The sequence below is a fragment of the Heterodontus francisci genome, chromosome 42 (genome assembly GCF_036365525.1).
Source record: "Heterodontus francisci isolate sHetFra1 chromosome 42, sHetFra1.hap1, whole genome shotgun sequence".
NCBI lineage: Eukaryota > Metazoa > Chordata > Chondrichthyes > Heterodontiformes > Heterodontidae > Heterodontus > Heterodontus francisci.
Window position 1 is genome coordinate 17,204,562 of NC_090412.1, and position 72,089 is coordinate 17,276,650.

General features: G+C 42.1%; 2 protein-coding genes across 3 annotated transcripts in view; both read right to left on the bottom strand.

The window, feature by feature from the left end:
- Positions 1–380, bottom strand: part of rassf4a (Ras association domain family member 4a) — a 219,044-nt gene extending 218,664 nt beyond the window's left edge. The window contains exon 1 of the mRNA XM_068020647.1: positions 120–380. The gene's annotated coding sequence lies outside the window, so the exon portion shown is untranslated. The remainder of the gene's footprint in view (positions 1–119) is intronic.
- A 16,785-nt stretch (positions 381–17,165) lies between these two features.
- Positions 17,166–41,765, bottom strand: tmem72 (transmembrane protein 72). Of its 2 annotated transcripts, XM_068020666.1 has the most exons (6): positions 41,545–41,764; positions 41,346–41,448; positions 27,517–27,583; positions 27,348–27,419; positions 26,173–26,321; positions 17,166–25,080 (listed from the first exon to the last, which is right to left on the bottom strand). In XM_068020666.1, exons 2-6 carry the CDS (start codon positions 41,413–41,415, stop codon positions 24,647–24,649), a joined length of 792 nt encoding a protein of 263 aa, XP_067876767.1. In that variant the 5' UTR covers positions 41,416–41,448; positions 41,545–41,764; the 3' UTR covers positions 17,166–24,646. The 2 variants fall into 2 exon arrangements, with proteins under 2 accessions (XP_067876767.1, XP_067876768.1); XM_068020667.1 differs by lacking the exon at positions 27,348–27,419 and having other exon boundaries at positions 41,346–41,765.
- Positions 41,766–72,089: the final 30,324 nt, after the last annotated feature.

The window sequence follows — 72,089 nt, forward strand, 5'->3', positions numbered from 1 at the left end:
TCGCAGTGAGCGGTAACTTTTTTGTATCGAATTCCTCACGCCTGTTATTTAGTAGCAATTTTACAAGGGGGAAATCGCTGTTTACAGGCAGGAGTTTTTTCACATGAGGCAAAACTCACTTTAAAAGGACGCTTCTGCCGGCAGGGGCTGCTGAGATTGTTCTTGCCTTCTCTCTGCCAGTTGCTGTGTGGATGTGAATCCGGGCAATGCACTCCTTCTCTGAAGCCCTGAGCAGCTAGTCCCCGCCATCCCCCCTTCTCCTGGGAATTGATCCCTGTGTCAGCACGGGATGTATTACCATGTTACCAAAATAACCATTGCTGCAAACAAAGTTTTGGGGCCATTGTTAAAATAATCTGCAAGGGTGGTGGAGGTTACACAGCATAGACCAATCTGAATCACTTTTTTGTTTGCATCAATTGCACAGGAGTACTTTCCACAGATGCTGCCAGACCTGCTGAGTGAATCCAGCATTTCTTGTTTTGGCACAGGAGTACTTCCCGTTTTATATTCTGCTGTTTACTGTCGTCATGGCAATATTATGGCCGAGTCTGAGAAGACTTGTGTGCATTCGGGCTGGTGTTTTTTTTTCCCCAAAATATACTTTATTCATAAAAATCTGTAAAAATTACATTGCCAAACAGTTTCCAAACAGCACGAAAAAATACAACCATTGCAAAAGAGATCAGTTTCAATAATGTCATGAGTTTCTTCCCAACCCTTCCGTTTCACAATTGTCATGTCAATTACAGTTTTACATTTACAGCAATTGAGAATATTAACGATACAGTTCGAGGGGCTTTCCATGGTTCCAGCCCCTCAGTCCAGCTTGGTGGGGGGACCTTACACTGTGGTCTTTCCCCATTGAGCCTTTGCTGCGGCTGCCCCAAGCTTTAGTGCGTCCCTCAGCACATAGTCCTGGACCTTGGAATGTGCCAGTCTGCAACATTCGGTGGTGGACAACTCTTTGCGCTGGAAGACCAGCAAGTTTCGGGCAGACCAAAGGGCGTCTTTCACTGAATTGATAGTCCTCCAGCAGCAGTTGATGTTTGTCTCGGTGTGCGTCCCTGGGAACAGCCCGTAGAGCACAGACTCCTGTGTTACAGAGCTGCTTGGGATGAACCTTGACAAAAACCACTGCATCTCTTTCCACACCGGGCTGGTGTTATGTCAATTAGCCCACGGGCTGTTATTTCCTGCTCACGCTGTCGCATCAATTATCATTGCAGATGCATATGCATCAAGTACATGAAATGGTCATTGTTCCCTATTGTCGAAAAAGCAGAAAGAAGGACACATGCTGCACTGTTTTAGATGCGTTGCAGTTTCTCCAGACCGAGATTGGAGGAATTGATCCTCGAGTTGATAAAGCAGTAGAGAGGGAGGGGTGGAGATGGGTGATGATATGAAGGTGAATAAAAGCAAGCTTCAGCCTGGATTGGGTGAGAGGAGGAAGCTGAACTTGGGGACAAGCCTGGCACTAAAGTTTCGGAGCTTGGGGTGTGGCAATGAGGTGGCAGCTGAGCAAAAGAAAATGGCTTCAATTTGTTGATATTTATTTAGAGGAACTTTTGGGTTCACAGGGTCTTCAGTATCAGGCAGGCAGTCAACAGAGTGGTGATAACCTTGGGGCCGATGGAAGAGTAAGCTGAGCGTTATTGCACGTTGACTTTATTCTTGGGTTATGGCACCAAGTTGTAAGAAAGAAAGAACTTGCATTTATATAGCACCTTTCACGACCATAAACCTTAGGATGCCCCAAAGCACTTCACAACCAGAGAAGTGCTTTTGAAGAGTAGGCACTGTTGTAGAAAACGTAGCAGCCAGTTTATGCACAGCAAGATCCAACACACAGCAATAACATACGTGACCAGAAAATTTGTTTTTTTTTTAGTAAGTATTGGCTAGAACATTAGGAAGAACTATTCATCTTTGAAATAGTGCCATGAGATCTTTTACCTCCCCTGGAGAGGTCTCAATTTAACATCTTGTGTGAAAGACAGTGCAGCACTAACAGTGCAATAACACTGCAATAACAGTGCAGCACTCACTCAGTACTGCACTGAAGCATCAGCCTCAACTATGTGCTCAAGTTTCTGGTATGGGTTTCTGGCAAGGCTAGAGACACTACTAAGCCAGATCAGCTGGTTTGATATAAATCCATTGGTCAATGAAATATTTACTCTCCAAAACAATTGCTTCTGAAATTATCAATCTAAACTTGATTTATACGTAATTATTTTGAAATTAAAGTTTACAATTTCTAAGTATGCTCTGGCAGCAGAAAATGCCATCTTGCAACAGCACATATCAGGAAACCAAGTGTGTGCTAGTGGCAGATTTCCAATGTACACTGCCTGCAGAAAAGGTTCCTTGCTGCCAGCAGGTGTTTGGCAAATTACCCCCACATGTATTTTTGCATGTACATGTTTCAAAACCATTTTTTTTTCAAAAATGAAATGATATACGTAAAATATAGGTGCACTCGTCAATCTATCAATTGGGTTGCGTAGAGGGAACCAAATATAGAATGAGGGCGAAGTGGGGTTAGATGATGGAGCAGGTTTGACCAGGGCACGTAGATGTAATTCAGTCCCCATTTTGAGCCGTTACGTTTTGTCTTCATTTTTCTATTTTCATTCTAGTTTCCTATATCCACATTCAGTGAAAATGTCAGGCTGCAATTACAACCTCCTGACAGTGGTCACGCTGCAGCACTTCCATTGGCAGGAGTGTGTAATTACAGTGTGACAGTTTACAGACAATTTCCATGAGAAATGTGGAAATCAGAATTTAGAATTGATAAAATTGACTGTGCAATGTAGGATTATTAATATTTTATGTTATATTAAGAAATTAATTTAGAATATATTACATGTGAATCTTCTTTAGGATTAAAATGTTGAAGATTTTAATGGCAAACGTCTAAATATACACATCTAGAAAAATCTACAAGGCAAAGTTCACTAAAATTGCCATTTGAAGTGTATGAATTAATTAATACTTCTTAATTTTAAAAGTGTGCCTTTTGTACAATTTCTTTGCTCTTTAAACGACTTGTTTACCAAACTCTTGGGGTCGGTTAGCTCAGTTGGCTAGAGTATGATGCAGAAAGATGTCAGTAGCATGGGTTCAATTTTGATTTGATTTGATTTAGAGATACAGCACTGAAACAGGCCCTTCGGCCCACCGTGTCTGTGCCGACCATTAACCACCCATTTATACTAATCCTACACTAATCCCATATTCCTACCACATCCTCACCTGTCCCTATACTCCCCTACCACCTACCCATACTAGGGGCAATTTATAATGGCCAATTTACCTATCAACCTGCAAGTCTTTTGGCTGTGGGAGGAAAGCGGAGCACCTGGAGGAAACCCACACAGACACAGGGAGAACTTGCAAACTCCACACAGGCAATACCCAGAATTGAACCCGGGTCGCTGGAGCTGTGAGGCTGCAGTGCTAACCACTGCGCCACTGTGCCGCTCATATTAGCTGTAGTAGTCCATGGAGGCCTGCCTCCTCGCCTTGCCCCACACTTGAGGAGTGGTGACCCTCAAGCTGTACATCAACTGTGTGTGTGTGTCTCTCTCTCTCTCTAATGGGGATGATGCCTATGGTCCTTTGAGACTATGGCTAGAGTAATAATCTCTATGAATATGCTGTGGAACCTCTTTAGGGCTGCGCAGTGATTAGCACCACAGCCTCACAGCTCCAGCAACCCGGGTTCGGTTCTGGGTATTGCCTGTGTGGAGTTTGCAAGTTCTTCCTGTGACCGTGTGGGTTTCTGCCGGGTATTCCAGTTTCTTCCCACAGCCAAAGACTTGCAGGTTGGTAGGTAAATTGGCCTTTGTAAATTGCCCCTAGTTCAGGTAGGTGAATTGAGGGAAGGTGGGGAGTATGGGATTAATGTAGGATTAGTACAAATGGGTGGTTGTTGGTCGGCACAGACCCAGTGGGCTGAAGGGCCTGTTTCAGTGCTGTATCTCTCTATGACTAACATCTAAAGGCTGGAAAACTGAAATAAAACAGATAAATGCTGGAAATGCACAGAATCAGTTATCTTTTGAAAGGTTGGTTATCATTTTGAGTGGTGCCTTCATCATATATTTTAATTTTGTGCTGAAGATTAAAGGGCATTAGTACAGTAATACTGCAAACAAATATTCCAATATTAATGCAAAAATCAGCTGGCATTTCAATTTTAAGTGTTTCGCATATTTGCATGCATTTGCCATTTACAATACAGTATGGAATATTTTAATGTTTAAATTTATTTTACACAAATTATTAACAAAAAAGGTTGTGACTTTTTAGAAAATGTAAAACATGAGTCAAAGATATGTGAGTCTACTGATTGAAATAGCACTTTGTAACGAATTAATTTTATAACATGAAAACGACCCTTCTTGACCCAGTGTTTAAGTAGTGGTTCAGAGGGTTGCTTGGAACCTAGCAACATACTATGGCAACTGTGTCCGTCTGACTGCGAACATTGTCTTTTTGTCAGGTACTGCTGTTCCTCTGTGAAAGGAACATCAACATGGAAAAAGATGAAGTAAACAAATCAAAAAGATTTTTTTTTACTAGTACAATTGGACTCCATTATCACATTTTTTTACACTTGTGGTTAGAAAGTGGAACTCTCAGCTAGAATGTATTGTTGATGCAGAGTCCATAAATTATTTAAAAATGGAATTAAACAGTTGCCTGATAAGGAGGAATACTATAAGGTGTAGAAACTGACGTTAAACTGGCACTAGGAACTAGATTAAGACTATTTCACATAGGAGGCAAGACTTTCATCCTATAGATTTGAACTGCATTTTAACCCAAGTCCTAATAGTGAAAGATAACTGCCTATCTACTACACCACATAGTTTGTTCTTTAAATTGGATATCTTACCCCTAACCACTAAAAGCAACAATCAAAAAGCAGCAGCAAGCAACTATCTAACTTCATGAAGAAACTGATTGTACAATTGAATCAATAATTCTCTGGATCCATCGTTCATTTTTTTTACAGCAACAGACTAAAATGCAATATACACCTTTTCTGAGAACTGTGTTTCAACATAACTATTCAGCAAATAACTGATCTAGCACATTGTCATGAATGTGCCTGCCTTATAAAAATCTTATGCTTATTTTTAAACAGAAACCAGATTCATTTACTGAGATGATCGCAAAAGGTGACAAGTACCACAATATATGGGTGTGTGTGCCCCTCAAAGTTCAAAGTTTCAGAATGCACAGGCAATGCATCTCTACAAAGACTTGTGAGTTGATATGGACCAGGAAAGGTATAAAACACCATTATTCTCCAGTAATGCATTGAAGGTAAAATTGTGGTGATCACACAGTGCATCATGTAACCTTTCAATGAGGATATCAAGCAAGAAATTAATGGAGGATCTGGTCCTTTATTGTCAGTCATGCCACCTACCACTGAAAAAAGAAAACCCTCCACAGACAGTAACAAGAATCCAGATTTACATTTTGTTTGTAAATTAGAGTAGTTTCATTGTCTTTATGTATATCTACCTAGCCATAGCACTGACACGGAACACAAAAGTCCGAGTGTATCAGGCCTGTGTCCTCAGTACCTTGCTCTACGGCAGCGAGGCCTGGACAACGTATGCCAGCCAAGAGCGACGTCTCAATTCATTCCATCTTCGCTGCCTTCGGAGAATACTTGGCATCAGGTGGCAGGACTATATCTCCAACACAGAAGTCCTTGAAGCGGCCAACACCCCCAGCTTATACACACTACTGAGTCAGCGGCGCTTGAGATGGCTTGGCCATGTGAGCCGCATGGAAGATGGCAGGATCCCCAAAGACACATTGTACAGCGAGCTCGCCACTGGTATCAGACCCACCGGCCGTCCATGTCTCCGTTATAAAGACGTCTGCAAACGCGACATGAAATCGTGTGACATTGATCACAAGTCGTGGGAGTCAGTTGCCAGCATTCGCCAGAGCTGGCGGGCAGCCATAAAGACAGGGCTAAATTGTGGCGAGTCGAAGAGACTTAGTAGTTGGCAGGAAAAAAGACAGAGGCGCAAGGGGAGAGCCAACTGTGCAACAGCCCCAACAAACAAATTTCTCTGCAGCACCTGTGGAAGAGCCTGTCACTCCAGAATTGGCCTTTATAGCCACTCCAGGCGCTGCTTCACAAACCACTGACCACCTCCTGGCGCGTATCCATTGTCTCTCGAGATAAGGAGGCCCAAAAGAAAGAACCTAGCCATGGGTAAAAAGAAAGATCTGCATTTACTTAATATGTTTACAACCTCACTTTACAGACATTGATGTACTGTTGAAGTGCAATCCCTGTTGTAATGTAGGAAAGGCGACAGCCAGTTTGCACACTACAAGCTCTCACAAACAGCAATGTGATCACAACCCGATCATTTATTTTTATTGATGTTGATTAAGGGATAATTATGGTCCAGGACACTGGGGAGAATTACGCTGATCTTTTTCAAAATATTGCATGGGCTCTTTTACATCCACCTGAGAATGCAGATGGGGCGTCGATTAAACATCTCATCCAAAATATGGCACCTCTGGAGTGTACCCAGAGTGTCAGCCTGGATTTTGTCTTTAAGTCCCTGGAGTGGAACTTGAACCTATAACCTTCTGTCTCAGAGAAAACAGGGCTTCCCATCGAGCTACGTCTGACACTCTAATTCAATTAATGCTTAATCTTCATTCTTACTGTTTAAAGTGTCATCTGGATAAAATCTTTTATCCTGGGTAATATTATTTCCTTGTTATCACACTAACCACCATTATCTCCTGGTCATTAACTGTGACTACGTTTTCACAGTCATTAGTATTTTCATATGAGCATCTTCACACATCAATAACATGAAGTCGATGTGTGCAATGACAGCTGCTGCCAGAATAAGGACTAGCCCGTTAGTTGTTGTGCTCTGTATACTGTGTGTCGCCCTTCAGAATCAAATGTACGACCAAAAACACAAAAGTTTTTAAAAATATTTGAAATGAAAAACGATACAAGTCCATCCCAAAAATTAATAATTTTCCCTAAGCTGAAAAAAAACTGAATTAAAACCAGAACACTGACAAGTTAACAGCCTCAGTTTTTAATAAGCACATGCAGGACTCGAGAGAATTACCAAACTGATGTTTGTATTGTTACAGAGACTTAAAAGATGTCATATTGTAATAACTGAAACATTAAATAAAAATCGTGGACTGAGCTTTGTATGTAAATAGGCCATTTAACATTTATAATCAATCTGCCAATTTTCCAGCATCAAATGTAGTCACAAATTCGGTACAATTGGAGTATTTGTATGTTTCTACTTCAAAAACGCTCGGGTGGTAATGTGACACAGGTTATAAAGCAGTCAAAAAAATATCTGGGGATGAAATAAACTGTAGAACACAAAAACACACAACGTTTTCTGCAGATACATAATACATTTATATTATATGCACAACCAGGGAATTCTTAAACAGACACAGTTTCTGCTCTTAAATATAAATAAATTAAAACCAATGGCTGTATTTCCCTCTATTTGTTATTGTTAGCTAAAGACAGCTTGAATGTAAGAATGATTAATTTACATAAAAAGCATTTTCTCTCCAAAAATAGCACACATTAAATGAAGCAGCATATTTGAACATACCAGAGAAGTGAATGAATAAAATGTTTGCTTTAAATCAAGAATACCAATGTTAATTGTGTTATGAAATTGCACTGTGAATCCTCTTCCTAAGAGTTTATTTTATAAGAACTGTAGCCGAATATTAATTATTTTTTCACTTTTTTTCCCAAGTGTCCCTCTTTCTATAATTCTCATTATTGTCCAAAGTTGGAAAGGAAGTATTGTGCTGGCCACATAAATCTTCATGGGTGGTGGTGATGAAAATCTGCTTGTGTAATGTGAGGAGAAATCCCTTGTACAGTTTATCCTCCCTCCCCCAGCCTCACCAGACTAGTCTCCCTCCCTGAGGGAAACCTGAGAGAAATGCCAGACATGAGGATTCGAACCAGAGTCCCATAGGTATGATTGTAGTGCTCTACTGCAACACTCAAAAGGAATCATGAAATAGGGACTATGTATTAAATTAAGGTGCAATGGGGAATATGATTCCTTGGCCATTTATGTGAGCAGGAGCATTCCCTTTCTTGTAAGGGCTTCCTGTATTTCACAAAATTTAATTCTGAGATGATTATTGGGGAAATGTTTCCATGTGGATCTCACTGATTATATGATTTGTATGGAAGAGATTAAATGGGTCCCTTTGCAAGGTCAAGCCTAGTTAATGAAACACTCAAATAAAATTACGATTTAAAGTATTTCTGTTACCTGGTTCAGTTTTGTAGTAAAATGTGGATGAAATTATTAGTTAAATAACAGACCCCTAAATATATACCTTCCAATGATGCAGCTCATTGGAGCACCAACACTTAGACCAGACACTGGGGTAAGGCAAATTAACATCTTTTAATCTCCTCCACCACAGCAACAAGACAATGATAGGGGTAATTGTGTGAAGCTGGCTGCTGCAGAGCCTGGTAAAAATTACCCATCACCTGATATTACATTAGACTTGCTTTTATATAGCGCCTTTCACAATTTCAGGATGCCGCAATGCGCTTTACAGCCAATTAAGTACTTTTTGAAATGATGTGACTGTTGTAATGTAGAAAACGTGGCAGCCAATTTGCGCACAGCAAGCTCCCACAAACAGCAATGTGATAACCAGCAAATCAGTCTTAGTGGTTTTGAATGAGGGATAAATATTGGCTAGGGCATGGGGGGAGCAGTCCCCTGCTCTTTTTCAAAATTGTGCCATGGGATCATTTACATCCACCTGAGAAACTAGCTGGGGGTCTTTGTTTTAATGTCTTGTTGGAAAGCTGGCATCCCTGGCAGTGCAGCACTCCCTCAGTACTGATTCTGAGCTCAAGTCACAACCTTCTGATTCAGAGGTGAGAGTGCTACCACTGAGCCATCAATTTTTGAATCTCTTCTTCCAAGTCCTGTGATTTGAGAAAGGTATGTTAGCTAGGATGATTCTACTATGAAGCTATGCCAATTTACCGATACTGCATTCTCCACTGGAAATGACTGTGAGCACGAGAAGTGCCCACCTATATGGACATAGTCAAATGACATGGGCATGAAGGAATAAAGTAGGAGTAAAGTCAAAGGTCACTTTTTCTGTCATGACCATCATTGCAACTCTGGATGCTATTAACCTGTATACAAGGGGAGGACGGAATTGCTGGAGCTGATGGAGGTTATTTAACAATTAAATTGGTTTTTTTTATTTCCAAAATATACTTTATTCATAAAAATCTGTAAAAATTACATTGCCAAACAATTTAACAATTAAATGACTCACTAAGTGGAATGCAGTCGAACATTGGCCATCAACTCATTCTTCCCTGCTGCCAAATAGCATTTGCATTCAGAGAGGCAAGGTGCATTTTTTTGTCCTGTTGGCAGCTAGCCCCTTTAAGGTGATGCAGATGCCACTGTCCTGCCACAGCAGCAATTTCCAACCCTCCACCTTGTGTGGGGTCGCCAGCACAGGTGGAACCCACACTGGGGAAACTGGCCGGATGAGTGTCGAGTTTGGAGTTCAGCTGGAAATTGCATCTCACTGCGTTTCTGCTGGAGAGGAAATTCCTAGTTATGTCCAGTGCAATATTTTCCAGTGTGTTAAATAATAAAGAAAGACTATGAACAGGAAGCTGGTTATTCTTAGCTATATCCAGCTGTGTTCACATCCAGACATTGTGTGGACTATGGCTAATTTTGCACCACTGTAAGGATGTGATCATAGTCTGCAATAGCCTAGAATTTAAAGTGTTTGACCGTGCTGGCAGCAGAGGTTCACCGGTGGTAGGCGCGCATCCTGATATTGAGCATGTAGACTCTGCCCAATTTTCAGTACACCGCATTTTTCAGCAAGGAGAAATGGCAGGCAATGAGAGTATGTGCTGGTGGTCAGCATCAGCGTCACAGTAAAGTGGCAGTAATATTAATTAAATCTCACACCAAATTCCCCATTCTTCACTCAGCTCTGTCTCAGCCTGTATAAAATAGAAGCATGAACAGTCCGGTGATTTGACCTGCGAAGGTTAGATTCTTAAAGCTAGGCTTCTGTCAAACAAGCTTAGATTAAGATTGTGCTAATTTTCTAAGAAGCATTGGTGCTTAGTTTCATTTTCCTCCCTGTAGTAGTTTTAGTTGTGGAGAGCGGGGTTTCTGCTTAAGAACATCTTTTTCCGAAAGCACTTTCGCTGGTATTGTTGCTTCCTGCTCAATTAGAGTTGCAACAAATTGCTGAGAATGGCAATTCCTTTCTGCTTTTTATTCGTTTGTGGGATGTGGGCATCGCAGGCAAGGCCAGCATTTATTGCCCGTCCCTAATTGCCCTTGGCTGCCATAACACTCCATCATTTAGATGAAGATGACAAGTCCACGAAAGGATATGAATGCAGGTGTGTCAACACCTGAGATGTTACGGGCTGGTTGCCTTATGAGGAAAGGTTGGAATGGCTAGACTTGTATCTGCTGGAGTTTAGAAGAGTAACAGGCGACTTGATTGAAATATATAAGATCCTGAGGGGTCTTGACAGGGAAAGGATGTTTCCTCTTGTGGGAGAATCTAGAATGGGGGTCGCCCATTTAAGACAGAGATGAGAAGAAATTTTTTCTCTCAGAGGGTTGTGAGGCTTTGGGAATTCTCTTCCTCAAAAGGTGGTGGAAGCAGAGTCTTTGAATATTTTTAAGGCAGAGGTAGATAGATTCTTGATAAGCAAGGGTGTGAAGGGTTATCAGGGATAGGCGGGAATGTGGAGTTGAGGTTACAATCAGATCAGTCATGATCTTGTTGATTGGTGGAGCAGGCTCAAGGGGCCGAGTGGCCTACTCATGCTCCTAATTCATATGTTCGTACACACATCAGTATCCAAGGATCCATATTTATAGAAGTGTCAAAGCAGAATGGCTTCACCAACTTCACTTCATTAGAGATGTTGCTATTGCCCTCTGTCATCCAGGCTGACCTGCAGATAAGTTCTCTCCTGAGAGGGATTTCCCCTAGGGAGCAGCTTTGGCTGCTCACTACAACTTGCTCCTCTTCACTTGTGATGGGTGTTTCACCTAGTGCCCCCTTTAATTTGAACACGCTGGGGTGTTTGGATCTGCGGTGCTGTCTGTGCCCAAGAAATGCGTGACACAGCTTGCTATGAAGTGCTCCCGTCCTGCCTGCCACAAGATGTCATCACTTCATCTTGGGAAGCCCCTCCAGAAAGAGTGAAGGAAGGATTGAGGATTGAGTGCTTTCTAAGAGAGGTAGCACACCAATATACTGTGTGACAGTCTAGTGTTGTGCAATATATGCCTCCTGTGTTACTGAGAGGGAGAGTAAGTAAAGGTGTGACAATATACCTCCAAATTCTCCTTCTGAACTTCTTTTACAGATCTGACATAAGAAATTAATTTGATGACTTGGCTCCCTGTTGAGCAGGGAATGCTCCAGAGGAGTTTGCAGGAGCAGGTAAAGAACCTGCTGCTGCATTAGTTGGAATGTGGGGGTAGAGTAGTGGAGGAGGGTCTTGTGGACATTGCTGGAGAGAGTCCAATCCCTGATCCCGGTGGGATCCCCAATCCAGGGGAGGGAGGTGTGATGGTGGAGAAGAAGGTACCTTGGTGTGCTTGGAGGAACCACTCTGGCCCCTCCTGTCTTTAAGTACACTTGCCTTTACCCTGAAGCTGTCGTTGCCTCCCCTTGGGCTGCCAACTTTTCCAAGGCCTGGGAAACACAGCCAGCCAGGGTTAAACATGCACGACAGTTTAAATGTGAGGCTCCAGCCTCATTATCATATTTAAATGACAAACCCATCTTCTGGGAGAGGGTTAGCTGCCTGCACATGCACTCCCCCCCTCCACCCCACCATATCTGCCTTCATTAAACCCGGAGGTCAGAGGTGGTTTGAGGTTGGGTTTGAGATTTTAAACATTTTTACATCTGGTAGTCTTCTGGTCCAAAGTAAGCTTTTCTTCCTTTGCTGCACGTCCAGCAACATGATTTCTGGCACATCCTCAGTTAGAGACAAACTGTTCCCTACATTCTCGCTTCCAGGTCTTTTTGATGGGGACAGTTCTGACCATCTTTCCTGGAGCTGCTCACTGCTCTCCTGAAAGTTGATCAGCAAGAATGTCCTCTCATCCATTCCCCTTTAATAGCCAGCCTGTTCAGCAACATGAGTAGTTGTGGGATATAAATTGAAACCTATCTTGATAGTAGAAAATGGGAAGTAATTATTAATAGACAGTGATTGAGCTGTCCTTGCACTGTTACTTTGGATAAACTACATAACAATATAACTTAGTGGACTGAAATTAGAATGTCTCAATTTAATGCTGAAATAAAATTGCACATGATGCAAAAAGTTTGGTAATTATTCATTATTCTGTGGATTCTCCACAGGCCTTGTGTTTAACTTGATGGTGAACACACGAGTTTAATGTGTTTGAATACAAAATAAGACATACAGTAGCAACAAATTACTACTTTGATTAGAAGATCAATGGTAGTATGGGAATGAAAATGGAGAAGGAAAAGAATTTATGAGTGGTTATAGGCCACTCTTTAAAAATGGATCTGTATTTGCTGGATGATGATTAATATGGCAAACAAAGTTTGGGATTGATTTGCCAGCCGTGTGTAACACAAGAGTAAGGATATTGTATTAACTCTGTGCAGTACATTAGTGAGACTCTACTTAAGTATTGCTTTTAATTTTGGTCACCACAGCTCCATTAGTTTCATTAATCAATACAGTAATTTGACTGGAACAGGGAACATCAAGAATTATTTCAGGACTTTAATCACAATGTGAAACCAAGATGAGCAATGTTATATATTGCAAAGTGAAGAGCACATGGGTATATAAGGTACAAAAGCAAAATATCGCAGATGCTGGAAATTAAAACAGAAAATGCTGGAAATACTCAGCAGGTCTTGCAGCACTTGTTGAGTGAGAAACACAGTTTAACGTTTCAGGTCGATGACCTTTCATCAGAACTGATGAAGGGTCATCGAGTTGAAAAGTTAACTCTGTTGCTCTGAGTAGATTAGGTGGCTGTTCAAATACTGAGTGAAGGTAATAAATTGGAAGTAGGAACCTATTCGTGTTAGCATGGTTTGGTGGTAGCACTATTGTCTCTGTGTCTCTGAGTTAGAAGGTTGTCGGGTCAAGTTGCACTCCAGGGACCTGAGCACACGATCTAGACTGGTACTTCAGTTAGTCATTTGTCTCATTTATATGGACCATTTAAAATAGCTGCTGTGTTCACTTGCATAGCGACAGTGACTACACTTCAAAGTCATTCATTGGATGTGGAGGGGTTTGAAACTTCACAATAGTCTTGATCAGGGACTGTATAAAGACAACTTCTTTCTTTTGCTTTAGATACTTTGGAGAAAGAGCCATGAAAAGACTACAGCCCAAGTGAAAGGAGGTCATAATACGTGAATGGTGCCAAACATTAAGCATCTTTGTCCATGAAGAATTATTTATTAGACCTTTCTTGACCACAGGACACACAATGATGCTTACATCCCATGAAAGAATAAAAAAAAATGATTCTTTAAAAGTTGAATGGAATAAACATTACCACCTGGGATGCAAATATATTATTCCTTAGAAGAGTCCTTGACACGTTTCTGCATGTGTTCAATCTGCTCAGTACAACATTTGCGTTGGGTACATCCACATAGATTGATGGACGTCTTTGTAATTTGCTGTAAGTAGTGGATATATTTGTGTGGACAAGCCTCCAATGTAAACAGCCTACTAACCTAATTAAATGAGAAATAGAGGCCTGGATTCTTCTCTTTGGGGTACAGTTTCAGCAAGGCAAAACTTCCACATCCCTCTGCATCCACCCCAGCCCTGACCCAGTTTCTCGGGTCAGAGTTCATTAGGACCTAACAGTTCCTATGTTGCTGGGGTGGTACGTTGTAGTTTAGGGAGGATAGTTGGCCAGGGTTTTATCATAAAGAATGGGTGGAGTTTCACTTTATTACCTTTGGTAATCAGTGAACATTTGTGAAAAATGTTCCTAAAACAGACTGGAAGATTAAATTGCTTTCTATAAAATATTGTTCAATTTGCAACTATCATTTAGTGGCACACAGACGATTGCAATCTTGGGGGAGAAAATGTGGCTGATGCAGAATCAAAGTTGATGCCAATTGTGACCAGAAATTTGATCATATCACTGAAAATTGGCATCACTCCTTTTACCAGTTAGAATTTGCTAGTGCCCAGTGGATTCATTGCTTGGTATCTCTGCACAGTGGTTAGCACCGCAGCCGCACAGCTCCAGGGACCCAGGTTTGATTCTGGGTACTGCCTGTGCGGAGTTTGCAAGTTCTCCCTGTGCCCGCGTGGGTTTTCGCCGGGTGCTCCGGTTTCCTCCCACAGCCAAAGACTTGCAGGTTGATAGGTAAATTGGCCATTGTAAATTGCCCCCAGTGTAGGTAGGTGGTAGGGAATATGGGAGTACTGTAGGGTTAGTATAAATGGGTGGTTGTTGGTTGGCACAGACTTGGTGGGCCGAAGGGCCTGTTTCAGTGCTGTATCTCTAAAATAAAAAAATTGAAAATGTGACCCAATTGCAGAACTGTAGATGATGCCAAAAATATAAATTAATAAATATTATAGCCTGTATATAATTTTTAATTGCACTGTACAATATAAAGTATTGGAAATGCATAGATCCAACCCCAGCATGTCCTGCGTTTGCTCATTTTAACCAGGGTATGCTACAATTGGTTTCTGTGCCCAAGTTGGAGAGGAGAAAATCCTCCAGGTTTATCCTGTCCTGTGATGCCTGTTTGGAGTATGGAAGTGAGGACAGGATGCTGACCCCTTCCTTCCTCACCCATGTGAAAGTTCACACTTGAATAACCACCAAGGTACTAGAAGAAAACTGGCATTTGAGGAAAACGCGGCCAGGAAAGAGTCAATAGTCTGAGGGGTGAGGAGGAGAAAATTACGAGAGAAAAAAAGAAATGGATGGATGCCAGTCTTTGCAAATATTTAAGAAAAATATGTGCAGTTTGAAAGCGAGAAAGTCTGACAACAGCACTGAGTTGGGTGAATGAGTGAGGCAGCCTGCTGTTAACAAAAGAAGAGCAAAGCAATAATTACTACTCAGCAACCCAGTTATAATTTAGTGATCTCTACCTGGCCTGGGGATTTTTGTTCCAATAGTCATATTCACACTGAATGGATAACAGTGGCACTGCCTGAGATTTTCTACCAGAATGTTATGTAAGATGTTAAGAGTGTTGGACGGATGCCAGTTGTAGGTAACAAAGGAAGTCATTTGCAGGTTCCTCGGATCCTCTGCAGCTTGTGTGCCTTCTGATGTTAAAGATGATGTTAATTACGCAAGCCATGAATTCTAAAACCCCCGAGTGTTATTCTCTATGACATACAATTAAAATGATTTAATTGGGAAAACTCCATTTTAAAGCCAGCAGACCTTGTTCTGCAAATGGCTTGGGATGGGGGCGGGAGTCGAGGTGTGATGGAGAAAGAACTGGTGTTGGAGAATGTGCTTTTGTTTGGGAACGGTTCAGTTCCCACACCCTTGAACAAGTGCAACCCCCACCAGGAAACCGAAGCTTGTTTAAAGTTGTGCATTGTGGTAAAACACAACTAAAGTCAATCTTTTCATGTTTGGTCTCAATTATATTTCTTGTGTGCTAACCCCATGAGCTGTGAAATGGATATTTGGGTTTGAACATGGTTTCATTTTGTTAACGAGACAATGGTGCTTTTGATCTTTTTGTGGTGGGTTTGATTTAAATTCAATGAAAGGCTATTTCCAATTCCTTTTCCTTATTTATTAAAAGGACATTTGAAACAAATCTGCTTTTATTATTTGTTTTTAATTCAGTAGATTATTTTCCTTCAGCCCGACCCCCACTCATTTTCCTCTTTTAATCTCTCCACAAACACACCTTCCCTCGCCCAGGGATTTCCAGTTCACTGTCATAGTAGTTGTTGGCATATCAGCCAAGACAGAGACATGGACTGAATGCCTCTCTGATTTTCTCTTTCTCCCAGTGTGGAAGTACCTGGTCTCCCCCTGCGTGCTCTCTGCTGGTGGCAAATCTACAACAAGATCTTGCATTTATATAGCAATTTTAACATAGCCAAAAAAGGCAACTTAAAGGTGGAGAGAGAGATAGAAAGGTTTTGGGATGGAATTCCAGTCTTTAGAGCCTTGGCAGCTGAAGGCAAATAGGGGATACGCAAAAGGCCAGAATTAGAGGAGCACAGAGATCTTGGAGGGTTGTGGGACTGGAGGAGGTTACAGAGATAGGGAGGGGTGAGGCCATTGGAGGGACTTGAATTCAAGGACGACAATTTTAAAAGTGAGGTGTTTCTGGAATGGGAATCAATGTAAGTCAGTGAGCAACGGAGGTTCTGGGTGAATGGGACTTGGTGCCAGTTAGGATACAGGCAGCAGAGTAACACTGTAACTCACTGTGCAGGCCATTCTGAAAGTCGAGCCACTGTCCCACAATTATCCAAGGTTTTTTGGTTCAGATACAACTGAATTTTGGAATGTCACTAAGATGGACAAGGTGCTGGATTCTATGTTGGCGCAGCCGTACTCGGCGGCGGCACATGTGGGTTTTACTCCACGGGGCAGCTGCGATCTTATATGCGGTAGCTGATTAACATGACCAGGCGGACCGCCCCCCCTCCTACCCCCGATGATGCAGAGGGGGCGGGCGTGCCAAACCTGGCAATGGCTCCAGTGCCACTGCGCAGGTGCCGGTGCCATTTTTAAAGGGCTTCTCGCCCTTACATTTAATTTAAATGTTTAAAGTTATATGCACGACAAAATTAAAGTAAAAACTTAATAAATGATTTAAGTCCCTCTCCCCCTCCCCCCCCATTAACAATACACTCAATCCTTGCACTCTACCCCCCCAAAAATACTTACCTTGTGTACCTGACCTTCTCCCGCCAAAGTTCATAAACTTTTAACTTTACCCCTTCCCACCACCCCCTCCACCAATCAGAATAGTTTGACCCCACTCTACCCCTCCCCGCACTGAGAAACCTACCTCCTCCCCCCTCCCCACAGGTGTTGCACCTCATTTCCCCGGATGGGGATCTGAAGGCGCGTCAGTGCCAGCCACCAGGATGAGGATTGTGGCAGCACTTCAGGAAGCGATGGGAACGTCATTAACTCAGGTAAGTAAATTTATTTGAATATTTAAATTACGGTCCCATCGCCAAGCGGCGGGGCGGCCATACGAGGCCTCACCGCCGCCGGCAAGGTCGGCACGAGCCCTTCCGGCATCGAGGTCCGTGGCTGGCCTCATCTGGGGCAATCTTCATGCCCCCCCCACCCCACCATGGATCCCAACGTCGAGGCCCCTATAAAATACAGCCCAAAGTGAGGATAGGTGTAATAAAAACAAAATACTGCGGACGCTGGAAATCTGAAACATGGAATATTAGTTCCTAAAAATCTAAAGTAAACTAAACAGAAACAAAACTAAAAGCCGATTCGTGACCAAAACAAATTGCTTTATTTTATTATTTTTCGCTCCACTATTTCTGAGTGAAGATCATCCAACACTGAATGGAATAATAAAGAGAAGCAATCGCAGAAGCTCAGGAACTGGCTGCCTATTTGCCCTCTCAGGTATATTAATGACTTAGACAAAGAGACCGCGAGTAATGTATTCATGTTTGGTGATGATACGAAGTTAGTTGGAAACGTAAGCTGTGAAGAGGACACAAAGAGGCTACAAAGAGATATAGACAGGTTAAGTGAGTGGGCCACATGTTGGCAGATGGAGTATAATGTGAGGACATGTGAGGTTATTCACTTTGGTAGTAAGAACAGAACAGAATTTTTTTTAAATGGTGTAAAACTTTGAAATATTGATGTTCAGAGAGACTTGGGTGTACTCGTACAAGGAACACAGAAAGTACAGCAAGCAATTAGGAAGGCAAATGGCATGTTGGCTTTTATTGTTACAATTGTACGGGGATTTGAGGAGACCACATCGTGAGTACTGTGTGCGGTTTTGGTCTCCATGTTTAAGCAAGGATGTATTTGCATTGGAGGCAGTACAGTGGAGGTTCATTAGATTAGTTCCAGTGATGAGAAGTTTAACCTATGATGGGAGGCTGAGTAAATTGAGCCTATATTCTCTGCAGTTTTGAAGATTTGGGAGGTGATCTTATTGAAACATACAAGATTCTGAAGGGATTTGACAGGGTAGACAGAGCTTGTTCCCCCTGCCTGGGGAATCTAGAACACAGGGGCACAGTCTCAGGATAAGGGGCCGAAACTGCTTCTCTCAAAAGATTGTGAATCTTTGGAATTCTTTACCCCAGAGGGTTGTAGCTGATCCATCGTGCAGTATATTAGAGGCTGAGATAGACAGACTTTTGGTCCCTCGGGGAATCAAGGGATATGGGGAGCCATTGGGAAAATGAAGTTGAGGCAGAAGATCAGCCATGATCATATTGAATGGCAGAGCAGGCTCAAGGGGCCGAATGGTCCACTCCTGCTCCTATTTCTTATGTTTTAATGTTCTTATTCCTATGTTAATATTATACCCACAATGACAGGCAAAGTAGTGAGTCTGTTATAAAAGTTTTGTATACTTCTTATGGAATTTTAGCACAGAAATAGTGTGAGTATCTTTAATTGGCAAACTGGACCTAATTGGGTGGGTGAACCACATTACATATTTGCTGTAAGAGCATCCTCTACAGGCTTTACAGTCTTTTCCATAATGGTAAATGGAAAACAAACGAGGTATTGAAATAATCTATATCCAAATTAAATACCGCTAAAGGTTACACCTATCCTCAATAAAAACAAGAAATGCTGGAACCACTCAGCAGGTCTGATAGCATCTGTGAAAAGAGAAGCAGAGTTAACGTTTCGGGTCAGTCACCCTTCTTCGGAACTGACAAATATTAGAAAAGTCACAGGTTATAAGCAAGTGAGGTGGGGATGGGGCAAGAGATAACAAAGGAGAAGGTGCAGATTGGACAAGGCCACATAGCTGACCAAAAAGTCATGGAGCAAAGGCAAACAATATGTTAATGGTGTGTTGAAAGACAAAGCATTAGTACAGATTAGGTGTTAATGGACTGAATATTGAACAGCAGCAAGTGCAAACCTGAAAAAAAAACGGTGGGTAAGCAAACTGAACAAACCAAGATGAAATGAAATACAAGCAAAAAAAATTGTAAAAAATGTAAAAAAAAGAAAAAATAACTAAAAATGAAAGTAAAATGGGGGGCTGTCATGCTCTGAAATTATTGAACTCAATGTTCAGTCCGGCAGGCTGTAGTGTGCCTAATCGGTAGATGAGATGTTGTTCCTCGAGCTTGCATTGATGTTCACAGGAACACTGCAGCAATCCCAGGACAGAGATGTGAGCATGAGAGCAGGGGGGAGTGTTGAAATGGCAAGCAACCGGAAGCTCAGGGTCCTGCTTGCGGACTGAGCGGAGATGTTCCACAAAGCGGTCACCCAGTCTGCGCTTGGTCTCCCCAATGTAGAGGAGACCACATTGTGAGCAGCGAATACAGTATACCCAAGGTGAGGGTACGTCTGCTAAACCCGCTGACATGTGGCTATGTATTTTCCATGTTGCAGTAGAGACTGAGTGAGTCTAGTAAATGACACTGGATTTAAACATCGAGAATATCGAGGTGCCGAAACTTTGCTATCAGCCCCGTGTGAGCCCATTCACAGCACTGAAGGCATTTCCCCTATCTTATGGCTGAAGGGGAAACTTTGAGACGTGGGAGGACACCCGCTGGAGGCATTACCTGGAGACTGAAACAGCAAGAGGAATCCCAGTGCTCTGTACTGGGAAACAGCCCCATTACGCTGGGTAAATTCCAGCTACATATTTGGACACATTTGTCAGGGATAGAGATTGGAATCCATATCTGGACCTTGTTTCTTGACATTGATTTACTGGAGGCATTGATTCCCTCAGCCCCTTCCCCAACTCTGCTCTGACAATGCAGTGTCCTTGTTCTAAATAAGTTTGTTGGTGTCTTTAATTGTCACATTTCCTAGAAGTATCTGACAAGTTCAAATTCTTGCTTTACTCTCCCTCAACATGTTCCCTTTCTTTCTATTACATTACATTTAATATGGATTCTAAGGGGCCTCTGGGGCTGGAGACTCTTGTTCTGCTTTTTGTAATATTTGGGAAATTGAACAGTTGTGTGAAAGAGATTTTCATCGCCCTGTGACTGTAAATCCTGATGTTCCATTGCAGACATTTTGCAGGACAGTCGGAAAGTATCGGGTGTGACATTAAGCAGATACAATCGAGGCCTTCAAAAGAGTATTGGATAGTTATCTGAAGAGAAAAAAATTGCAGGGCTACAGGGAAAAGGCAGGGGAGTGGGACTAGGTGCTTTGCGCTTGCAGAGAGCTGGCACAGACATGATGGGCCAAGTGATCTCCTTCAGTGCTGTAATCATTCTATGACTCCATGATTCTATGAAAAACACAATATAAATGGATGAACCTGAGCGACAATTTAATCTGCTGCTCTTTGTTCACAAGACCCAATCATATAGGCTGCCATCTGAAGGGGAATTGTCCGAGGATCAGCTCTCTATCCCTGTATAATTCAGGACGAGGAACACACGCAGTCTCTGTTACAGTGAATAAATCAAAAGATCTTTATGGCTGCAGTTCCCAGCAGAGCCATTAGGTGGCAGAACCTTCCTGGGTCTGATCACTGATATTAAGCAGCAGCTTTTAGCTCATGTAAGCCTTTTTTTTTTGGCAGACTCCACAAAACCTTCTCGCAGAACCCCAGTTGAGAACCCCTGCCCCAGAGAATGTGTTAACAGCCTGTAAATGACTGTAGACCAATGCTTATCACATTCACAGGGCATTCCTCTGCCATTGTTTTAATAGAGGCATCTATATAATTCTACAATTATAGACAATCCAGATACCCAGCACCCCAGACAGCATCAGAGCGCTCCCAGATTCGCACCTGTGCAGAACAGACTCTTGCTGTCAGTATGGTTCTGCGCGTGTGCAGCCTACGTCAGCACCCAACTTGCCAGGACTAATTCACGCAAGCGCACGAAAACGTCATTCATCGCTTGTCACTCCCGGCCTTACCACTTCTCCCCATTCGGCTCCTTCCCGCTTCTGGTCCCTGCTCCCTCCCGCATGGGGGATGTGTGGAAGAGGGAGGTTGACAAGTTAGGCAGGGGAGGGGAGGGAAACTGCGAGCGGCAGGGAGTGGGGAGCAAGTGGCCAAGGGGGAAGAAGGGGCGAGGCCACGGATTCTGTTGAATTGCACACACAATCCACACACGCAGCTCTCCTGGAACTCAGGTCTAAACACAAAGCTCACTGAAGTGATGCTGGATCAAGTGGTTGATTTGGTTCTTATTACAACACAGAAGCAGCTCTCTGCCGATGTTCATGCTGAACACAAGCTCCCAGGATTTATCTGTTCCAACTTCCAAAATGTTAGAAATCTCTTTTTAAAATGCTCACTGGTTTAAAATTCGGGGTTGCGTCCTGAAATAACCATCGGTAAAATTCATTGAACAATGCTTAGCGGGGAGCAGGAGCGGGGACCAGAAGTGGCCATTTTGGTTTCATTTGTTTTTGTTTTTGTGATAAATTGAGCAGCGCCATCTTTGCTACTGGCAGCTGCCAAAACGTCGCAGCCAGTGACGTTTCAGTGCATGAGGCTGCATTTGTGCATGTGCAACTACACCGCCACCTAATGGTTGTGTTGTCAGCAAACGCAGCCATAGTTCTATGGAATTAAATTTACTTTAATGATGGTAATGCCTCCATTAAAATGACAATCAAAGGAATGTTATACAGACTTTTAGTCACCAGTTGTAATTTTTGGGCTGTGGAGCAGGGTGATACGTGTGCTATTTATGAGTAGTTTTATGCTACACATAGATTTACACTAATCAAAAATATTCCGATAAAAGTGATTGTAAGCATTGAAGAGATAAAAATGCAATAACTTAATAAACTTCAGTGGTTGAATGACTTTAAAGAAAGGATTTGTTTGTACTTCAGGTTTTGCTTTTAGCCCTAGGCTGGAAAATCAAGTGTTCCATAGAATGGGGTGTTTGATATTAACTTTTCTTGCTTGCTGTCCAATGGCCTTTGAAAGAACATTTCCCAATATTAATAGATGTCTGATTTTTCTCATTATGAGTTTTCAAATATCCATAAAATAATCAACCACTGAAATGTAAGGATTGAATTCTCTGTGAACGACTATGAGGAAGGAGCAATCCCATCCTTAATATTCTGCTGCACTAAATCTGCTTTACTTTACCCCCAATACAAACAGCTCAGGGACATGGTTGTCAAATGTAATGAAAGCGATAGGCCATCTTTTGCAATGCCAGCACTAAGGGGGTGATTTTCTCAGGAAACATTAGGGACCGAAGAGATTCTGAAATGGCTTTGAGCATTTAGCATAAGATACCATCTTGGTAAAGGAATTGAAACCAGCACTAGGAACGGCCGCTTGGAGGGTTATTAAGGGGCTGATTGACAATTAAATTGGCTGCTAGCGCTCATTATAGAGACTTCACACTGTTTTGGTGGTGAGTACATGTCCTGATGTCCTCTCCTAACAGCGACCAGATAAATGGAAGCAAACTAGTTGTTGCTGAGGATGTCGAGCGTTACTGAAAGGTATATCACTTTTTCCTGTTCACTTGCTGTGGAGGTTTGAAGAGGACTTTCCAAATACATTGGGACACTTTCTGGAACACTGTGTCCAGACTTTACCAGCTCTGTAATAACATTCATTTTGGAATTTCCCTGAGGACTTCACCTAAAAAGAGCAAGTGTTGTCCTACTCTACCTTATTGGATACTTTCTAGCACCCACCAGGAGAAAGGGAGTGCTTGGTCATCGGCATCTTGTTAGGAGCCCCCCCTTAGTCTGCAGGAGAAATGGGAGAAGGGAATAAGGCCAGACAGAGCAGCCTGTTCATTGGGCAATATAAGCAGAACAAATAGTTCTTTACCATGTGAAAGAGCCTGTTTTATTATTGGGCGTAAAAAGGGGTGGAGGAGAGGGGGGTAGAGGAGGAAGTATAAAGAATCAAAAAGGGATAAGAATGAATCAGAAAGAAAAAGTGAGCCAACAAAAGTGATCTGAATGTTGACCTTTAGTAGCAATGTATACGTTTCAAGGTCAGCTACTCAATCAATGGCAATCTTTATCCAATTAATTGTTCTTGATGAAGAATTCGTCTTAAAACACGACTGAGAAATAAGACTAGCTCTAACCATTATATCTGGTGAGGTTATAAATACATGAAAAAAGTCATGTGTTTATGATATTGTTACAGATAGCAACAAGAACACTTCCTCTCCTTATATTCCATATATTGGTGGTATGAAATCCCTTTGTTTTTCTCCCCAGTTGCTCCTGGTGAATGTTGTGTGTGGTCAACTATTTCTGTTCCAAACTGACACAAGAAGGTGAATTGCAGCTGCGCAGTTATAACCTCTTCTGATCTTTCCCTTCACCCATTAGGGAGGCACTTTGCTTCCGTTTGACACCTCCCCCCCACCACTGGTGGGGTTCCGCAGTGAGTCACACTATCATGCTTCTACAATCAAGTTTTTAGTACTATTGGTTGTAGGTTTCAGCATGGCTGAGTGTTAGCACTCAATGTCAGAAAGGGGAGATGGTGGTGTAGTGGTAGTGTTGCTGAACTAGTATTCCAGAGGCCCAGGCTAATTCCCCTGGGGACACAGGTTCAAATGCCACCATGACAGCTGGTGAAATTTAAATTCAATGAATAAAAATCTGGAATTGAAAGCTAGTCTCAGTAACGGTGCCATGAAACGATCATCTATTGTCGTAAAAACCCATCTGGTTCACTACATGTTCTTTAGGGAAGGAAATCTGCCGTCCTTACCCAATCTGGCCTACATATGATTCCAGATCCACAGCAATGTGGTTGACTCTTATATGCTCTCGGAAATGGCCTAGCAAGGCATTAAGTTGCCAAGAGCAATTGGGGATGGGCAACAAATGCTGGCCTTGCCAATGATGCCCACATCCCATGAAAGAATAAAAAGAAAGTCGTGGTTTTAAGCCACACGCCAGAACTCGAGTGCTGTATTGAGGGAATGCTGTGTTGTTAGAGGTGCAGTCTATCAAATGAGATATTAATTCGAGGGCCCATCTGATTGTTCAGTTAAACGTAAAACTTGCAATGGCACTTTTGCTCAAAGGGTCCTGACCAACATTGATCCTCCAACCAACATTACGAAAAAAGACTAATTGCCCGCTCATCTTACTGCTGATTGTGGGACCTTGCTGTATGCAAATTGTTTGCAGTGTTTTCCAGTGACTACACTTCAAAAAGTAATTCAGTGGCTGTGCAGATATCCTGAAGATGTGAAAGGTTCTATACAAAAACAAAACTTTCTTTCTGCATATACCTCAGAATCATCAATATGTTGATATGCGTATTCAATCATATTGGCAGTGTTTTGTGCTTTGATTATGCTGTAGTACAAAATAAGCCCTCACTTTGGTATAATTGGTACTTTGTCAGATGTGGTTTCTTCCAGTTCCATTTCTTGCTGTTGCAGGCTGTCAGGCTCTGATGGTATAATTTTAATAACACTTTCCTCAAATGGTGTGTGTTTGTTCTTTATAGTCATTCTTGTGTTAGCAACAGCACAATCTTGAAGTGTCCTTATACCTTCATTGGATAGAGGCCTTTCACTGTTGAGTTTGAAGACATTACGCACATAGTTTACCACAGCTAACTTTTTCTTTTTGATGCCATGCTGGAAACTGTATGTCTGCTCCATCTCACCGGCATCTGTTAGGATCCCAATGGTGACATATTCCTGGGAACATCTCTGTGTGCCTCTTTCGTCCGGCATGTTCTTCTGAAACCGTTTTCTCAGATTGAGTACAAAGTATGCAAGACCGCTTACTATTAACATGGTGCCTGGAAGAGATTGGCATGGTAACATTAGTGTTGCAACCCTCCTGTGTTCCCAGTGACTTTCAAAATGAAGCTTTCTACTGTGTGGTTGCTGTTAATGCTGTTGTCTTCCATTAAGGACATTTAAGTGACTTGACTTAGTGGTTGGACTCTCACTTTTGGGTCAGAAAGTTAGAGGTTCAAGTCCCACATCAGAGACTTGACAGCACATGATTTAAGCTGACACTTCAGTGCACTACTGAAGGAGTACTGCACTGTCATCATCTTTTGGATGAGATGTTAAACCGAGGCTCCATCTGTCCTCTCAGGTGGATGTAAAAGATCCCCTTGGACTATTTGGAGAAGAGCAGGGGTGTTCTGGGCTATATTTGCCCCTTGGTCTACATTACTGAAACATTATCTGGCCATTACCTGATTGCTGTTTGTGGGAGCTTGCTGTGCACAAATTGGCTGCAGCATTTCCTACATTACAACAATGATTACACTTCATTGTAAAGTGCTTTGGAATGCTTGAAGCCCTCTTTCTTTTGGTGTAAATTTTCTGCTTTCATCTTGACATAGAGGTTTGCCACTGGAATCAGATATCGGAAAGTCACATTGGTGTAGCCCGTGAGTATAAAATTCACCCTTAAACTTCAAGAATGCACTCGTGAAAACTCTAATTCTGGATTCTGACAGGTAACTAGCCAGAATTACATTTGAAATGCTAAAAAAAATGTTTTTTGTACAAGAGTCCAAAATTATTGTTGGCGATATTAGCAATTTAATGCTTAATCTATTTGCTTGACAATATATTGGTGTAAGTACAGTTGGGTTAACCAATTAATCTGTATCAAATGTTTTGCCATTTTAGTGACGTTTTCCCTTCTGAGCTCTGGCACGAGTTGTAGATTTTCTGTACCTTTGGTTCTCCCAACCTACTTGCATGACCCTATACTGCTCTTACATATCTCACAGCAATGGCAATGCAGCCTTGTTGCTGCCCACCTGGACTCTCACCTGTTCGTAAAGATGACACATGGAACAAGCAAGGACCAAAAAGAGAGAGCAGAAAATCAACTTGCAAATTAATAAATCAATGAGCATTCCACTCGCCTGGAATAGTCGCATGCCAAATAAGGACTGGATGCAAGAAGCAAGCCACAGACAGGAAGATGAAAGTAAGAAATTTCTGTAAGCCATTGGGCCTCATAGCCTTCTTCCAAAGCTTCCAACCCTTGCTGTCCATTTTATCAAATAACGTGCTAAAAGAACAAGAGTGATTTTCAGAAATTTACTGCCTACAGTAATACCAGAATACTGGAGAAAGGATAAGAAACCAAGTCAAAACAGTTCATTTTAAATACAATTCTTTTCATTTTTTTCAGTTAAAATCACTTTCAAGTAATTTTTCATTTTGAGATGTGATATTGAATTCTCTCCTGGAATAAGGCACAATCCTACAAAATACTGCACACTATAAATATTTCCTCAGAAATGAGACTTTTCTTTTTACTGGCTGCAATATGTGACCAAGCTACTGATCCATGGCTTTTTTACGAAATATTTAGCACCTGAGAAGTCAGCATTTGTTGATTGGACAAAAAGGAATAAAAACAAAAGAGAGACTGGTGACTTTATAGTGAAAATGTGTGCTGTTTCTCACTGTAAATGATCAGCGCTAAGTATATGATTCAATGGACAAAATATTTTACATGATGGAAGTAAAACTTAGAAGATCCACGTGTTTCAGTGTTTCTGTCTGTATGTTTGACAGACTGTGATGAGGGGAAGAATATAATTGACTATGGAAATTTTCCAGATAAAATAAAGATTGTGAGGATGCATGTTCGATCGGGATTTCCAATTGCCTGGTGTAACTTCAGCAGAAACCCCAGTTACGTATGTAAACAGCGTTTCCATCGATTTTGCACTGAATTTAGGATGGCCATTCAGAAATGTCTGAGGAAATGCAGTGTGAATTTAGTTTTTGCCAGGGAGTATATTTTCCCTTGTTTTCCATTTTCAATGAAACTTTATATAGTCTACTCTTAATTCAAGGTTAGTTAACTGGAGTTTCTGGGTAATTCAAGTTTGCTTTCGTGCAAAAAGTGACTTAGATTTGTCAGGAGCAGACAATGGAGTAAATTCCATGCTCCCAGCAACGTCACATGAATAGTATTTATGTTCCATGATGGAGATATACTATGAGTGCTGGTGTTGTGAGACACACAGGATTATTACAGCAACGGGGCTGTTTAAGGCCTCTTGAAAAATGTATTTCTACTTACGGGCAGCGTTGGACAAACACAATGCCAATAAAATATGGACCTTCCAAAATGGTGAGGACTGCTGCTGCGAATCTTAAAAGGAAATATTAACCACTCAATCTTTCCTTTTATAATTTATACAGACACAAATCTTTAACAAAATAAGGAAATCATCTCATTTCATACTTACAGCAAGTAAACAGCCAATTTCCTGAACTGCCCTTGAACTGCAGTGTCTATCCCCACTCCCAGAAGCACTATGTGTTAAATAGACAGAAAGCATGTCATCAATATTAATTTACTGCTAGTTAAACAGTTCTTTCTGTTTCTTCCCAATTAAATTCAAATAAAGCTTCATACAGTTCAACCAAGTCAATCTTCAATCAATCATTTCAAAAGGCAGCATTCTTGTATCAGAGTTCAGGGCAAGACTTTCACCAGAGTTAGCACTTTAATCAAAAGATAGAATTTGGTTGAGTCAAAGGGGCTTTAATAGCCTTCTTCAAAAAAGACACCAGGAATGGTATAAATGAATTGGATATACATTGCCTTTCATTCATAACTTCTGGGTTAAAATCAAAGGATTCCCTACCTAACACTATCATGTCACTACCATCCCCGCAAGGACTGCAGCAGTTCAAGGAGAAAGCCCACCACCACCTTTGCAGGGCATCCAGGGATGGGCAATAAATGTCAGCTTTGCCAGCGTCACCCAAATCCAGTGAACATATAAAAAAATAAACCAAGCGTTTCAAATCTGTGGGGGCAATCCTAACTAGCACATGCAACAAAACGTTCTCAGCTGCCTTCGATGCTCTGACAGCGCCACATATTAAAGAGGCACTACTCTCTCCAACAGCTAGGTGGCAGAGTCTGATCAGTGAAAAACATTCAGGACTCCTGCCAGGCGTGCATGGACCAGAACTGTTTTGGGTATGAGCCATACGGATATATCTGAAGCCTTTACTGTTAAATATCTCCAGATCAAGGGAGATGTCTCAAATTATAACACTCTACCTGAGTTCAGTTAACCTGACAAAGAATAGGAATAGAGGCCGGGCTTTTGCTGGTAAACGTGATTCAGTTATTCACTGGGTAAATACACTACCCAGTCATTTTGGGAGTCAGATTAACCTTTTGAGCCTTTTGCGGACTTGAAAACATGAACAAAATATTCACAGATTATAAGCAGACTATTCCTGGAGGCTTGTGCAAATTTTCCAACATCTTGTGTTTTTCCCTTTGTGCCAACAGGAGTGAATGCTCACATAGAAAAGACTGTAAATTGATGCCACACGTAGTTTAGTTCGTGTATCTTACCACACAGTGAAGATGTATTTAGTGATAGCTACTTGTTGTGGTGCGGACATAATGATTGAATCGTGCTCATTCGCACCCATTTGTAGCAACTCTGTACATTTTTCATTGATTGTGCTGCTTCACTTTGTGATGCGTTCCGCTTATTGCTTTCAGCTTTCAGCCCAAACCCGACATTCTGGGCAAAATGCAGTTCAGCTGGTGAAGGTGCTGGTGTGCACTCAGCTTGTCAATAATAATAATCCTTTCATCTGATTGAGAACATTAATCATTCAATGAAAGTTTCTAGTCAATGTGAAGTTGTAAACAAATTATATTGAAAAGTCTTTGATGATAACTAGTTGATATTTTACATTCTAGCCTTGCATTAACCAATGATATGGGCCACCCATGAATGTTACATGTAATTTTAGGCACACTAATCCCTTCAAAAAGACAGCAATATGTTCTAAAGAATGCAAAGAGTGATAAGGATGGGATTCTAGATTCTGGAACTAAATATTTTTGCAGATTAGAAGGAACCCATTGTGTCTATGCCAGTCTTTCCTGGGGCAATCCAAAGCCAATCCGACTGTGCCCCACTATCTCTCCATAAAACTATATCTTTCTCGGCTCCTATTGTTCTATGTTTCTAAAGCATTCCATACTCCAACCACTTTCTGTGGGAAGGAACTCTCCTCATTCTTTCAGTGACAATTTTACATTAAAGACCACACGGAACAACTCCCCAATCAGAGGAAACAGTCTTTCACTACTCACTCTATCAACACTTTTCATAATTCTAAAAAACCTCAATTAAATCTCCCCTGAACCTTCTTTACTCAAGTGGAACTAGTGGCAGTATCTCAAGACCCTCTTGATGACTATAGAGTCCCACCCTTGGCTTTATCCCTGTGATTCTATACTGAACAGTCATTAAGGTCTTAGCTATAGAAAGAAACTTGAAGAACTGGACTTGCCATCCAATGGAAAAGGGAATTGAGGAAAACATGATTCAGTTTTTAAAATTCTGAGAGATATCGATGATGTAGATGTTAAAAAAGATACTTGAGCTGGTGCCTGCTCCCAGGCCTCTGCAGGTGTCACGCTTGATATGACCTTGAGCAGGTCTGCACATGCTGGAGCATGTTCTCCATTTATAAGAGAGTTGCCAAATCATCCACCTGAAGTATGTCTCCGTTAAGGAATTCATTGTAGAAGGCATTGCAGGGTCAAATTCATTACCCCTATTGTGTGGTACAATGCAGCACAAGACTACCAGAGAAAGTTTAATTCACAATAAGTACAGAATCAATTAAAAACCCGGGTGTTTTAGGAGCAACTCCGTGTACTACTATTTTACCACTCGGTCCTGTGTTTCAATAAACTTCAGACTGATGGGATGCAAATTTCTTCTGTTTATTAGCTGTAAAAGACCTATGTGGAATGGATTTGAGCAGTAATAATCTCATTCCTCATTGGTATAAGCCCATAGCACAAAAGTGTCACTGATTGGTAATCTCATTTAATAGAGGTCATAACATAACTGGTATGGAAACAAAAAAAGACACACACAATAGAAAATGCTTTCATGCCATGGGACTTTGTTGGGGTACAGTTACTTATTCTATACTTGACCTATAAATGCTTGACATGGATACTGGGTGCCCAACAGGAGAGAGTGTGACATTTCATATTGTTAACAGCCATTGAGTCATTTACGACACAGAAGGCCATTCGACCGGTGCTTAGTTTCAAAGAGGTTGCTAATGCAGCCCATTGAGGGTTAAATTCTTTATTCTGTCTCACCCATGAATCAATGAGATAGCAGAATAATGAAGACAGTAATTATCTAGACAGTCTGCTGGCAGATGAGCAGAACTGGCGGTGAGCCAGAATAATCCATTTTAATAAACTGTGTAAATTGCTCATAATAAAAGATGCAGTTCCAAAGACAATCAGATTTAGTGCTATAACAACACAAAGACAAATAAAATGGGCCTATGGAAAGGTTCATTGAGAAACAAACACAAAATGCAGGGTTTGAACTTGAAATTGATGAAATCTCAGAGACCCATTTCCTCCAAGTTGTGTTATGCCTGGATATGTGGGCTCTGTGTTGGGTAAAGGAAAGAAAGATGATCAAAGCAGGAAGTGAAATGTTAACAATGAACAGGGAGCAGTAAGAGAAACAGCACAATGTGAGATTTTCAAGGCAACTTACTTTGTGGGGAAGGAACTGTCATTTTAAGATTTTGTTTGGAGTTTTTGTTATCTGGTAAGTTGTCAGGGAGAGGACTGACTGATCCATGTGGAATGACTGCACTGGGTGGAGTGACTGATCCATGGGGAATGACTGATCCAAGGGAATGACTGATCCAAGGGAATGACTGATTCATGGGAATGACTGATCCAGGGGAATGACTAATCCATGGGGAATGACTGATCCATTCATGGCTGCCTGAGACCTGAGCCAAATTTAGTTTCAGACCCCATTGAAAGGCTTCTGGTAACTTCAGGTGTCAAACTAGAACCTCGATACTGAGGGTGGAAAATTGGCCGACTATCACGGAGTCAGCTGGCAGCAGTTACAATATGGAATGTGCTACCCTATGGAGTATTTGAGGTAAATAGCATAGACAAATTGAAGGGCAAGCTAAATAAGTACATGAGGCAGAAAGAAATAGAAGGATAGGCTGATGGAGTTAAATGAATCAGAGTGAGAGGAAGTTCATGTGGAGCATAGACACTGGTATGGATGAGTTGGGCCGAGTGGCCTGTTTCTGTGCTGTAAATTCTATGTACTTGCCAGCGGAAGCAGGAACACAGACTGATTTTTATTTCTTTATACATGGTGCACTGAGACCAATTGCAGTGCACCCTGGCTCAATCCATCTAATTCAGCACATCTGAGGAATACGAGCTGTGACTTTCCCCCTCAATGTGACGCAGTTTCACACCAGGCAGTATATTTACCAGCTGAACTACTGGAGGATCTAAAACAAGAAATGCTGGAATCACTCAGCAGGTCTGGCAGCATCTGTGGAAAGAGAAGCAGAGTTAACGTTTCGGGTCAGTGACCCGAAACGTTAACTCTGCTTCTCTTTCCACAGATGCTGCCAGACCTGCTGAGTGATTCCAGCATTTCTTGTTTTTGTTTCAGATTTCCAGCATCCGCAGTATTTTGCTTTTATATTACTGGAGGATCTAATGTGGCTTCTTTACCAAGAATTAGTATTTAGGAGGGTTGATGTCTAACAAAATCCGCACACAGATTACAGGTTGTTCCTTGCCTCTGTGCACGTCTTAGTTTGTCCAGATTAGATTTAGATTCGATTGGTGCTGTTGCTTGTTCAACCCAGCAGAGGGCAATGTTGAATGGTGCAGGAAGAGAGTTCCTCCTCGGCCAGTTCTCTGCCTCCGCTCTATGACTGTCAATCCAACAGATTTGAGTTTGGCTTTGAGCCTAAATCTCCGAGTTTATCACTCTTGTGATGTAGCTAGCAGCCTCTAAGCTTCCCCTGGTTCAATCTAGTTTCCAAATTAAAGAATATGTTTTGTGTAAGTCAATGTCAGGCGTAAGTTTACACAAAGCAGCCTTGCTCAGGAGCCAGAAGTACTAGTTCAGAACATTTATGGATTTAAGCTAGTACCTCTGAATAAAAGTAAAATTTGGAACAAATAAATAGAATTCAAAATACTTGTGTATAAGGAATATTGATTGCCAATACCTTATCTTGACGCATCTTCTTGACATGTTTGTAGGTCCATCCTGCTGAGCCTCCATGATCAAGAGAATCTGATTCATCACTGACATCCTGATCAAGTTAAACCTTCTGCACTATTTACTAGAGCTTCCTATGAAGATTACATTGCGGGCCAGAATGGGCTGATTGATTGATCTCCTGCTGTACATTGCACATGGGAGTACTCCAGACAAGCAGCTCCAAGTGGATCGGCCATCACAGACCACCCCATCTTAGATCAAACTGGACAGTTCAGTCAGAGAAAACAACGTTTCCCACTGACTTAGAGAGGAGAAAAAAAAATCACCATATGTGCGGCCCTCCATCATATTATTACCATTGGTGTCTAGGTGTTATTCCTCAGCGGCTAGAATGGATCCATCACATACCTGTTTGGTGTCACTGGCATTGGAAAGGGTTAACTTGGGACTGAATGGTTCTAACCTCCTTTTTCTTGAAATGATGGAGTAGGTTCAGGATAACCTAGACGGTAACTATATCCATGTTCCCTCCTTAAATAGGAGTTATGGAAAAGTCTGACATTAAGAAATGGGAAACGATGATCTGGAATTGGACAGACAGGCCCTAGGCCTTTCTAGTCAAAATCTTGACACAACAGTTATTCCAAAAATAGGTATCCTAAATGCTTAGTGACCAAACATGTTGCACAGTGAGAAACCAAGACATACAATGGGCAGTCAGCCACTAGTGTGCATTCACACCCACGGTGTGACTTTCCATCTTCAGCCCCTGCAGAGATACTTGTACATGGAAGTTCTTCTGAAGTGATGTTTTCTTCAACTAATAGAACATAGTAAATGATCACAGGCTTTCTTACAAGTGAAATTGCAGGACATACATGGATCGTTAGAACAACTGCCTGTCTTTCACTGGGGATTGCTAAGAATCTGAAACATGGTTTCCTCCTGCAGGAGTTCTCCCCCTATTAGAGTTAGTAACCATTTTGTATAAGCTATTCCATCATTGCCCCCATCTCCATATGATCAGTTTTGTCATCAACCGAGCAGAAGGGACTTGCTGTGGAAGCAACCAGAGTCAGGGACATACTGAATGGCAGCGGACTGGGCTAGATGTCACTGGAGACATTGGCTACTCGATTGTCCTGGCCATACTCCAGTTTTCAGCCAATCTCGCCCAGGTGCTAAAACCTTCCCTTGACCTCGACTCGGTTCAGTATGTGAGGCTCAGGCATGTGGAGGGATTCCGTGCGAACTCAGTCCTGTTCAAGCAGAGTTGCTGATTGTTGAGAAACCACAAAACCTACCTCAAGAACCTCTGACTCACAAATTTGAGGCTTCCCTCAACAATTTCCTGCCCAGATCACTCCTGTATACTCTGCGCTTCTTTGCCCTCATCTTCTATTCAGACACACCTTGGTGAAACATCTTGTCATCTGGCTGAGCGAAGAGCCTACAATGGATGGCCTTAAATTTGGGGATCCACCCCTGCACCACTGGGATTGAAAATGTTACATTAAGCTGAGGCATCAACTATCGCATGGAGCCATTTTGCAGATACCCAGACCATGGGTTTATACTATGGCCTAAATGTACAGTGTGATAGGTTGCAACTCCTATCCACTGGTTAAAGTGACTGTTCCTCACTTTCTTTTACACTAAAATTCAGTCTGATACTCTTGATCTCCGATTCTCTGGTGAGTAAGAGGATGAGCAGGTTAGAGAACCTTCTTGTGGGTGTGCAGCTGGTACTGGCTGAAACTACTGTTCATGGGATCAGGATGCGCAGGATCTGTGCGAGGAGAGTGTTTGGACTGCTCGCCTCTCTTCTGTGGCCTTTAGTGCACTGGATTATCTCTGGAGAGGAATCCTACAGCACTTTCCAGTCCATTCAAGGCCTTCCACGACTGGTGGGTGCCATAGGATGTTACTTGTATTTATAATAAGACAACCCAGGTTATGATTTGCTATTTTTTATTTGCACACGAGTTTGGGTGGACCATTTAGATACAAGTGGTGATCTCCTACAGGGCCACTTGTAGCAATGGTTTTGTCCTGATGGCACTGGGTCAATCCAATGTCACTCGACCAGCCCAACACTCTGAGATTAGGGGTGGGGGGAAGTAACAATCAGTCAAGGTTCCTACTCCTCATGAACATGTGTGGCTGCTTGGACCTCAGCATTGGACAGAACCTGGGCTAGCTGTGATGTTCCCATGGTCAAGTAGCCAACTAAAAGAGCAGGCTTACACATGGAGAATGGTGACATGAGATATGAGGACACTTGGTAACTCTGGAACTGTTCTTTTAGTGCAGCTTAACACCTTCAATAGAGAAGGCAAAATAAAGAGATACCAACTTTCAGTGAACTGCTAACGTGCAATGTACCTACAATGTCTGCAATTTGTATCAGCTTTGTTTAATTAGGCCCAGTGAACATTTTTTTAACATTACTAATTTTTATAAAAATAGCACCAGCTTTGTACCAAAGTTATTGTTTACTCACAGGAAGGGAGCAACTTGGAGAGTTTTACAAGGTGGGGCTTGGCATGCTTCTAACCTATTGATTTGTGCAGAGATGTTATGGTCCTTATGATGATTAACCTTGCAATCCATGACTGGGAAAAGACTTGAAAATTTCTGGATCAAAGGGTCTTAAACAGGTACTCTTGTCGGTCTTTGCTGTTAGGATGGTAATATTAAATATTCACGTTTTGTCTGCAATACCTACAAGCAATAGCAAATCTGCTTATGCCAAGACACACATTACGCTTCTGTGTTTTTTGCTACATGAAGTTAACCCTCCAGTGTTTTGCTATCCGATCCTCCTGGCCTGCAGTCATTTTGACAGATGCTATCAAAGTCAAGAGGAAGAGAGACTTGCATTTATATAGCATCTTGCACATTCTCAGGATATACAATAGCCCTTCACAGCCAATTACTTTTTGAAGTTTGGGGAAATCGTGGGAGCCAATTTGTGCTCACACATCAATGAGATGGATGCCCAGTTAATCTGTTTTGGTGGTGTTAATTGAGGCATCAATGTTGATCAGGACACTGGGAGAACTCTCTGCTCTAAGGGTCATGGGATCTTTATCCACCTGAATAGGCAAACAGGTTTAATCTTTCATCAGTAAATGGCACACCGACAATGCAGCTCTCCTTCATTATTGCATTGATGTGGCAGCTTTGATTGTATACCGGCATCCTGAAGTTAAATTTAACTCCACAACCTTCTGGATTAATGGTAAGACTGTTACCACTAAATATAGTTGATGCTTCAAGGTGTACAATGAGGTATGTGCCCTTCAGCCATTAATCCCCATCTTCAACAAGTGATCTATCTGAAGCTGGGGAGATTTAAACCCTCTGGGGTTTTAGTGAACGCTGAAATTTGTATATGAAGCTTCATATCAAGCGTACAACACACATTGAGAGTGAAATTGGTCTTCAGCAAAGATGTCAATGGAAAAGAAAGTTGAGTGTGGTGGGAAAACTCGCTACCAATTCACTCGCTCATTTCACACTTTCACTGAAGACCAATTTCACCCCCAAGAGGTCTAAAAGCCCAGCCCCCTTTTTCCATAAACTTGGCTTATATTTCCTTGAATTTAGAAGGTGATCTAATGAGGTATTTTAAATGATTAGGGGAGATGATAGTATATATGCAGAAAAATCCCGAACAAGGGGCCATAATGTTAAACTTAAAGCCAAGCCATTTAGGAGTGAAATAAGAAAATAATTTTTCACACAAAGGAGAATGGATGCTGAGACAATTGAAATTTCCAATGCCAAGATTGATTGATTTTTGTTAGGTAAGGCTATCAAGGCACATGGAGCTAAGGCAGGTAAATGGGATTGAGGTGCAGATTGGCCATGATCTAACTGAATAGCTGAGCAGGCTTGATTTTCTGAATGGCCTCCTCCTGTTCCTATGTCGAAGGGAATTAGCTGCCTCTCTTGGAATATTCGTCATTTTTTTCTTAAACGGGTACTTTGATTTAAGAAACTTTTTTTTCATAGAAGGTCCTGAGATCTCTTTTAACTATTTCTGGGAGTGGTTCAGTATCTATTTTGTTTTCCCCAGATTATTTTGGATATCTTTCACTTCTAAGCATCTTATTTCACTTTCCAACATTTCTTTTGCACTTCAAGCTAGCTAAGAGTGATTCACCCCCGAGTTCACTCCAAATTTAGAGAGCTGATTCATATTGGGCTCTGAATACAACCCTTCATACTTCCTGACTTTGAAATTGCTCTGAGACCTGTGGACATTATTGTGTCATTAAATATCCTCCCTACGCGGTAAACAGACGAGGTACCAGAACAGATCTTTGCATACACCTTTACCTACATCCTCCCAACCTGAAACATTCATTTACACCTACACTTGAACCATGCAGCTACATTCCCCTAACATATGCCTTAATCTGTATATAGTGCTGTATACAATATTGAGTAAAATACCAAGCACAGTGCTGTGTACAATGTTGTATAGAAAAGCAAGTGCAGTGCTGTCTATAACATTGTGTAGAATGCCAAGTACAATGCTGCATATAATGCTGTTTACAACTACTGTGTAAAATGTTGTATGCTCCCAATTTGGTCCTGACTTAATCATGATGTTGATTTGAATCAAGCGCCACTTGGAAATGTAACAATAGAATGTATTTGGTTTCTATGGCACTTATTACCTTATTTTATTTCAATTACATGGCTCACAACTTTGTCCTCAGATTGTATCTCATGCAGCATAATGGCTGCAGCTGACAATATGAATGAAGTGCAGCCAGTTCCACTAGCAGTATGATTCAGACCCCCTCTTGGGCTGGTAATGTGTCAAACAAGTGTCCTTCAGTTTCCTCTGTAGTGTGGAAAGGCAGCTCATTCAGACAAAGCTTAACATGTACCAAGAATTAAACTGACATGCTGTTTGAAGTAATTTATCCATCTGATATCAACACTATTTTGCATCTCTAACTCCATAAATGTTTCCCTGCCGATTCAGAACTGCCCCCCCCCCCCCCCCCCACCAGATATTTAAAGAATTTCCAGGATTTGTAATGGGTATGCACAATTCTGTTTAACAACTTTGGCCAGCAAGAGTTAAAGAAAGTAATTAACCTGTGTAGCACTGGAAAAATCTTGTTATTGCATTAAAAATAATGGATTACTGGGTTACTGTATTGTAATCCAATACCGAACAATTCAATTGACATCATAAACAAGGAGGGCAAAGTTTAAGGCTTGTAAACATTATTTAGACGCTGAGATTAGATTAGAGCCTTTAACTGATTGTGGATTTGTTTTTCAAAAATTTATTTACTCATCCTTTACATCCTTTATTGTGAGAGGGGACAATTTTTAGGAGGTGGAATGCTGATGATGGCTCATAGTACAAAAGGTCAATTCAAAATAAAATCTGCATTAAGATTAATGTTTTATCTAAATATTAATCCTTAAAGTAAACATCATTACCTTTTTATAATAATGTACACTGTTCCAGTTGTGAGTGTGTATGTGAAGGGCTCTTCAGCCTTGGGCATGTTAGGCTGTCAATGCACCACAGGTGCCATTCGATGATTTTCCTTGCGATCCCATATCACAGAATCACCTCTTATGGCTGTGATGATTAAGGTTTTGGCTTCATTATAGATTACCAGGATTCAACCCATTCAGTAAATATTCTACTATTTTACTAGAGGAGACTCAATCTGCTCAAAAGTTGAATGCTATTTCCCGTGTCTGGGGGAACTCACCTAACCCCTCTCTTGTACTTTTGGACCGGAACCAAGGAGAATACACAGACCACCCTTCACCTTTAGCCTCTACCTTCTCTGTCACATTCTTTCTTGTTTCTCATTATTTTGTTGACACAACTATGGGCACTGATCCTCTGAATTTTATCTTCTTCCTCATAAGATCCCTGCTACGACTGCACCCTGTCCCTGCATCTGATCGGTGTTGAAATCCAGACTCGTTGTACTGTATTCTATTTCAACTCATTCTTTCTCAGGACCTCAGAACTGTGGAATTCCTTAAACTTAAGTTTGGCATCACCCGATCTCTCCTTGGTTATTCTTACCTGCCGTCCTATTTCCTTCACCCTCAATGATGTTCAGCCCTATGGGCTTTGGCCCTTTATTTAGATTTCTCGAGAAAGCAATGTGGATCTCAAAATTACCATATACATAATGCAGAAGGCAAATAGAAACATTTAAACAAGTGAGATGTAGGAAGGATGGAGAGCTGGCTTTCACTGAGCAAGAAGAAATTATTCTCTTGTCTCTTTCCACTTAAGTAAATGATCAAACTGAGTTTAATAAGTACACAGCCCATTTACTATCCACACCACCATCTAAGTGGATCATTTTTTGTCCGTTTGCCCTGTTGAATAAATACTTTATTTTAAAGCAAGGTTCCATGCTTATTTTCTTCGTTTTACTGGACTGAGTGGCAATGATCATATCCTACATTTACATTCAACTGCCACCTGCTCCTGACTTCAACCTCAAGCAGTGACCTCACCTGCACTTCCACACCCAACCACCGACATGCTGGCAGACTCAATCACAGAGGTTTTTGAACGGGGGCCGGAGAGCCAAGGGAAGATCCGCCATATAACAAAGAACAAAGAACAGTACAGCACAAGAACAGGCCATTCAGCCCTCCAAGCCTGTACCGATCTAAATGCCTGTGTAAACTAAAACCTTCTGCACTCTGGGGACCGTATCCCTCTATTCCCATCCTATTCATGTATTTGTCAAGATGTCTCTTAAATGTCACGATCGTACCTGCTTCCACCACCTCCCCCGGCAGCAAGTTCCAGGCACTCACCACCCTCTGTGTAAAGAACTTGCCTCGCACATCCTCTCTAAACTTTGCCCCTCGCACCTTAAACCTATGTCCCCTAGTAACTGACTCTTCCACCCTGGGAAAAAGCTTCTGACTATCCACTCTGTCCATGCTACTCATAACTTTGTAAACCTCTATCATGTCGCCCCTCCACCTTCGTCGTTCCAGTGAAAACAATCCGAGTTTATCCAACCTCTCCTCATAGCTAATACCCTCCAGACCAGGCAACATCCTGGTAAACCTCTTCTGTACCCTCTCCAAAGCCTCCACGTCCTTCTGGTAGTGTGGCGACCAGAATTGCACGCAATATTCTAAGTGTGGCCTAACTAAAGTTCTGTAGAGCTGCAGCATGACTTGCCAATTTTTATACTCTGTGCCCCGACCGATGAAGGCAAGCATGCCGTATGCCTTCTTGACTACCTTATCCACCTGCGTTGCCACTTTCAGTGACCTGTGGACCTGTACGCCCAGATTTCTCTGCCTGTCAATACTCCTAAGGGTTCTGCCATTTACTGTATACTTCCCACCTGTATTCAATCTTCCAAAATGCATTACCTCACATTTGTCCGGATTAAACTCCATCTGCCATTTCTCTGCCCAACTCTCCAACCAATCTATACCCTGCTCTATCCTCTGACAATCCTCATCACTATCTGCAACTCCACCAACCTTTGTGTCGCCCGCAAACTTACTAATCAAACCAGCTGCATTTTCCTCCAAATCATTTATATATACTACAAAGAGCAAAGGTCCCAGCACTGATTCTTGCGGAACACCACTAGTCACAGCCCTCCATTCAGAAAAGCACTGCTACCCTCTGTCTTCTATGACCGAGCCAGTTCTGTATCCATCTTGCCAGCTCACCTCTGATCCCGTGTGCCTTCACCTTTTGTACCAGTCTGCCATGAGGGACCTTGTCAAAGGCTTTGCTGAAGTCCATATAGACAAAATCCACTGCCCTTCCTTCGTCAATCATCTTCGTCACTTCCTCAAAAAACTCAATCAAGTTAGTGAGACATGACCTCCCCTTCACAAAACCATGCTGCCTCTTGCTAATAAGTTCATTTGTTTCCAAATGGAAGTAAATCCTGTTCCAAAGAATCCTCTCTAATAATTTCCCTACCACTGACGTAAGGCTCACCGGCCTATAATTTCCTGGATTATCCTTGCTACCCTTCTTAAACAAAGGAACAACATTGGCTATTCTCCAGTCCTCTGGGACCTCAACTGTAGCCAATGAGGATACAAAGATTTCTGTCAAGGCCCCAGCAATTTCTTCCCTTGCCTCCCTCAGTATTCTGGGGTAGATCCCATCAGGCCCTGGGGACTTATCTACCTTAATGCTTTGCAAAATGCTCAACAACTCCTCCTTTTTGATAACGACATGACCCAGACTATCTACAGTCCCTTCCCTAGACTCATCATCCACCAAGTCCTTCTCTTTGGTGAATACTAATGCAAAGTACTCATTTAGTACCTCGCCAATTTCCTCTAGCTCCACACATAGATTCCCTTCTCTGTCCTTGAGCGGGCCAACCCTTTCCCTAGTTACCCTCTTGCTCTTTATATACTTATAGAAAGCCTTGTGATTCTCCTTATGTTACTGATTTGTTATATATTCTGATATGCTTCTGATTTCTTCCACACTCCCACCCTGCCCTTACTTGCACGTTACCTCTGTTGCTGTAAAATAAGTTTCAGTGATGGCAGCATAATTTTCATTTGAGGAGCTGGCACTTCCTGCTAAAAGTTAGACCTGAGAGCATTTCAACATTTGTAGTTTGTCCCCTGAACCATGTTCATATTTGCAAGGGGATCCCACACAGGAATGTCTCTGCTGTCAAAAACCCACTTCTGTTTTCAACTTATTAATAATTTTACATACAAAAGGAGTAAACAGTATTAAACAGTGAGTTAAGAGTCATCAGTGTAAAACACTTTATGGAACAATATTTCAACCCAGTTAAGAGCTCCCATGTGGAATTGTGCAACTGAGTTCTACTATTTTGATGCAAACTCTTGAACGGTGAAAAATGCATGACTCAGTTAGTGAGGGACATTTGCGGTCCCATTCTCAGAAGAAGATTGGTACGCTATAATCGTTGCCGGCTGACGCTTATGCAGTTTTGGTCTATTTCACGTACCTGCAGCAGTTACAATCCCAAGGAGCCTGCAAACATGGTCCAGCATTGCCCAAAACCTAGTAGCAGCCATTCGGATCAATATCTTACCGATTGGTTCAGGGATCTCTTAAAAATCAAACAGACAACATTATTCTCCGGGTAGCTATATCCACATGCCAGGCAGATATCTCCACAGAAAGGTTATAAGAATCCCGTTCACCTTTGAAAGCAGATTTCCTCCACAAGACGTTGCAGTTGACACTGTGGATTCTGACTTGGCCCTCTGCCTCTCCACGCACACTCTGTGTTTTGCAAACAAGGACACTTCAGGGGTTTACCCATCAGACTGTGGATTTTACCACTCGTAACCAGTTAATACACCCACAACCTAGCCAAGGTTATAGTGACTGTACTTTACTGTTTGTTTTCTAAAATCCAATTTGTTTAATCATTACACAAAAACATTGTACAAGTCGTTTTAATGACTCCCTGCAGCAAATCACCTCCCCCTCGCACACTCAGGCCACAGCCAGTGAATAAAATCTTTCAGCAATTGTTGACCAGGTTTCAAAGATTAAAGTCTCTAGTCAGGATCACAAGAGGATTTAAGTGCAGAACAATTCCCTCGGTTGTTTCTGTTATTTCATGTTTTGGGTTTGTGGTATGGAAGGTGGAAGGTTTTACAATTTGTCTCTCAAAAATACATCTTACCATAACTGTAATTCGTTCTCACCTTCTATTTCCACTTGCTCTTTTGCAGTCCCGTGTCACTTGGTGTAATTTCCTTAATTTGATGTTTCAAATAGTGCATCAACCTCTTCATCTGTCTCTGTGTTGTGCCTTGGAGGATGTTGATTCACTCCCCGACATTGTGATTCTTTACACAGTTGATTAGTTGGTGCTTTCAAAATGGTGGAGCTGAAGAAAGGAGGAAGAGAGTGTTGGACAGCAGAGTCCGAGCATAAACAGAACAAAAGAAAGTTCAGAGGAGAACTGGCTAGTGGTGTTGATAACATAGAAAAGGACAAGAAGGATTGAGGGTTAGGGGTGAGTGAAGAGTCATTTATCAGGCCAAACGCTTTATCTATCCGAATGGAATGCACATCTTGGATGGATTTGGGCTTTAGAAGAGTCAAATGATGTTGAAGTGCCTGGCAAGGAAGAGAAAACCAAATTTCTTGTGGACAGCAGTTAACAAGAGATGAAATGTGCAAGTTCAGTTAAAGAAGGACAATGAATGAAGCCAAGGGTGATAGTTAAGTGATATGGAAAAAAAACTGTTGTTTTGAAGTTAACAAGTCTTGCTTTGAAGGTGGCAGAGGAGCAGAGATTCAGCCATTGGGCAGCGAGAGAACAGGCAGTTGTCAGCACCCAGGACACGTGCTCTGAATGTACTAAGAGTGGGTACAATAGTTACAAAGCACCATTGGTAGAGGGCCAAGGGACTTCCTACAAACAGACTCACACTTCAAGGTGAGTCATAGGACCTACCACAATTTGGGAGGCACAATATCTTTTTAAAAAAATGTGAAAATGTATAATTAAAAAGTCTTTCTTTATCTTGGTTAAAGCACAGTTGCCAATAAGTGGTGCAGGTGAACTGGACCAAATGAGCAGGGTCACAGTTCATAACTGTTCCGGACAGACAGACTACATGTCCACTTGAAATAACAGGACTCATATAAATTAGTAACAAAATGCTTTATGTCTCTTCTTGGACCTCAGGTTCCACTTATATTATTGGTTCACTTCGAAAATGGATTGTGCTGCTTCAATGGCTAGGGCCAAAGTTCTGTGTGGTGTGTTAGTGAGCTATATCGACAGGAAAGGCACCAGGTCTATAGCCTGTGCTGAATTAGCTGATTTCAGCTGGGATTGTGGTAGGTAGTCTTCACACTAGTGCTTGCTATCCAATGAATCCAGCGGGAAAGTGTTTATCTATAGATGCCGGGTGAGGACAGGATCAGCTGTGATGCCTGTTGTAGCTAAATAGCCCACCAATACTCAACATCATGGCTGAAGTGAAGAATACCTCACTTGGGTGCAGCACTGTAGATGAGGCCAATGGAGTCAAATTCAAGTTCCAGCCTTCATGGGGTGGGGTTGGGGCTGGAGAACTTCAGTTTAAAATAGCAACTTTTCTGTTAATGATAAATTACTGGTGAACGCAAAGGAACAAAGGTCAAGGTTCCTGCTCTATATTGGTCATTTGCTTCTTGAAACCAAAAATTTTAGTTCAGAAAAATTACCAGCTCCTCTGCATTGATTCTTAGTATCTCAGTTTCCTTATAACTAGCCTTTGTGGACAAACCCTACTTTACCTCAGCACTTCAAAGCTTCATATTTTCACATTTGGTTAGTATTTTACAACAAGGGTAATGATAAACCAGATGTACGTAATCCAATGTGCAAAAATAGAAGGATGTGTCATGCTCGAGGAGCAAAACGGAGGGGAAAGGCTGTAAAAGGGCAAGTCTGCCATTTTCCTGGCTGGGGTGGAATTTTCCCCTCATTTGTAATGCATGAAGGGAAAACTAGGCTGGAACACTCAGCCTGCTAATACAACAGATCCTGTGCGCAAATCTAGGTTAGCTACAGAGAATTAAGCATTGTAAAATTACAAACACGTATGAAAGGCAGTAGAACAACATCAAATTCCTCTTTGTAATTCATTTGGGCATGAATATTCAGTGAGTATGTGCCAAATAGCTTGTACACAAAGACATTTTGTGTTTCGAGTAGAACGTGACAATAAATTTGTGAATTATTAATTGGTAAATTCAGATTGGTGAAATGCAATGTGTGTAAGGATATTTTCTCCACTAACTACTTGTTCTCCTACTGAATAGCATGAGCTTTAGAATATTTTAGTGTTGGCTTGGGGCATTTGTTATATTGTGATTCTATTAGAATAAATTGAGAATGGAGACTAAAAACATGTATTCCAATGTGCCATTCTTACAGTTTGCATCTGCCTCTTTCCATGTATTCTCCCATCAATGGGAACTGATTACATAGATTAATAGCATAGAAAACAGGCAATTCAATCCAACTGGTCTATTCTCGTGTTTGTGCTCCACATGATTTTCCTCTTAACCTACTTCATGTAACCTTTTCAGCATGTCCTTCTATTCCTTTCTCCCTCATGTGCTTATCTAGCTTCCCTCCCAAAACCTCTTTGGCTCTCTACCACTTGATTAGATTAGATTAGAGATACAGCACTGAAACAGGCCCTTCGGCCCACCGAGTCTGTGCCGAACATCAACCACCCATTTATACTAATCCTACACTAATCCCATATTGCTACCAAACATCCCCACCTGTCCCTATATTTCCCTACCACCTACCTACACTAGTGACAATTTATAATGGCCAATTTACCTATCAACCTGCAAGTCTTTTGGCTTGTGGGAGGAAACCGGAGCACCCGGAGAAAACCCACGCAGACACAGGGAGAACTTGCAAACTCCACACAGGCAGTACCTGGAATCGAACCCGGGTCCCTGGAGCTGTGAGGCTGCGGTGCTAACCACTGCGCCACTTCTTGGTTTCTTGAAACTTACTACTTTGACCAAATGTTTAGTCATCTGTCCTGACATCTCATGTGACCTGGTATCAAATTTTGTTTGATAATGTTCCTGTGAAGCGCCTTGGGCTGTTCTACTATGTTAAAGCTGCTATATAAATGCAAGTTGTTGTTGTGTATATCTATAGGCATTATTTCTTTTCCTTCTGTATTCTAATTAGCCAGGGCTAGGAAGCACTTTGGGGACTTTAATTACCCAAATATCGATTGGGATAATGTTAGAATAAAGCGTAAAGGAGGGAAGGATTTTCTGAAAGGTGTTCAGGAGAACTTCCTTGACCAGTATGTTTGTGATCCAACAAGGAAGGTAACATTGCTGGATCTGTCCTGGGGAATGAAGTGGGCCAAGTGAACCCAATATATTTGGGGGAATATTTGGATAGGAGTGGTAGATGTTTCAGGTACAGGTACAGTTTCCAACAAGGGAACAAGTTAATAGAACCAAAGCGAGGGCTCTTGGATGACGAGGGAGTTAGAGAATATGATGAAATAAAAAAAGAGGATACATAATGCCTGTCAGATGAATTCTTCAAGTGAGAACCAGGCCAAATATAATAAGTTGAGAGGGAAAGTGAAGAGGAACATAAGACAGGTAAAGAAAGAATGAGAGTAGAAAGGCAGTTAACATAAAAGGGATGCCAAAAATCTTCTACTGGCATGTAAATAGTAAATGGTAGTAAGAGGTGACATGGGGTCTATTAGGGACAAAGAGGGTGATATATGCTTAAAGGAACGGGGCAACGCTAGAATACTTAATGAGTACTTTGTAGCGGTGTTTACTAAGGAAAAGGATGCTGCCAAATATCGGTAGAAGCAGAGTTGGTAGAGATAATGGATGGGGCGAAAATTGATAGGCAGGATGTACAGGAAAGTCTGGCTATGCTTAGAGTGGATAAATTACCTGGTCCGGATGGCTTACATCCAAGCTTACTAAGGGAAGTAGGGGTGGAGATAGTGGAAGGGTTTGCCATAATCTTCCAATCTTCCCTAGATACGGGGGAGGTCCAGAGGATTGAAGAGTGACAAATGTGACACCCTTGTTCAAGAAAGGGTGTAAGGACATTCCTAGTAACTACAGGCTGGTCAGTTTAACACCAGTGGTGGGAATGTTTTTAGAAACAATAATCAAGGAAAAAATTAACAGGCACTTGGAGAGGTTTGAGTTAATTAAGAATATCCAGCACGGATTTGTAAAAGGCAGATCATGCTTGACTAATCTCATTGACTTTTCTGATGAAGTAACAGAGAAGGTTGATGAAAGGAATGCAATGGATGTTGTTTATATGGATTTTAAAAGAGTGTTTGACAAAGTTCCACATAAAAGGCTGGTTCACAAAATTGAGGCTCATGGAATAGGAGGGTCACTGGCGGTTTGGATAAAAAATTGGCTTAAAGACACAAAACCGTGGGTCATGCTAAATGGTTGTTTTTCAGACTGGAGGATGGTAGACAGTGATGCACCCCAAGGGTCAGAGTTAGGACCACTGCACTTTTTGATATATATGTAAATGACTTGATATTGGAATACAGAGTAAAATTTCAAAATTTGTCAATGATACCAAAATTGGATGTGTGGCAGACAGTGATACCACACGACTGCAACTGGACATGGATAGGCGAGCAGAATGGGCAGACAAGTGGCAGAGAAGTGTGCAGTGATGCATTGGGCAGAAGGGATGGGGAGAAGCAATATAGGCCAATGACACAATGTGCAGGGATAGAGGGAGCTGGGGGTTCAAGTGCAAAGATCTTTGAAGGTGGCAGGACATATTAAGAGAGTAGTTAGCAAAGCATGTGGTATCTTGGGCTTCATAAAAAGAGGTATTGAGTACAAAAGCAGGGAAGTTTTACTGAACTTGTATAAAGCTCTGGTTAGGTCACATCTAGAGTATTGTGTGCAGTTCTGGTCATCATACTTTCGGAGACATGTGAGGTTCCTTAGTTAAGAGAGCGCAGAGGAGATTTACCAGAATGGTTCCAGGGATGTGGGATTTGAGCTACAAGAAAAAAGTTAAGAAAAATTCCAAGGGGAGGACCTACCATCCATGGTTAACTAAAAAAGTTAAAGATGGTATCAAACTTAAAGAAAAAGCATATGATTGCGCAAAGATAGGTGGCAGGTCAGAAGATTGGACAGAATATAAAAAACAGCAAAGAATGACTAAAAGTTTAGTAAGGAGGGAAAAATTTGAGTATGAGAGAAAGTTAGCCAGAAATATAAAAACAGATAGTCAGTGTTTCTATAGATATTTTAAAAAGATTTAACAAAGTGAGTGTTGGTCCTATAGAAAGTGAGTCTGGGGAATTAATAAGGGAAAATGAGGAGACAGCAGATGAATTGAACAGATATTTTGCATCGGTCTTCACTATTGAGGATACAAATAACATCCCAGAAATAGCTGTAAATCACAAAATGGAAGGGATAGTGGAACTCAAGAAAATTACAATCACCAGGGAAGTGGTACTGAGCAAATTGTTGGAGCTGCGGGCTGACAAGTCTCTGGACTTCATCCTAGGATCTTAAAAGAAGTGACTAGTGAGATAATTGATGCGTTGGTTTTAATGTTCCAAAATTCCCTAAATTCAGGGAAGATTCCATTAGATTGGAAAATAGCAAATGTAACTCCTTTATTCAAAAAGGGAGGGAGACAGAAAGCAGGAAACTACAGGCCAGTTAGCTTAACATCTGTCACAGGGAAATTATTAGAAGATATTATTAAAGACATTGTAGCAGGGCACACTTAGAAAAATTCAAGGTAATCAGGCAGAGTCAACAGGGTTTTGTGAAAGGGAAATCATGTTTAACCAATTTATTAGAGTTCTTTGAAGAAATAATGTGTGCTGTGGATAAAGGGGAACTGGTGGATGTACTGTACTTAGATTTCCAGAAGGCATTTGATAAGCTGCCACATCAAAGGTTATTGCAGAAAATAAAAACTCATGGTGCAGCGATAACATTTTGGCATGGATAGAAGATTGGTTTGCTAACAGGAAACAGAGTAGGCATAAATGAGTCATTTTCTGGTTGGCAAGATGTAATGAGTGGTGTGCTACAGGGATCAGTGGTGGGGCCTCAACTTTTTACAATTTATATAAATTACTTAGATGAAGGGACCGAAGGTATGGTTGCTAAATTTGCTGATGACACAAAGATAGGTAGGAAAGTAACTTGTGAAGAGGACATAAGGATGCTACAGAATGATATGGATAGGTTAAGTGAGTGGGCAAAGATCTGGCAAATGGAGTATATTTTGGGAAAATGTGAAATTGTTCACTTTGGCAGGAAGAATAAAAAAGAAGCATATTATCTAAATGGTGAGAAATTGCAGAGCTCTGAGATGCAGAGGGATCTGGTTGTCCCAGTGCATGAATTGCAAAAGGTTAGTATGCAGGTACAGCAAGTAATTAGGAAAGCTAATAGAATGTTATCGTTTATTGCGAGGGGAATTAATACAAAAGTAGGGAGGTTATGCTTCAGTTATACAAGGCATTAGTGAGACCACATCTGGAGTACTGTGTACAGTATTGGTCTCCTTATTTAAGGAAGGATGTAAATGCGTTGGAAGCAGTTCAGAGAAATTTTACTAGACTAATACCTGGAATGAGCAGGTTGTCTTGAGGAAAGGTTGGACAGCCTCACTTGTATCTCTGGAGTTTAGAAGAGTAAGAGGCAACATGATTGAAACATATAAGATCCTGAGGGGTCTTGACAGGGTGGATGTGGAAAGGATGTTTCCTCTTGTGGGAGATTCTTGAACCAGGGTCGCTGTTTAAAAATAAGTGGTTGCCCATTTAAGACAGAGATGAGGAGAAATTTTTTCTCTCAGAGGGTCGTGAGTCTTTGAAACTCTCTTCCTCAAAAAGCCGAGGAAGCAGAGTCTTTGAATATTTTTAAGGCAGAGGTAGATAGATTCTTGATAAGCAAGGGGGTGAAAGGTTATCGGGTGTAGGCGGGAATGTGGAGTTGAGGTTACAATCAGATCAGCCATGATCTTATTGAATGGCAGAACAGACTCGAGGGGCTGAGTGGCCTACTCCTGTTCCTAATTCGTATGTTTGTATGTTGGGCTGGCGAAGGTGGGGCTGTTCTCCTTGGAACAAAGGAGATTGAGGTGAGATTTTATAGAGGTTATAAGATTTTGACAGGTAGACAAAGAAAATCTGTTCCCATTAGTTGATGGTACAAGGACTAAACAACACAGGTTTAAGTTTTTGGGCAAAAGATACATGGGGGGGGGTTGTAAGGAAAAAGCTTTTTTACGCAGAGAATGGTAAGGACCTGGAACTCACTGCTTATGAGGGTGGTGGAAGTGAAGACAATCAATGATGCTGCCTCCAGACTGACAGTGGCAAAGGATGTAGAACAGCTTGCCTGCTTGCACTTTTCCGTTGAAGAATGGTTCACGGCACTAGGGGCAAATCATGGAAAGCACTACTAAAACTATCGATAGACCAGCAACATCTCAGGTTCTGTCATTGGCTAGCATTGAACTGGTTGATTGCAGCCAGTTGGTGAAGGTGGTGCTACAACGAGTTACACTGTCCTCAAGCTGAAGAAAGGAAGCTTACCATGCCTGATGCTGGAGGTGCAGGTGTAGATCTCGGTTGAGTAGGTGATTTAAAGACCCCTAACCCCATGGTCAAATTGGATGGGCACTTGAGGAAAATAAACTTGCAGGGCTATGGGGATAGAGTGGGGGAGTGGGAGTGACTGGATTGCTCTACAGAGAGCTGGCATGGGCCTGATGGACCGAATGGCCTCCTTCTGTGCCGTAATGACTCTATGACAGTGGATTTTTCTCCATCTACAGGCAGTGCCAGAATCTATTTCCAACTCCTCCAGATCATCAATATTCAAAGGAATGCATAATGTCTTTCTCCCTTTGTTTCCTGATAGTCTCCAGAAAAATGCCCTCCTCCAGGGATAACTATTTTCAGCTCACTGCCTTCCACGACTGTTGGCCACAACAGATTGTTAATTATTATTAATGAGCAAAAACAGATAATGATTTAGTTCTTTTAGTGTTTTGCATATTATCAATTTGGGTGGACCATTTGTGTATTAGCGGTGAGCTCCTAGAGGGTCTTTCGCAGTGATGATTTTGTGCTAGTCGCACTGAATTAGTTCATTCTACTACACCACTGTAAAGTAATCCTTCAGCTCACCATTCACTAGAGATATTTCATCTCATTTTAACGATATATTATTACATTTCTATCTTCGGGCAAACATGTTTGACCCTGCCTTCAGCCTAGTTGTGTTTTCAAAAACATAACAATCTTCTGGTAATAATTTTCTAACTTTGTTGGCTGGTTCTTGGCATTTTGTTTTGATGGAATCTGTAAGTTTCCTTTATTGCCTCGACGAGTGAGATCTAGGAAACTCTCAAGATGCAGGATTGTTGGAAAATGTAAACACCAACAACACAGTGGTTAGCACCGCAGCCTCACAGCTCCAGCGACCCGGGTTCAATTCTGGGTACTGCCTGTGTGGAGTTTGCAAGTTCTCCCTGTGTCTGCGTGGGTTTCCTCCCACATGCCAAAGACTTGCAGGTTGATAGGTAAATTGGCCATTATAAATTGCCCCTAGTATAGGTAGGTGGTAGGGAAATATAGGGACAGGTGGGGATGCGGTAGGAACCTGGGATTAGTGTAGGATTAGTATAAATGGGTGGTTGATGGTCGGCACAGACTCTGTGGGCCGAAGGGCCTGTTTCAGTGCTGTATCTCTAAACTAAACCTTGTATTCATACAGCAACTTTAGCCGAATAAAATGTCCAAGGCTCTTCACAGGGGCGTTTTAAAGCAAAATTTGACACTGAGCCTCATAAAGAGGTCGTAGGGCAGATGATCAAAAACGTGGTCAAGAGGTAGGTATTCGGGAGCGCCTTAAAGTAAGAAAGAGAAGTAGAGAGGCAAAGAGCTTCAAAGAGGGAATTCCAGAGCTTAGGGCCAAGACAACTGAAGGCACAGCCATGAACAGAATGGGGGTTGGACAAGAGGCCAGAATTAGAGAAGCACAGATATCTCAGAGGATTGTTGGACTTGAGGAGATTATAGAAGTTAAGAAGGGCGAGGCCGTGGAGGGATATGAAAACAAGGATGAGAATTTTAAAATTGAGATGTTGCTTAACTGGGAGACAATGTAGGTCAGTGAGCACGGGGTGATGGGTTCTGGACTTGGTGCGAGTTAGGACGTAGGCAGCAGAGCTTTGGATGACCTCAGTTTTAAGGAGGGTAGAACGTGAGAGGCTGGCCAAGTGAGCATCGTAATAGTCATATTGAGGTAACAAAGGCATGGATGAGCAATTAGATGATTCAAGTCTATAAAAAGATGGTACTGATTGCTGCTGGATCTCACATATTATTGCTGCCAACTGTTGCCACCCTCAGATGCTGCCTGCAGACTGGCAGTGGCAAAGGGTGTAGAACAGCTTGCTTGCCTGCATTTTTCAGTTGAAGAATGGTTCATGGCACTCAAGGCAAATCATGAACAGAACTACTAAAACTGTTTATAGACCAGCAATGTCTCAGGTTCAGTCATTGGTTAGCTGGTTGAATGCAGCCAGTTGGTGAAGGCGATGTTACAACTATTTACCCTGTCCTCAAACTGAGGAAGGGTAACTTATCTACCTGATTGCTTTCCAGTGATCACTGCCTGCTGGGGGTGCAAGTGTGGATCTCAGTTGAATAGATGATTTAAAGTCCCCTGATCCCATGGTCAAGTGGCCAACCAAAACTCACTGTTAAGGCTCTCACAAGTGGATATAGCGCTGGAGCTGCTCCTGTCTGTGGAACTGTACCTCAGTTTCAGTCACCATTCTCCAGGGAGGAGGCATACGCAGAGAAACTCCAATGGAAAAAATAAATTCGGGATTTGCCACAGAACTTGTTGTAGTACTTATGAGCAATGACTTCATTTCCTTTGCGAATCGTTGAAAAGGACAATAATGAGCACCAATTACGCTGATTATTAAAAATAGGGAAAATATGCTGCTTAACACCGTTTCCTGGATTGCTGCATTGTGTTTTAAGATTTTGGAATGTGTGAAAAGGAAGTCTGGGACTACACAAGGCCATTGGTAATGGGTGGGACAGAAGTTCCAGCCTTCAACCTGTACAATAGTTTTACAGGTCGAGCATCTGATATTCTGCATTAACCGCCTGAGGACTGTACTAATTCTTCAGAAGTAAGTGAAAAGATGTTCAACACGTAATTGCAATTTAATTAGATTGCTTCAAACGTGCAGAAGGAGTTATTAAAATGGCTGGCATAAACGAGATGCAAGGGAAGCTGCAGCTAACTGGTCACAGCAATGATGCCAGTCATGGGCATGTCAGCTGCCAAGCAAATCTTTGCCTTGCTGCTGACAAATCTGGATGACACTCTGTGGAGTCAAGTAGTGCCTGTGAGGGAGATGAATAGACAGGAAATCATGAATAGCAATAACACAATATCCCTTTTTGTTTTTACTCCATATCAATGGTCGGGGTTTACGCTAGTGTAACTGAATATCTCCATAAATGAACCTTGCATCCCCTATAAGAACATACAGAGTAGGCCATTCAGCCCCTCGAGCCTGCTCTACTATTTGATAAGATCATGGCTGATCTGAATGTGACCTCGACTCCACTTTCTGCTCTGTCCCCCAGAACACTTGACTCCCTTGTCTAACAAAAATATATCTAACTCAGCCTTGAATGTATTCAATGACCCAGCCTCTACTGCTTTCTGGGGAAGAGGATTCCACAGATTAATGACACTCTGAGAGAAAAAAATTTCTCCTCATCTCCATCTTAAATGGGAGACTTCGTATTTTAAATTGTGTCCCCTAGTTCTAGTTTCACCCATAAGTGGAAACATTCTTCCAGCATCCACCCTATCAATTTCCCTCAGGATCTTATATGTTTCAATAAGATCATCTCTCACTCCAACAAATTAAAGTGTCTCTCTATTTGTCCAATATCCAGGTAAATATAATGAGACCTAAGGATTGAACATAAAACCCAGGACAATATAATCCAGTTGACTGGAATATATCATATCACATGATAATGTCATCTTTGGTTGGAGGATTGAGTACATGCTATCCGACCTTGGCTCAGTTTGAAAAAGCAGATGAAGTTATTCAACATTAAACAAGTAAATGAACCGTACTCAGTACAAACTGTACATTAACAGCTGCTTTACAATTTTCCTCAAAATGTCACAATAACCGACGCTTCTCCTGCATGACGTCTCAATGTAAAATTACTCTTCAAACATGTTCATTCATTCCTTGTCTGTGAAACATTGCCATCAAATCAGATTTTTTTTCATTTGTTCACGGAATGTGGGCGTCGCTAACAGGACAACATTTATTGCCCATCCCTAATTGCCCTTGAGAAGGTGGTGTTGCGCCGCCTTCTTGAACCGCTGCTGTCCATGTGGGGTAGGTATACCCACATTGCTGTTAGGAAGGGAGTTGCAGGATTTTGACCCAGCGACAGTGAAGGAATGGCGATGTAGTTCCAAGTCAGTATGGTGTGCGGCTTGGAGGGGAAATTGCAGGTTCCCATGCATCTGCTGCTCTTGTCCTTCTAGGTGGTAAAGGTTGTGGATTTGGAAGGTGCTGTCTAAGGATCCTTGGTGCGTTGCTGCAGTGCATCTTGTAGATGGTACACACTGCTGCCACTGTATTTCAGTGGTGGAGGATCTGAATGTTTGTGGATGGGGTGCCAATCGAGCAGGCTGCTTTGTCCTGAATGGTGTCGAGCTTCTTGAGTCTTGTTGGAGCTGCACCCATCCAGGCAAGTGGAGAGTATTCCATCACACTCCTGACTTGTGCCTTGTAGATGGTGGACAGGTTTTGGGGAGTCAAGAGGTGAGTTACTCGCCACAGGATTCCTAGCCTCTGACTTGCTCTTGTAGCCACGGTATTAATATGGCTACTCCAGTTCAGTTTCTGGTCAATGGTAACCCCTAGGATGTTGATATTGGGGGGTACAGTGATTGTAATGCCATTGAATGTCAAGGTGAGATTCTCTCTTGTTTGAGATAGCCATTGCCTGGCACTTGTGTGGCGCAAATGTAGCTCAGTTTCTCTGTTGGTTTTTTGACTGAACTTGTGCAGTCGAATGCAAGCCCACAATTGGAAGCTCCTGGCCACGGAATTGTCTGTCGAGCACATTACAAAGAATCTTTGGACTGCTCCTTATGCTGGCCCGCCAACAACAACAGGAACTTGCATTTATATAGTGCCTTTAAAGTAGTAAACTGTTGCAGGTGCTTTATCAAACATATGACCAAAAGCTTGATCAAGGAGGTGGGTTTTAAGAAGCATCTTAAAGGAGAAGAAAGAGGTAGAGAGGAAATTCCAGAGCTTAGGGCCTAGGCAGCTGAAAGCCACCAATAGTTGAGCGATTAAAATAGGGGATCCTCAAGAGGCCAGAATTGGAGGAGTGCAGAGATCTTGGATGACTGTCAGGCTGCAGGAGGTTACAGAGATAGGGTGGGGTGACGGGGGGTGGGGGAGGGGTTGCTGGTTGGTGAGACCATGGAGGGATTTGAACACAAGGATGAGAATTTCAAAACAGTGGCTTACTGGGGATCAGCAGGCACGGGGATGATGGGTGAATGGGACCACGGGGATGATGGGTGAATGGGACTTGGTGCTAGTTAGGATGTGTGTATTCGCCTCAGACCCAGCTGTCAATCAAAATCACTACCCCAGGGTATCAGTCACCTAGAATACTCAGAAATGAATGAGATGGCTTGATTCATTGATCTGTACCCAGTACTTTGTCCAGGTAGGATGTAATTAATCAAAACACAGATACAAGGATTTCCATAACTACACAACTGTCAATCTTGCCTTGAGATGTGACTGTTAAACAGACTGTAATGTAAAGCCTATCCACTTTGTAAAGACTGTAACCTTAACCTGTGTGTGCATTTTGACTCCGATAAAGAAGCCAAAAAAGCTTCATTTTTATTACAATAACCTGCTTAAACACCCTACGATGTGCAAGAGCATACTTTCCCGAGGGCTGTAATCTAAATTCAATGTAAAAGTACACTGGAAATGTATTTGTACTCCTGGATGAATATTAATTCACTGACAGGAATCACATGCCATGCACTTAATAAAACTGCTTTTACACAGCATGAAATTTTGTGATTTGTCATTGTATAGCTGATAGAAATAAAACATAGCACCTTCAGAAATATCTTGAATTCTTTGTATCTGACTCCTCTGTTCTTTTCTGATGGTTTCACACTGAACCGGTCATTTTGCAAGTCACAAGAAAGTATTAAACTGTTAGTACAATTAGAGGGGCTCAGTTTTAATTCAGGAAGTTATTACAGTAGGAGCTTGATCAGCACAAACTAACTTGCCAAAGAATTGCATGATCAAAGCAAGATTGCTCTAATCTTCAGATAAAATTGTGAATGTGTTTTATCCGTGTAGTGTGGCCCATTCATTCATCAAATTTAATCTAAAATACACAAATATGGGTTTTGAACAAGCAGTGGTGCAGATACAATAAGAGAGTGGAACTGTAACAAGTCTAGATGTCTCATGAATTGAGTTTGTGGAAACTCACCCTTGTTCCAATCGCCAAAAGTTTGAAACACTGCCCAGAAACTACTATTATTTGTTACTGATTTGGCAGTCTTATTAAAAAAAAAACTGGAGTCAATGGGAATCAGGGGGAAAACCCTCTGCTGGTTAGAGTCATACCTAGCGCAAAGGAAGATGGCAGTGGTTGTTGGAGGTCAATCATCTGAGCTCCAGGACATCACTGCAGGAGTTCCTCAGGGTAGTGTCCTAGGCCCAACCATTTTCAGCTGCTTCATCAAAGACCTTCCTTCACTCATGTGGTCAGAAGTGGGGATGTTCGCTGATGATTGCACAATGTTCAGCACCATTCGCAACTCCTCAAATACTGAAGCAGTCCGTGTAGAAATGCAGCAAGACCTGGAAAATATCCAGGCTTGGGCTGATAAGTGGCAAGTAACATTTGCGCCACACAAGTGGCAGGCAATGAACATCTCCAACAAGAGAGAATCTAACCATCTCTCCTTGACATTCAATGGCATTACCATCGCTGAATCCCCCACTATCAACATCCTGGGGGTTACCATTGACCAGAAACTGAACTGGAGTAGCCATATAAATACCATGGCTACAAGAGCAGGTCAGAGGCGAGGAATCCTGCGGCGAGTAACTCACCTCCTGACTCCCCAAAGCCTGTCCACCATCTACAAGGCACAAGTCAGGAATGTGATGGAATACTCTCCACTTGCCTGGATGGGTGCTGCTCCAACAACACTCAAGAAGCTCAACACCATCCAGGACAAAGCAGCCTGCTTGATTGGCACATCATCCACAAACATTCACTCCCTCCATCACTGACGCATGGTGGCAACAGTGTGTACCATTTACAAGATGCACTGCAGCAACGCACCAAGGCTCCTTCGACAGCACCTTCCAAACCCACGACCTCTACCACCTTGAAGGACAAGAGCAGCAGATGCATGGGAACATCACCACCTGCAAGTTCCCCTCCAAGCCACACACCATCCTGACTTGGAACTATATCGCCATTCCTTCACTGTCGCCGGGTCAAAATCCTGCAACTCCCTTCCTAACAGCACTGTGGGTGTACCTACCCCACATGGACTGCAGCGGTTCAAGAAGGCAGCTCACCACCACCTTCTCAAGGGCAATTAGGGATGGGCAATAAATGCTGGCCTGGCCAGCGACGCCCACATCCCGTGAATGAATAAAATAAAAGATCGGATATTGGTCAATGGGCATCAATGGCCCCCGAGTGCTCTGTCCAAGTAGCCGGTCTTAATTTGAGAGCTGAGACAATCATCGTAGGCAGGTCATTCAAAGGCCCAATCATGACAGCAATTTTCCAACAGTGATATTGTGGGAAAGGTAGCGGATTTCTTTTTCCCCTTCTATGTGCCAGCAGAGATCAATTAACTCAATCTTGGTCCCTCCCTCATATTGTATAGTCCATAGGTCAGTACAGAGGTAGACAGCACATTGGCCTGCAGAACCATTGGGAGAGACCACTCACTGAAAAATTGCAAATGTAGAAGCAAACACGACATAAAGTATTTTAGAGTTTTCTGGTACAACTTTGAGTCATTGGCTGGGATTTTACATCGACTGAAAAGTCGATGGCGACCCAGCTTCTATCTGGCCTGGGGATCCGACCCGCATGTTACGGTTCCCCGGCCTTTAATTGTTCTGAGGCGGGACTTCCACCCGCTTGAGGTAGGAAGTCCCGCCTAATAGAGCTGCCGGCCAATCAGCGGGCCGGCAGCTCTTAGTCCCAGCAGCACCACCGGGAGTGGTAGGTCAGTGGGGGAGGCCCTCCATCTAGCACAGGGTGTCCTATCATGAGGGCCACCCCCCACCCCCACCGCTGTCAAAAAGCCACCTGCTTTTGTAAGGCTGCTTCTCTCAGGCCTAGCTGCCCAACCAGCCATGGGTAAAATCCCCGTGGCGGCGGGCGGAGGCCCTTAAGTGGCCGTTAAGTGGCTACTTAAGGGCCTTGATTAGCCTGGGGTAAGTAGGCTGTTTTTCGCCACCGTCGCCCTGTGCAAAGTGGCAACGAAGGCAGGAGCGGGTCGGGAAGGGGCCCCCCTGAGCCTCCCGCTCTATTTTACGCCTCCCTCACCACCTTCCCGCTCTTTGTGGGGGCGTCAAATTCCAGCCATTATTTCAGAGTGACGGGATACTTGTTCACCAGTAAGTTTCTATCCCTGTCCGACTGAGAGAGCAGATGAGATGAGGAAAATTGCATGCCAAATCAAAGGAAGGGAAAAAACGTCAAAGTGCGAATTAAGCAAAACTGCTCACTCACACCTCAGGAATCAAGATGTATCCCCTACTGTCTCTGACTCAAATTTCCCAAGATTTGATCACTGTGAAAATATTTGTCTCTTTTAGTCTTTTCTTTCTTCATTCAATCATCAGGTTTCTCAAAACACAGCCTTAATATTACCCAATGACTTTTAACCGGTCTTCTTTTCAACTAGGTGGTGTCCTATATCATTGGCCTTAATCTTCCTCTTCAGGTTATGCTTCGTTTCAGGTATTGCTTCCATGATGGTGATGGATATTGTGTCCCAGATTAGGCAATGCTTGAAAGGTCAATATATATTGTCCACAAACGTCGATGCATTGGAGCCAATGAATTGAACTGCAAAGGTGTGTGTCCCCTTTGTCTGTTAACAGAACATAAATCTAATGCTCCCCTTCACAAGCTGAAATGGAAAAGAAAAGCATTATTGCACAGAGATATAACCTTGTTGTCAATATTGTGTGTATTTCTGTATTTATTGCTCTGGGACTGGGACTAGAGCTCTCAGTTGCCATTGAATTACTTTTCTAACTAAGACCACATGTTACTGCACAAAAACAGCAACATTAAAAAAATAGAAAATTATCGTGGACTCCCACATCAGTCATTTCCCTCATACAGTCCAATCCTTATATATAAGTTGCTGACAATGATATTCTTTCCAAACAAACATTTTGCACAGCCAGAATTTCTGCTTGGGTAGGGCTGTAGCCACTGATAGGAAGCAGGGTAGAGCATGGGTTTTCATGGGGCCTTTGTAAGGTGCTTAACCATGTGTGGGATTAATTTATTTAAACACCAGAGAAAAGGAACTGACTTTCGAGATACATTCATGCTTTTATATAAAAAACAGCTTGAAGAAGGAAAGTGTATCTGATTTCTTTTGAAAATACGACTGAAATCAAATTCCGCCCTGAGAAGTATGAAAAACACAATGACATGGTTGTTCTTGCCAATATTTCCTCAGAACGGACAAGAACAAATTAAACCATTGTGCACAATTTAGTTGGAAAGATCAGAGCTGATGGGCTGATCCATTCTTGTTCTTGTATTTTCAGCCACTGACTACCATGAAACTTTATTTAAAAGGAACAGTTTCCCCTTCCTCCCCTTCTTCAGCCTCCTCTATTGAGCTATTGAATATATTCATCAGACAATCAGGACAAAATCTCTGCCCTTGCTTTCAGTACTGTTGGATAAATTCAATTCAGTCCTGCCTTTTCTACCATGAGCCCTGTTAATTTAATGAGCACCATTTCCTTTGAGGTCTGTAAAGCAACTTATCAGAGACGTTTCAGACCTATCTGCTACTCAAGGGTCAATTTCAACCTAATCACAGTTAAAAATGGCCACAAAATATCTCGGCAACCCTTCTGCCACAGCTTGGGCGGAATTTAATGGGCCCACAGGAGATGGGCTAGGAGGCTGGCGGTGGGGAGCTCATAGAATTGTGATGGAAGGCAGGAGAGTGGAGGGGCTGTCGCCTTACCGTTGCACTGCACTTAAACCAAAGATGGCCTTCCTGTCCAGAGGCCAATTGAGGTGCTAAAGTGGCCAATAAGTAGCCACTTAAGGGCCTCTTCCCATTGCCGCTGGAATTAAACCAGTGGTGGGTGGGCCTCTATCACACGGGGAGGTCGCCTAGTGAAACAAGGTGGCCTCTTTGTGAGCTTGGGTGGGGGAGCAACCTCCACCATGGACAATCCTTGGACCATGGAGTGCCCCCGAAAGATAGGCCGCCTCTCTGTTAACACCCCCACCCTCAACGCCCGCCCTTCCCCCACCCATCGTGGGGCCTGCCAGACTGGCGCCGGAAACCCCACCTCACTTTCCTTGGGTCTGGCGCTCCAGCACTGGGCCTTGTCCCAGGCCTGGTGTAGTACAGACAGTAGCCCTATGATTGGCTGGCAGCTCTTGAAGGCGGGATCCCCATCCTTAAAGGGACGGGGATCCTGGTGTTGGGTAGTTAATTGCCTGAGCACCGCTGAATTGCACCAGGGGTGGGGGGAGAGAAGGTGCTCCGAAGGGCCAAGGCAGGGTTCCCCTCGCCTTTTCAGCCTGGCGCCAGAACCCCCGCTGGGTCGACTAAATTCAGCCCCTTTAAGAATCCTTCAATGACTGACCTTTGACTTCAAACGTGAGCAAAATCCACATCCCATTGTTTTGATAAGTTTCCACAATCACCCTTTCTAGATTAATTTTAGGTTGCCTGGTGCTTTTTTATTAATGTTAACCGCTTTGAATATCTTTCCGAATCTGAAAGGCTATGATTCCCTTTGTAAATCTTAAATATCTCTTTCAGTGCTTGTTACTAAATTAATTCCCCATGTAGACATCGTGCTTCCTCGCAGTGTATACAGTTTCATACTCATAGGGATTATAGAATGTTTACTTTCAGAAGTGCGTGTTTGTGTGTGTGTTCATTGGATGTTGAGTTAAAAAGCAACTTCCATAAATGCCTCCTGCAAACCTCCCATTTCTTGTGCCTTCCTTTTCCCCACATTCTAAGTAGATCATTGAAATCTCCCATGAATATTACATTTCTTTCATTGGCTAGCTTATTGATTTGATCACACAGCTGGAGATCCTCCTCCCTCAGTTTGCTGCCGTAGAAGACAACCATAGAAACACTCTTGTGTTTCTGATGAACTCCAGTTCGAGTTGGAGTCTCGATTCCATTACTTTTATGCCTTTCAAAGAGAAAATCAAGGAGAACTACCTTATTATGATAGAAACGTGGAGTTTATGGGTGTGGTCTTTGTGACATTTTTGATACTGACATGGATTAGCACAGTGATAACAAAACGTTTTGAATGTGAGAGCCATGTAGTGATAAAATGGAGCATTATCTATTTGTGAAGTCATACCAAAGAGACATCTGTTGCTGAATTACTCCCGATGGTTTTCAACTATCTGAGCTGCAGACTTTGCAACTCCCAGATCCATACTCTCTGTTCCTCTGCATGCTAGATCACACCTTTCCAAAAGTCATGTGCAGTCAGCAGTGTGGAAATGTGTTGACAATGGGATGAACCAATCAACCCATGTATGTTCTAGTTAATGATGTCATCCTAGTTTGCCTTTGATTGGAGTATAGTCAATCATTTTTTCCTTGACCTTTCAGTTTTGTGTGTAAAAATTCTTGTTCATTTTTAAATGAATTGAGAGGGTATACCTCTGAACTTCTGTCACTGGGATTGGCCACTTGTTCACTGACACTAAACCTAATTAATAGACAAACGAAAGTAAAGATCTGTCTCCTAAAATTTCTGAACATATGGATAAATATGGCCTGGGAAACCATTTGGCCCATCTAGGCTTATTTATCCAGAGGAAAATCTTGCAGTTCTCCCATCACATTATCCAACTGGATCTTGAATAACATCGAACGTTTTCACCTTCCCTACTTTATTCAGCAGATAGTTCCAAATATTAATTGTTTTTTGACATCCTTCTCTGATATCTCTCCTGATGTTATTTTCCTCCATTTCATGTTTTTATTCAAAGTGTAAGAGCTGTGTGTGTCGTAGCTCTGGATTGTTGTTGTACATGCCATTCTGAGCAGGAGGGGATCAGGTTCAATCCTGGTCTGTGCTCAGTCAGTTGATTTCAGCCAGGATAATGGTTGATGCACCATAGTTGAGTTCAACATCCTGGACTACGGGGTGGAAAATTGGCCACTCCTGACTCTTACGCAGGGACTCCTGCCAGAAATGTGCATTCGTGGAAGGAAAGTAATGTTGGCACCGAGCTCAGTTGTGACACTCCTGTCCTCTCCACTCTCCGCAGTTGAGCATCCTGTTGACTGGGATTGCACTTGAAGAATGGGCACTTGGACAAAGCACAGAAGGATTGCTGTATCATGTAGAACTGCACCCAACACCATTCACTTCAAATAAAAAGCAAAATAGTGCAAGTGTTGGAAATCTGAAACAAAAGCTGGAGACACATAGCAGCATCTGTGGAGAGAACAAGCAAGACAACATTTTTGTCTGGATGGTTCCTCAGTGAAGGGAAAATTGTAGAGGGAGAATCATGTCGCAAGTGGCTTTGTTGTACATGTGGGTCAGAATTTTACTGAGTTCCCGATGTTGGGCTCCTCGGGGGGGTGGGACCAAAAGGTGGTTCCGGCAGTTGCCGGCCACAGAGCCCAATGCCGGGAGTGCCGAGCCCGATCATCCTGGTGGTGGCGAGGCTCCATGGTGGGCCCCCCCACCCGCCGCTGGGCGACGGGACCCGGCTTAACATATTTAAATGAAAGCAATGATTACATTTAAATAAAATTAAAAGCGATCTTACCTTCTTCCCGGGATCTTCTGAGCGGCGACTGGCACTCACGTGCCTTCACTTTCCTGTTCAGGGAAAGCAGGCGCCCCCGTGGTGGGGAAGGGGGGAAACTTATGATTTTTAGTGCAGTTGTGGGGTGGGGGAAACAGGGTCAAATATAAATTACTGGTGTAGGGGAGGGTGTGAAGGGGCGACCACTGCACTTTGAACAGTTTGTGGGGGAAGGTCAAGTGTTGAAGGTAAGTGTTTTTGGGGGAGAGGGCAAATATTTCATTTAATTGTTATTGGGGGGGGGAGGGGCACTAGGTTACAAGGCGGTACATTGGAGGTGGGTAGTACTTTAAAAATGTAAACAAGCTGGCAGGGCTGGCCGTCCTTTAAAAATGGTGCCAGCGCCTGCGGACAGGCAGCTGACGCCATTGCCAGCGTCGCACAGCCCACCCCCTCTACGTGATTGGGGAGGGGAGGGGGCCCAACCGGCTCCTTATCCTGGGCCGCCACAAGGTAGATCGCGGAAGAAAATCCAACCCGTGGTATGGGGGACATTCTTCTCAACTTTTGTTTTAATTGAACAGTTTGTTTGTGCAACACCAGTCTGAACCCCAGACATCTTGGTCTTCATCACTAAACACATTTTTGCAGCAATTTTATAAAACGATATACAGCTTTTTAAACTTCCAGCACTGAGCCTTGATGCGTCCTTGGGTACCAGCAACTGTTGATCATCTTGCTTACATGGGCACTCTCCATGGGTGAACGTGGACACTGACTGCTGGTGGGCATTTGAGAATGGGCGAGGGAAATCACTATAAAATACCACCCTCTTTGTACCCTCATATACACATTTCTAGCAGAAGTTGATGTTAGCAATCAGGTGTAGGAATACCTTGTTGTAATAAAATTCTGTTGTAAAATTGTATGAAAATTCTCCTGCTGGTTTTCAAGTTCCTCTATGACCTCGCCTCTCCCTACCTCTGTGATCGCCTTCAGTACCACAACCCTCTGAGATATCTGTGCTTATCTAATTCTGGCCTCTTGAGCATGCTCAATTTTAATTGTTCCACTATTGGTGACCATGCCTTCAGCTGCCGAGGCCCTCATCATTAGTTAGCCTGCAGAATGTAGCCCTGCTCTTGCCTTTCCATTTATCTCTATCCCTTGCTCTTCTTGCCCAAGTGGCTCCTAGGTATGATAACATGTCATCTCTCCAGCTTCCTTTTGGTCTCTCCCTTCTTTTCCTGTTCTTGGCTGCCACTCCAGAACCCTCTTTATCCACTGGTTTTCATTTCTTTGAGCAACAAGCCCAGCCCATCTTCATTTGGCTTCTTTTATCTTCTAAAAGATGTTCTTAACTTTGGTTTTCTCCAGAGGTTAAGGAGTTAAGTTAAGGACCAGGCACTAAGGTCTGGAATTCCCTCCCTAAACCTCATTACCTCTCTTTCCTTCTTTAAGATGCTTTTTAAGACTTACCTCTTTGACCAATCTTTTGGTCATACGCCCCAATATCGTCTTCAGTGCCTCCTTGTTGAATTTTGCTTTATAATGCTCCTGTGAAGCGCCGTGGGATGCTTCATTACATTAAAGCTGCTATATAAATGCAAATTGTGGTTGTTGTTGGCACCAGCTCAGAGATGTTGATAATGAGCCACAGTGGAATTAGCCTGAGCAGGTAGAAGTTGCCTTTTATTTTATTGCAGTTCCACATTTGGTGATACTGAATACAAGATATGGCCCTGAATCTCCTAGCTAGACAAAAAAGACTAGGCTATACTACCTGAGAACTGAGTTATCATTCTGCTCTGTGCTCTGCTGGACTGCATTGCTCTTCATTAGGCTGCTGAACTGATCTTCAAAAAGATCTAAAACTGCTATTAAAAGCATTTGAAAGAACTGGGAAATGTAGCATTAAACTACCAGGGATGCCCTTAATGCAATTACTGGAGGAATATAACTTTGTTCTTTTTAATAAGGTGACCTCAAACACTGCAGCTCTCTGGAGAAGCTTTTACCTCACGGCAGTGTTAAGGACTGCATCAAAAAGACAAATGTGATCAATCCAGCTTTGCACTAAACGATGTTAGGACACTTTTATTAACTGAATAGAGTGTGATGTGAATGGAGTACACTGCATATAATGAATATTTTAATGGTATCATTTATCACTTTAATAATTTTTATTACATTCCATGTCTTATACTGTTATAATTAAGCAATAATGGATGCCTGTGTGTACTGTACCAGGGAACTGAGAATAGATGGACTGATTGAAGGATGAAATTGCCTGACTAAATCCTTCAATCTATCTGCTCTTTCGTAGTTCCCTGGTGGAGGTACATTATCGGTATTTAATCAAATCTCCTTGAATCTTTGTAACTGCTAGTACAGCCCGTCTTTCGAATTTGTTGCTGTGCTTTTGCTAAAATCTCTGTGCATATTCGAAAGACTTGCATTTATGTAGCACCTTCAACAAACTCAGGCTATTTCAAAGCACTGAAATACTTTTGAAGTGCAATCACTGTTGTAATGCCGAAAATGCAATAGCCAATTTGGACACAGCAATTGTTCCACAAGCAGCAGTGAGATAATGAGCAGATAATTTGTTTAAGCTGGTTGAGGGATAAATATTGGTCAGGACACCAGGGAGAACTCTTCACTCTGCTTCGAAATAGTTCCACGGGATCTTCTACATCCGCCAGAAAGGCCTTGGTTGAACACCTCATCCAAAAGACAACAGGCTGGATTTTAACCGGCCCTTGGTGAGGTGGGGAGGCACACAAGATGGTGTGGGCTGGTGTTGAGCAGTGTGTCCAACGTTGTCCTGCCTCAATGCCATTCATTCTGCAGCCGGCTCCAGGACCGACGGGAAGTCCGTGGGGAGGCCAATTAAGCCACTTTGCCCATTGAGGGCCACTTAAGGGCTGCTGCCCGCCTCCACTGGCATTTAGCCAGCACTGGAGCGGCTCGCCACTGCATGGGGACACTGCCAGGTGAAACCTGGCAGCTTCCTAGCAAGATCAGGGGGCACTCCTCTGGGGTCCAATCTACGGCGATGACCACCGCCATGGCTCCTCCTTGCCCTCATAAGCCACTCCCCACCCCCTCATTGAGGCCTGCCTGACAAGCTTCAGCAACCCTGACCCCATTTACCTTGGTCTCGGAGTGTCCTCTATTGGCGTTGCTTTGGGCCTCCCGCAGTACCGGCAGTGGCCACCAGTCCCAGTGGTGCTGCTGAGCTGCTGGCCCTGCAATTGATTGGCAGCTCAGAGTGGGATTTTGTCCCTTAAAGGGACGGCATTCCCTATGGCGGACAGTTAATTGCCTGCCCATCGCTGAATTGAACTGGGGGTCTGATAGAGGGCCGAGGCGGACTCAGCCTCCCCACTCCGCCTTCTGGCCTCTCACCACAACCCCTGTGGCCACTATAAAATCCTGCCCAACACCTTTGAGAGCGCAACACTCCCTCAGTAATGGACTGGAGTGTCAGCCTGGATTTTGTAATCAACTGGAGTGGGTTTGAACTCACAATCTTCTGACTCAAAGACAGGAGTGCTACCAGTGAGTCATCTGACACATTAACCCAGATTTTAAGATAAGGATAACAGCGAGGCTATCAGCTCACTGTTGTTATGGAGTAAATCAGATAGCAACTTCTGCCCTCCACACATGCGCAGTTAAACGTGGAAGTTAGGAAATTACTCTCCAATTTTCCCTGCTCCTACACAAGCTTCACTACATCCATTTCCACCAAGGTATTCAGCATTCAAACACATGAAGAGCATGAAGTTGCTGTACTTACCCACCAGGTACCCATTAAACACATCAGAAAAAGTTGGGCTTGACAATTCAAATGTAAATGCATTCTTAACAGCGTGACAAGTCTAAATTACCACCAAACAACCTCTCTGGCACTGAAAATTTAACAAGCATGGAATCTCATTCTCTTAGATTTTAATTATTGTTGGGGATTTAAAAAAATGCAAAATGATTGGCGCTGATTTTGCGCTCCCAATAGCAAGAACGCTGAGGTGAAGCTGTTCTCGCCGTTCTGATCTTTAAAGTGGCAGGGACCAGTAGTGGGTAAACTTGGGCTATTTGCCTGCAATTTGCACAGATTTTAATGTGCAAGGAATTACAGGTGCAACAGGGCCCCTTGGAAAGGATTTCTGTGAAATGTACACCAATCCAGGAGAATTCGGGGGAAATTTATATATGATCTATAATAGTTTACGTGACGAAATACGTATGAATTATAAAGCAACTAAAATGGATACCAGTTCATGCATAATTTCAACTAAATATTGAAAATTCATATCGAAATTAACATAAATTATTTTAGTAACAATTACGGTTTAGAAAAATGATGCTTCTGTCAAATTCAACTCATATTTACTTCCATGTTTGGATAGTCAGGTTCAGTTTTTAGAATCTTTCATCTTTATTTTTCTGTTCATAAATGTTTTACTGAATATGCTGTTGAAGCTTTTCGTCTTGCACTCATCAGCACAAGCTGCAAGAATAACCAATGTAAAGGAAAACAACAACGTACATGAGAAGGCAGTGCTGATTGGTTGGCAAGTGAACTCTGATTGGTAGGGGCGTTGCCATAGAGAATACACCAGTTTACAGTGAATGACAGTTAACTGCCAAGCTTTGTTTGAAGTTTAAACCAGGCTGCTTGACTCTGATTGGTTAAGGCATTGCCCTGAGGAATGAACCAGTGAATCGCTGTCAGTCACCATAAACTGGTGCATTCTCCATGGCAACACCTCTACTAATCAGAGTTCACTTTCCAATCAATCAGCATTCTCTTCTCATGCAGTATAAGTTGTTGCTTTCCCTTACCTTGGTTATTCTTGCAGATTCCTGATGAGTGCAAGACAAAACGCTTCAACAGCATGTCTCTATTTTCAGCAATTCTCAAGTTCTGTATTACTAAGCGACTACAAATGTTTTAATGCAGCCAACGTTTTTTTTATTTCAGTGACACTCCCAAGTGCTAAGGTACTTGTTGTAAGTATAGTATATATTTTCAAACTTTGGAATTTTCTCCTTTCAATCCTCTATACCATACCATTCTAACACCTAATCTTTAAACAAGATATCTAGTCCTTAATATAATCCCGACACACCTCTCTGACCTAACTAACTTGCTGCTATCTCTCGGTGTGATATTTACTCAGCCTGTGACCATCACTTCATGATACTTTAAACTCAAGGTGCCGTTTTAGAACCTGGAAACATGCAGCATCATTTTGTAATGCGTCTGAATTAAACAGAAAACAACCGGGACCCAAGACCTTCTTAGTTCCGTGTTTCTGGGGTTTTCTTTCCTTTCTCTAATCAAGACATATTTTCCTGGCCAAATACAGAATCCCTGCATATGGAAGTTCTGCTTTTGTAATATTTCATAAAGAATATTAATTGTTGTTACATTGGATATCTCATACTGCAATACACCCACATAGCAGCACATTCCTGATTAGAAAGGCACTGGCAGCACAAACATAAAAGCTTTAAACATATTTAAAAGTTTGTAACAATTTTAAAAAATTTATAAAAGTGTTCAATAAAAGTTTTTAAAAGCTTATAACAATTTTTCTAAGTTTATTAATGTATTTAGAAGTACTTAAAAGTTTATAATAGTTTTTAAAAGTTTATAACAGTGTTTAAAAGCCTTTAAAAGTTTTGAAAAGTGCTCAAAGTATTTAACAATATTTAAAACCTGAATGAAACACTCACCTGCCATTGAGCTGAAGACTGATCTCAAGGTGGTGCCTTCAGCTTGTGATGTCATTAGGGTAATGTGGCTTTGCTGGCAGTGCACCACGCTGCTAGGCCTCACTGATGCTTTCGAAAGTTGACCAATGCTGCAGCAAGAATGCCAATGCCGTTGCTTCGCTGTTGACCACAAATACCAGACCATAATTTTATTTTCACTTTTTCTTTCTGTCTCTTTTATCTCTCGCTCTTAACCCAACTTGCCTCTTTATTTTATTTCTGTACATGATTTTACATAGAATTAAATATTCTAATTTACACTTTCTGGTTCAGATTCTGCGTGCTTCTGTAAGGAGTCTTCAATCTGATTGGATGAAGAGATGTACTGTTGCTTGTGGTGTTCACACAGGTCCCAGATCCCCTGTACAGGCAGCATGCTGTTTCAGATGCCCCAGACATAAGTTGCCACTCAAAAGCCCCAAAATGTCTGTGGAAGGCAAAATCTGGACGGGAGACATATTAGCAAAGTAGCTACACAGTCTGCAAGTCATGGAAATTAGATCTTATACTCTATATTGTTCTTCATGTGTTTATTGGTCTGATCCAATTGTCTCTGGTTATGTGTGTAAGCCAAGCCACCGTAGATTAACGGGTATACTGGATACAACAAACCCACAGTATTCTTGATCATAGTCTACAGGGTTCACCCAACATGTATTCATACTTTTTCTTAGTTCAGGCTGTTTTCAATTATAAGTTTAGAAGGATTATGTTACTATTAGTAGTTAATATCCGTTACTATGAAATTCTTGGGCGAGCCTTTTCATGAATCACACTCTTAATGCAATAGGACCTTGAAATTACACTGTATCAAAATAAATGGGTTATTGCTTCTTTTAAAATAACAAAAGAATAAAATGAAACAGAAAGACATACATTTCTACAGTGCCTTTTAAAATTGAAGCAATACCCAATGAAAGTACTTTTGAGATTTAGTCACGGTTGTAATGTAGGAAGAACAGCAGCAGCCAATTTATACACAGCAAGGTCCCATAAGCAATAACAACCAGATCATCTGTTTTAGCAATGTTGGTTGATGGATGAGTATTTGTGAGAACACACTGGAGAACTCCCCTGCTCTTATTCCAAATAACGGCATGGGGTCTTTTATGTCCACCTGTCCATTAGAAAGACAACACCTGCACCAGTACAGCACACTCAAGTCAGCCTACATTTTGTGCTTAAGTCTCTCGAGTGGGATTATGAACCCACAGCTTTCTGACTCAGAGCAACCCATTGTGCAACAGCTGGCATTATCTATGAATGTTAGATACTTGTGCACTAATATCTGCCCTGTCTGATCACTTGGGCGTCCATAAATTCAAGGTATCGGTCTCTTTTGCTTCTGGATTAACCCAGTCGTTTCACTCATTCCCATGTGAGTGACCTCTGGCATCTGTCTGTACAGTGACTAATGTTTTGATCACAGTTTAATTTAACCACTAGGTTGTGCTATACCCACAAATATTGTGAGAAAGCACAACCTATGTTCCTTTCAGGTTTTTGTAACAAAATGAGCTTCTTTAATTTATAAAAAGTAGATAAGCTACCAGCGCTGTTACATTCCAACATTTTAAACGCTACTGTTCATATGAACTGTGTATCTCACAATTTTTTAAATCATGCATAATTTTGACTAAGTCCCAAGATCTTTCCCCTGGTTTTCTCACTTTGTCTCCTGGCTTATGTTGCGGGGTAGCTCTGAATTCCTGGTCTGCTGGTACTTCAACTGAAAAGCCATTGTCTCTTGTGAAGATTGACATTCTAATGAGTTTCGTGGTATCAGGGATGAGGGACTTCAGTTATGTGGATAGACTCGAGAAGCTGAGAATGTTCTCTTTAGAGCATGAAGGGCGAGAGTGAGATTTAACAGAGGTATTCAAAATTATGAAGGGTTTTGATAGAGTAAATAAAGAGAAACTGTTTGCACTGGTGGGAGGGTGGGTAACTAGAGTATACAGATTTAAGATAATTGGTAGAAAAGCCAAAGGAGAGATGAAGAGAATTTATTTTTATGCAGTGAGTTGTTATGATTTGGAATGCACTGCTTTAAAGGGCGGTGGAAGCAGATTCAATAGTAACTTTCAAAAAGGAACTGGATATATAATTGAAACAGAGAAATTTGCAGGGCTATGAGGAAAGAGCAGGGGAGTGGGACTGATTGGATAATTCTTTCAAGGTGCTGGCACAGGCATGATGGACCGAATGGCCACCTCATGTGCTATATGATTCTGTGAAGTTGTGGTAGATAGTGGAGCTCTGTCCAATCCTATCCGAATGCAAGAGGAATCAGGAATGACAGGTAAATTCAGAGGGTGCAGAATGATATGCAACGAACAACCAAGTGAAGGTGTAATACCATGGGTAAAAAGAGTATGATAGAGAGAAGGAAGAAACAATTTGGGGAAATTAGTATTGAGGGGATAAATAGTGTTTAACAAATGCTATTGACCAAGCGCTTAAGTAGACAGAGTACTCAGGGCAAGAAACCGTGATGTGCTAATCATGGGATATTTCAATATAATGAAAGGTCTTAGGGATACAATTATTTTTGTATAATATCCAAATTGGTGTTGAATGTACAATAAACGTAAACAAAATTTTTGTCCTGAGATCCCTCTGTCCAGAAATGCTTTGAGATAATACGGACAGGAAACTGGGTGTTTATCTATAATGTACTTGAAATGAGGCAGCTGGTGTCTTGGCACCATTCATTTCAAATGACTACACAATTTTCCAACACAATAGAGTAGCACAGTGGCGCAGTGGTTAGCACCGCAACCTCACAGCTCCAGCAACCCGGGTTCAATCCTGGGTCCTGCCTGTGTGGAGTTTGCAAGTTCTCCCTGTGTCTGTGTGGGTTTCCTCTGGGTGCTCCGGTTTCCTCCCACATGCCAAAGACTTGCAGGTTGATAGGTAAATTGGCCATTAGCAATTGCCCTGAGTATAGGTAGGTGGTAGGGAAATATAGGGACAGGTGGGGATGTGGCAGGGGTATGGAATTTGTGTAGGACTAGTATAAATGGGTGGTTGATGGTCGGCACAGACTTGGTGGGCCGAAGGGCCTGTTTCAGTGATGTATCTCTAAAAAAAAATAGAGAACAGAAAATGGAAGTTTATTTTGATGTGATTTTTTTTTCCTGATCAATTTAATAGTTAATCTGTAAAAGCCAAAGTATGCAGGAAGTTTTAATAGATGTTGAGTTGGTTCATTCAATGAACCTGATTGGAGATGTGCATTTTGTTTTCTTTTAAACTACGAGTAGTGAAAATGAAAGATGGATCATTTTTCAAATGTGTTAATAAAGCCACTTGTACAGTTGAGTTGGGGGTGTGGATCCTGGGACCAAAAATGATTGGACCGGTCTTTAAGCTCCTCCACAAGGGCAAAGCATCATCTGACCTAAGTCCCTTGCAAGGAATGATGATGGCTCTGTCAGTGAGTAATGCTACCCAAATATATGGATCTCGATAATTGTATACTGCTGTCAATTCAGTATACATACCTCCAAGTACAACTGCATTGTGCTTAACAGTGTGTCTGCCCTATATAATTCAATAACAACACAGCTTTAGGCATTATAGCCGCTGAAAATGCTCTATGTAGAAAACATAGCCTTATCAGATCAAATAGAGACTTTTAGAATTTTCCAGAACATCCTGTTCTATAAGTTTTCTGAATAAAAAGGCAACTTTTGTTTTGTGTGATGTTGGTTTTGGAATTGACATTTGGTCAAATACCTAAAAGGGATTGTAACTGCCATGAGAAGCTTTTTATGTTGTCTGATGCGACATAAATGAGATGCGTGGAGTTCAGTTGATTGACGATCTCAAACAAGTTAATTAAACAGCTAACTGATATATACAGTGCAGAGCTAGCTATTTACAGGACTTGCCTCTTGGTGTTACAGTTACAGAGTGAGATTGGCATGTGGTCACATGACTGCATCCTGGAACTCAGCTCATTAGCATACTAAGATCCTAAAGGGACATCACTCTTAAAGGCAATCACACAACATCCCCTTTCTTTCCAAAGATAAATCTCATATGCTAAAAGTAAAAAAAAAACCATTAGATTCACATGACAGTAACCTGCCTGATAAGGTCGATCCATTGTTTGTTATTTTCTGAGAGTTAGTAGTGTAGGTATGGGAAATGCTTAACAGCATGTTAACAGGATTCCACAATATTCTCCAAGCATTTTCATGACAAAAACAAAAACTTATATATATGTATTTATAACACCT

Excerpts from the sequence above, each read along its gene's own strand:
- tmem72 (XM_068020666.1), bottom strand. The coding sequence starts at position 41,415 with ATGGCTGCTACTAGGTTTTGGGCAATGCTGGACCATGTTTGCAGGCTC. Across the intron at positions 27,584-41,345 it reads TGGGATTGTAACTGCTGCAG|TGCTTCTGGGAGTGGGGATA; the intron begins GTACGTGAAATA and ends TTTAACACATAG. Across the intron at positions 27,420-27,516 it reads AAATTGGCTGTTTACTTGCT|ATTCGCAGCAGCAGTCCTCA; the intron begins GTAAGTATGAAA and ends TTTCCTTTTAAG.